At 35.6% G+C, this 54812-nt stretch overlaps 6 protein-coding genes and 1 long non-coding RNA gene across 13 annotated transcripts; 4 read left to right on the forward strand and 3 right to left on the reverse strand.

Annotated features, from left to right (window-relative positions):
• The first annotated feature begins 2450 nt into the window (after window positions 1-2450).
• Window positions 2451-3280, forward strand: LOC130467119 (uncharacterized). 2 transcript variants are annotated; one of them, XR_008927279.1, is made up of 4 exons: window positions 2451-2620; window positions 2703-2800; window positions 2943-3027; window positions 3191-3280. It is a non-coding gene; the product is annotated as an uncharacterized lncRNA (long non-coding RNA). The 2 variants fall into 2 exon arrangements; XR_008927280.1 differs by having other exon boundaries at window positions 3182-3277.
• Window positions 3281-3435: 155 nt separating this feature from the next.
• LOC130467120 (vacuolar protein sorting-associated protein 35B-like) lies at window positions 3436-4524 on the forward strand. 3 transcript variants are annotated; one of them, XM_056835570.1, is made up of 3 exons: window positions 3436-3694; window positions 3803-4026; window positions 4102-4524. In XM_056835570.1, exons 1-3 carry the CDS (start codon window positions 3633-3635, stop codon window positions 4116-4118), a joined length of 303 nt encoding a protein of 100 aa, XP_056691548.1. In that variant the 5' UTR covers window positions 3436-3632; the 3' UTR covers window positions 4119-4524. The 3 variants fall into 3 exon arrangements, 2 of the variants coding, with proteins under 2 accessions (XP_056691548.1, XP_056691549.1); XR_008927281.1 differs by having other exon boundaries at window positions 3447-3694; window positions 3883-4004; XM_056835571.1 differs by having other exon boundaries at window positions 3451-3694; window positions 3803-4004.
• A 7173-nt stretch (window positions 4525-11697) lies between these two features.
• On the forward strand, window positions 11698-16504 carry LOC110792868 (serine carboxypeptidase-like). The gene is made up of 9 exons (XM_021997684.2): window positions 11698-12141; window positions 14334-14502; window positions 14598-14717; window positions 14798-14941; window positions 15030-15180; window positions 15283-15371; window positions 15497-15755; window positions 15844-15977; window positions 16108-16504. Exons 1-9 carry the CDS (start codon window positions 11777-11779, stop codon window positions 16228-16230), a joined length of 1554 nt encoding a protein of 517 aa, XP_021853376.1. The 5' UTR covers window positions 11698-11776; the 3' UTR covers window positions 16231-16504.
• Window positions 15178-18102, reverse strand: LOC110792869 (uncharacterized). Of its 2 annotated transcripts, none has more exons than XM_056837446.1 (4): window positions 17609-18102; window positions 17158-17257; window positions 16838-17076; window positions 15178-15352 (listed from the first exon to the last, which is right to left on the reverse strand). In XM_056837446.1, exons 1-3 carry the CDS (start codon window positions 17792-17794, stop codon window positions 16913-16915), a joined length of 450 nt encoding a protein of 149 aa, XP_056693424.1. In that variant the 5' UTR covers window positions 17795-18102; the 3' UTR covers window positions 15178-15352; window positions 16838-16912. The 2 variants fall into 2 exon arrangements, with proteins under 2 accessions (XP_056693424.1, XP_021853378.1); XM_021997686.2 differs by lacking the exon at window positions 17158-17257 and adding an exon at window positions 17258-17378 and having other exon boundaries at window positions 17609-17884.
• A 2240-nt stretch (window positions 18103-20342) lies between these two features.
• LOC110792870 (isoleucine--tRNA ligase, chloroplastic/mitochondrial) lies at window positions 20343-33675 on the reverse strand. 2 transcript variants are annotated; one of them, XM_021997687.2, is made up of 11 exons: window positions 33451-33675; window positions 32604-32793; window positions 31367-31518; window positions 31187-31288; window positions 29031-29541; window positions 27078-28435; window positions 26330-26455; window positions 24719-24792; window positions 22082-22331; window positions 20948-21127; window positions 20343-20842 (listed from the first exon to the last, which is right to left on the reverse strand). In XM_021997687.2, exons 1-11 carry the CDS (start codon window positions 33475-33477, stop codon window positions 20597-20599), a joined length of 3216 nt encoding a protein of 1071 aa, XP_021853379.1. In that variant the 5' UTR covers window positions 33478-33675; the 3' UTR covers window positions 20343-20596. The 2 variants fall into 2 exon arrangements, with proteins under 2 accessions (XP_021853379.1, XP_021853380.1); XM_021997688.2 differs by having other exon boundaries at window positions 32613-32793; window positions 33451-33666.
• A 4520-nt stretch (window positions 33676-38195) lies between these two features.
• Window positions 38196-46883, forward strand: LOC110792872 (uncharacterized). 2 transcript variants are annotated; one of them, XM_021997690.2, is made up of 11 exons: window positions 38196-38354; window positions 38575-38745; window positions 39969-40025; window positions 42031-42097; window positions 43110-43175; window positions 44464-44557; window positions 44721-44837; window positions 44962-45062; window positions 45704-45778; window positions 45885-45977; window positions 46354-46883. In XM_021997690.2, the coding sequence occupies exons 3-11, from the start codon at window positions 40012-40014 to the stop codon at window positions 46645-46647; spliced, it is 921 nt and encodes a 306-aa protein (XP_021853382.1). In that variant the 5' UTR covers window positions 38196-38354; window positions 38575-38745; window positions 39969-40011; the 3' UTR covers window positions 46648-46883. The 2 variants fall into 2 exon arrangements, with proteins under 2 accessions (XP_021853382.1, XP_021853383.1); XM_021997691.2 differs by lacking the exon at window positions 38575-38745 and having other exon boundaries at window positions 38206-38354.
• A 112-nt stretch (window positions 46884-46995) lies between these two features.
• LOC110792871 (alpha-L-fucosidase 1) lies at window positions 46996-50892 on the reverse strand. Its single transcript, XM_021997689.2, has 3 exons — window positions 50235-50892; window positions 48381-48617; window positions 46996-48288 (listed from the first exon to the last, which is right to left on the reverse strand). Exons 1-3 carry the CDS (start codon window positions 50789-50791, stop codon window positions 47508-47510), a joined length of 1575 nt encoding a protein of 524 aa, XP_021853381.1. The 5' UTR covers window positions 50792-50892; the 3' UTR covers window positions 46996-47507.
• Window positions 50893-54812: the final 3920 nt, after the last annotated feature.

Consider the following 54812-nt stretch of genomic DNA (forward strand, 5'->3'; position numbering starts at 1 on the left):
GCCAGCGCTCGATGCACGCGAGCCATCGCTCGCTGTGCGCGCTCGCCAGCGCTCGCCAGCGCGCTCCAGCGCTCGATGCACGCGAGCCATTGCTCGCTGTGCGCGAGCCATCGCTCGCTGTGCGCGAGCAATTGCTCGCTGCACGCGATCGACGCTGGGCGCAGCGCTCGTGGCACGCGAGCTTGCGCTCGCTGCGCGCGAGGCAGTGCGCGTTGTGGCGCAGCTCGCTTGCTGCCCACACGCGACTGCCGTGCCTTGCCTTGCCTTCGCCCATGCCCATTCGTCCATAGCTCGTGGCCCACGACACAAGGCAGGGCTACTGCCTTGTGCTCGTGCACCATGCCCCTGCTCATTGTATTCGTGCCGCACGGGCGACGAGCTCCCTTGCTCGTCGTCGCATGCCCGCACTATACAACACCCCTTAAGGGTAACACGAAGCGTCCATTGCTTTGTGCGTGCAAGTTATATGAACGAATCGCATAAAAAATTTAAAACTTATATTTAAAATTAATGACAAATTAATAAATAATATTAATTTCATAATTTTAGGGCGAAAAATCAAAAATTTATTATTCAATTGATTTCCGATTATTATGGATTCAAGCCTAGGTCATAAAAATTTAAAATTTATCATAAATTTACAATTTTTATGGTGGTTTTTAATCATAGGTTTCTAATTAAATTATAATTAATTATGAAAATCAAATTAATTCTAAATTATTCTAATTTTCAACAAATTAATCATAATTACAAATTAGATTGCATAATTAACAAGGCCAGGCATTCAAACTTGTTAAACATATACAGTATGTCAATCAAAAATTCAAGATTTATCAACAAGAATCGCAAATATTTAATTTAACATCTTAAATTTACGAAATTTTGCATTCGAAAAACTAAAACCTTCGAAAAGTCATAGTTAGGCTTCGAATTTGAGAATTCTGGATTCGGCAGAAAAATATTATTTTTGTCAAAATTTTAGAATGCCTTTTACATGCGGAATTGACACAAAAATCACTCGATTTGGATGAGTAACGAAGAAACTGCCGAAAAACTGCGTACGTATAATTAAATAAACGCAATTTGCAATTAATTAACAATTACGAAAATTAATCACCCCTTTTAATTCATGCAAATTTGTAATATTTAACCATGTTCATGCAATTTAGATTATGAAAATAATAAGGGGCTCGTGATACCACTGTTAGGTTATGATACATATGACAATTCATAAATCATGCGGAAAAACCATTTAGCCAGGAATACATATTATTTACACATAATCATATAGCATAGTTTAGATGCATACTCTTTGTTGCGTGCCTTCCCTAGCTGCGCCCGAACCGAACAAGAACAAGTCTTTAGGACTCCAAGTGTCGTCCCTCCGTAGATAGTCCACAGCACGTCCGGATCCGCCTTAAGATTGACCAACTAGAATCGCCCTTAAGGTACTAAAGATTTTCGGCACTCTTAGATAAGAAATGTGTCTGAATTTTCTCTCAAAAACTCACTTTGAATACTTGAATAATCTGTTAAAATATGTGACCCTAGGCACATATTTATAGAGTTATGGAAAGGGTTTTGGAATCCTATTAGGATACTAATTTATTTAATTATAACCCTACTAGGACTCTAATTAAATAATCATTATCTAATAGTTTTAGGATTTAATCACACTTCGAATCCTGATTGCTAGGCGCACAGCGCTCGGCCCATTGCTGCGCTCCGCGCGCGCGCTGGGCGACGGCCTGGCTTCGTGCTGGGCCTTCGTCTAGCGGGCCTCGTCCGATGCTAATTCGTACGATACGCTTCCGATTAAATTCCCGATTCCGGAATTCATTTCCGATACGAACAATATTTAATATTTCCGATTCCGGAATCAATTTCCGTTTCGAACAAATATTTAATATTTCCGTTTCCGGAATTATTTTCCGATTCCGATAATATTTCCGATTCTGACAATATTTCTGTTTCCGACAATATTTCCGATTCTGGCAATATTTCCATTTTCCGATAATATTTTCCGATACGTACACTAGTGGAAAAACAATCATTTGCATCACCACATTTGCCTCGCACATTTAAACATGTGACGCAATTGACAGTTCTAAGCTTTAAAATTAGTCATTTGCGTCGCAGAATTATTAATCTGCGACGCAAATGACTCTAAAATGTTCTCAGAGTCATTTGCGTCGCAGATTAGTAATAATGCGACGCAAAATATTACCTCCTTTGCGTCGCAGAATTACTAATCTGCGACGCAAATGACTCTTTAAGTCACCTGCGTCGCAGATTAGTAATTCTGCGACGCAGAGGAGGTAAAAAAAATTCGGAAGTTTTTAATTATTCCTTCTCCCCTCTTTTTCTCTCTCTTCTTCTTTCCAGAACTCCATTCATGAGATGTCAATACCTCTCAATCTTTCATTCATTTGAAATCTCCTTTAACCACTATACGTATTTTGCCTTTAATTTACCCGGAAAAATCAAGATTTGCGAAAACACGGCTCGAAGAGAAAAATCCTAGATTCCGCCGCGAAGAAGGAGACATTTCAAAGCAGTGCAGCTCGATTGCTAGCGAGTCTCCGATCCAATTCTGCGAATTAGTTCGTCGGCGATTTAGGTACAGTGCAATTTATGTTAATTAGGGTTCTTGTTTATCAGCCTACAGTGTATAGAAGATTTCAAGGGTTCTTGTTTATCAGCCTATTTCTAGGGTTTTTAAGGTTGGGTGAAACGCCAAACCGTTGGAGCTGGATCTTCGGTTAACGTCGCCGCCGTCATTGATTACCTTATTTCTTAGGTATTTCCCCCCTCTTTACCATGAATCCAACTTCAATTAATTTTTACTTTTTATATTGTTTTGATGAATTGTGTTAGTTAGTTTGTAAATTCGAACATTTTTAGCAATTGTTTGAACTTTTGATTGAGGATTTTGATTTCAGATGGTGCCTGATATTGTAGAGGGTGATGGGTTTGTTGGGAGGCAGCCTCATATCAAGTATGAGCTCAGAGATAGTCCTGGTCTTGGTGAGTATTCAATTTTTAAAATCAATAGTTCTTTGGAAGTTAAACTATTTTCTTTCATATTTTTAGTTGTTTTGATATTTTTGTTGCTTACATTGTGCTCACACAAATTTAAACATCAGTTTGATGCTTGTTGTGTTGTTCTAATATGATTTAGTGAATGTAGGAGGATACAACCAATGTGTATTCTTCAACTGCAGTTATAGTAGTTCGGATACTCCACTGAGTGAGGGTCAGTGCCATTGGTTTTCTCCCAGGGTGAGGCCTCTATTCAATTAGTAAAATAAGGAAATGTTTTTTCTATTCAACGCATTACTATCGGTCTGTCGAATGACAGTTTCAGCTTAGCCAATTACTGTAACCGGTTTCTCACAGCAGGATTGAAGTTGTTTTATTATAAATATAGGGTTTGATCGTGTTGGTTAGTTTGTCAATTCGAGTATTTTGAACTTTTTAATTGAGGATTTTGATTTTTTTTTTAAGTTGTTAGTTTTTTGTTGATCTGGGTAGGTTTGGAATTCCTTATCGTGTATTTAATTGGTTTTCCTTTATGCAGGGTTCTACTTTGCTTAAAGCGGGCTCTAAAAATCGCAAATGCCGCTCAACAGATGGCTAATGCTACTCGGGGTAGTGGTGGTTTAGTTATGCTGTTCATTGAAATCATCAATAAGTAAGCTCTCTACTTGCTAGAAAAGTTTGTTTTCTGACCGTGTTGGATGTTTGAATTTCCATGATAATTCACAGCATATTTAAGTTTGGAGTTTGCCATCATATTTAGGTATCTCTATTTTTTTGAGAAGGGAAACAACCAAATCACCGTCAATACAATCCAGGATCTAATGGAATTAATTACTACAGAGATGCAAAGTGATAATGCGGCAACAGATTCTGCTGCTGAAGCTTTCTTTGCAAGCACATTGCGGTACATCCAATTCCAGAAACAAAAAGGTGGCGCAGTTAGTGAGAAATATGAACCTAATGTTAGTTTTTTTGTTGATCTGGGTAGGTTTGAATCATTTCTTGAGACTGAAAACAAGCTGTTCAGATAATTAATGAATTTCTAAATTTTTATTGTAGGAGAACTGAAAAGTTAAAACTTGAGAAAGGGAAACAAACTCGGTAACAATTGCTCTTCAATCCGCTAAACTTGTGAGAATTGTCGCCTTTGATCTTGCTCTTGGGACTCTTGAATGGTTCCCTCATTTGTCTTTGAATACGCTGACGCTGACGCTGCGTGCTACGTGTGTCATGGGAAGTTGCTTATCCAAGCATGATCTCAACTCTCAAATTGATTTGGTAATTGAAATTTTGAAGCGTCCAGGAGAAGTCCTCCCTGTTTGTCTTAGTGTCGCACGAACGCTGTAAATTCATAATTTAGTGTGCTTCAATTTTAATTTCTCGGCTTTTTTTTTCTCGGTTCAAATTTTTATTTTTATTTCATATTGTAATTTGTTTGATTTTGGTCTGACAATGGAGTTTTTTTCATCTGCTTGAATGATATCTTGGGCCTCATTCGTTTATGGTTCACTTAAACTTTTATGTTAAAAGTGTAGTTAGGTTATCAACATGTTGGCTGATCTATGGTGAATTTGCCTTTTATTGGGTTGTAACTAAAATATTAAAAAACGAATTTTTTTTTTTAAAAAAAAGTCATTTGCAACGCACATTTAGCTAATGTGCGTGGCAAATGACTTTTTTTTTTCGCCTAAAAGTCATTTGCGTCGCACATTTAGCTAATGTGCGTTGCAAATGACTTTTTAGGCATGGTGCTGAAAAGTCATTTGCGTCGCACATTTAGCTAATGTGCGTTGCAAATGACTTTTCAGGCATGGTGCTGAAAAGTCATTTGCAACGCACATTTGCTAAATGTGCGACGCAAATAAGGTTCATTTGCGTCGCACAAATGTGCGACGCAAATGACTTTTAGTCATTTGCGTCGAGAGCTTTTGCCACGCACGATGTGCGACGCAAATGTGCTTAAAAGTGCGATGCAAATGACCCTTTTTCCACTAGTGGTACCATGTTTCCGTTTCCGGCAACATCTACGACTTGGATAATATTTATATTTCCGATACGATCCATATTTCCGTTTCCGGCAATATCATCGTTTCCGGAGTATTCATTTCTTGCCTGTGACGATCTCAGCTCCCAGTGAAACCAAGATCCGTCGATTCCGAATATCCATAGATGGAGTATCTAATGCCATTAAATACTTGATCCGTTTACGTACTATTTGTGTGACCCTACGGGTTCAGTCAAGAGTAAGCTGTGGATTAATATCATTAATTCCACTTGAACTGAAGCGGCCTCTAGCTAGGCATTCAGCTCACTTGATCTCACTGAATTATTAACTTGTTAATTAATACTGAACCGCATTTATTAGACTTAACATAGAATGCATACTTGGACCAAGGGCATTATTTCCTTCAGTTGCATCATTGGGATCGGGAATAGAGAGCTTGTATTTAGTTTTGATTTGCTAAGTTGACTTGGGTTTGTTTAATTGGACTTTAAACTTGTCGTACTATTTATATTTCCTTATTTTCGTTGGTTGATTTTTGGGACTAAACCTGTAATCGATTATTTATAAACCTAAAGTTAGTTTTATGTTTTCCGCTGCAAAATTCTGAATAAGCCGTTACGTTTTCACACGGGCGATAATGCCTTGATAATTCTCTACGTTTTATATTAAAAGGTTATTTTAGAAAAGAAAGAATTGTCGGGGTGTTACACTCATTGCGAAATCCTAACATTGCATCGCCGCCTCCACGATCTCCTTCCTTCACCGCCACTTGTCGGCCACCAGATTCGACGTTGCTCTTCCTCTCTCGCTGTGAAACCCTAACATTGCCTCGCCGCCATTGTCGTCGCCACTTCTATGGGGAGGAAGAGAGAGAAAATATGATGGGAGGAGGGAGGAGGGAGGAGGGAGAAAAAACCCTACCTTCAATATGATGAAATGAGGGAGAGAGAGAAAATGCGTGAGAATAAAAAGAGTATATATTTTTGATTTTTTTAAGCTGATGTCACCAACCACGTGGCAGCTTGATTGCCATCAAGGGGTCTTTCCTATAAGACCGCCTTACCTAAAAGTTTGTAGTTTGGCTAAATGGAATTGTTCTACTGATTTCAAATATGAGTGCAAAAATCTCAAAGTTTCTCTATATAAATATTAGACATCAAAATAATTGGGGGTTGTATTTTATTACGGGGTTATTTGTTTTACTGAATTTTTTAAAAAAATTAAAATTAAAATATGATTTGTTTGTGACAATATAAAAATGTGCCATAACAAAATAGGCCTTTTAACCAAATTGGTAAAAAAAGTGGACGTTAAGCGACAAATTGGTAAAAAAAAGTGTCGCAGGCGACAAATTGGTAAAAAAAAGTGATTCAGGCGACAATTTGGTAAATTTAAATCACAACGACGACGAATAAGTCACAAAACCGATCGTAATTTAGAAAACCTAATCGCGTGACTCACACGCTCTTAATATTGATTTTTCCAATTTTTTTCTTCATTTTCCTGCAATTTAATTTTATGATTAATTTCCTCCCCTTCTCCTTCTCTTTTATTTTCCAATGGGACACCAACAGTGATTTTACTAAAATAACCTCTTCGCTTATATAATAGAGATATATGAGCTGGAGAAATACGTGGTAGCAAACCATGTCTTTTGTACGTTGTGATTCAGGACGTTGTACCATTTAATGTGTTGGTATTCCATCACGGATACATGACACACATATCATAATAGTTGGGTAGCTCCCATAATAGTCTAATGTGGACACAAGGAGAAAAGAGTTCCAATTGCTTAATCCATTCAAGAAATTAGATTCCAATAATAGAAAGAAAGAAAGAAAGTTTGCTTGTAGTAGCAAGTCAAGAAAGTTAATAGTAACAGTCAAGAGAAAAGTCAAGAATGTTATTTATTTATTCATCGAATGTTATGCATGTTGAATTGTCAAGGAAGTAAAGTTTGTTTATAGGTGACCAAAATTAATACTTTTTCAAGTAAAGCATGTTAGTAGATTTCTATTTCATGTATGTACTCGGCTTTGATGATCATGCTTTCTTGTTTGTTTTGGACATGGCATATTCCTTATTGACCTTGTGACAACCCATATTTTACACTTGTAATTACAGTGAGCAGTCATAAGGGAATAAGCATTACAGGTTGACATTCAACATTTGAGTTTGAGTGTTGAGTGTTTTTATTAATGCTTTGAATACTTTTAATTCCAGTTGCATTATTTAGTAGTTGAATTATTTAAATGGTTTTAAATAATTCGGTTTGTAAGTTTTGCTAGGCCTTAAGAGGGAAAAGTCTGTAAGGGTAAGGAACAGGTTGCCCTGCTAGATATTGTTCTATTGGTGCACCTTAGTGGAGACCCGGTAGACTTCTAGTAGATTTCTATTATTCTGTTAAACTTTTTGCTTAGTCTTCCTCCTAATTCTATTGGTGCGCGGTCGTACCGTAGTCAATTAGTGAGGGGTGTGCACACTAGGGACATTAGTACCCGTCTTACTTTGACCATTTTCTAGGGTTAGCGCGACCGTTAGATTTCTCTTTCTATCACTTAATTAATATTGATTTTTATGTGATAAGTTTAATAATAAAAATGGAATTAGGGTTGTGTAACCATGTATTATATATATACGTCAATAATAATATACGAAATGCTAAGCCGTTTTCTCCTAATCTTCTACAAATTTAACACACGGTGCAGGTGAACAGTAGCACGCAACCATGCATAATTCGTGCATCCTCTCGTGGAATCTCATATCTCGAGTCATGCACGGTCGTGCCAAATTTGGCACGTTCGTGCTGCCTACAAGTTAGGTCACCGGTCGGGGCCGGGGTTGGCACGGTCGTGCATAGGCCGTGCCCTGCGCGGTATCGCTTCCTTCTCCTTCCTTCATTCTCAATTGGGCCATAGCTTGTATCCCAACAAAGATTGCCGCATTATATACCCTCCCCGTAAATAATCCGTAAACAGTTAGTGTGGGGACAAATTAAAGAGACAAGTATTCTCATATACGCACATAAGTGGTGATAACAAACTGAAGAGGCAAATCAAGCAAGCAATAGGTCTTTGGCTTCACGCTTAATTAACGATTGACGACAAACTACACTTACGTCTTCCAGTTTGGTTAAGCTTGCTTTAATTACGCATACTCTGCGCGCAACTTATGTGTGTACTCCACATTTTTCTGTTTTTAAGGAATCATCTTTCCTACTTTTCAACTGATCGAACCAACACTATGAGGATAGAGACTATACTAACCATTTTACGTCAAACTTGTTCGGATTAGATAAACTTTGTTCCACGAAACTACCTACTTCTTGTAAACTTGTAATGTTGCACTCCCTCTTTCCAAATCTTTTTATGCTTGCCGCTGTAAATGTTTGAACATTAATATTTATAATTTTGTATTCGTAAAAATTATTAAAAGTTGATATTCCGAAAGTATATAGCGTGACGAATCAAACAAATCCTCATAAACTATATTTTTCTTTACCCATAAATTACAGATGATAGTGATATTGAAATTGTGAATAGTGTCAAAAGTTAAAGTGTCACAATTAATATGAAACGGATGGATCGAGTATTCAGTGGTGGATGATGTTCCTTATAGCTTGTGCGGGTTCGTCTTTATGGGTGGAAAATTTGTAGCCTATTTTAGTTACGTACTTTAAAATTTGTGTTTTGGGAAAACCTAACTCATCCTTTCGGATTATAAGGGAAAGAGAAATAATCAAAAGACGAAAACCATAATGACATAGTAGGACAAAAGCTTCCTTTCGCCGCCAAGAAATCTGCCGCTTGATGGCCGGGCCTCCCGATAACAATGAGTGACCGCCTCTATAATTTATGTATGACTGTATAAGTTGTATACTAATTATATTGCTTAATGTTTTTATTGCACACCCTCGTAAAACTGTTCAAGATCTGTCACTAGTTGTATTATACTTTCTCCGTTTCTTATTAGATGACACAATTTGATTTTGATACTATTCACACAAGTTCATTTGACTTCATTTTGTGATATATACTTAACAAAAAACATAGTCATTTAACAAAAAACATAGTCATGCGGGGTCTTATTAGATTCGTCTCAATTAATATTTCTAAAATATTAACTTTTTTATAAATTTTTCTTATCCATAATTGAAGTATTAATGTTTGAAATCGTGCATTGAAAAATGTGCCTAAATAATTGTTTAATCTAAAAAAGAACGGAGAAAGTACTTAATAACCACTAAACAACACGACACCCATATTTTTTACTGGATCGGTTATTGTGGGTCGAGTTTTCCAATATATACCCACTTTGACCCATGTACCCCTTCTAACCCTGTCACGGGGAATCACAACACACCCACTGACCCAACCTAGAGTAAGAAAGCCATCCCACCCAACCCATGGCCCAACACGCCTGACACAACCATCCGACTAGGCCATCCTCGTAATCACTTATGTCAATTTCATACTCTATCCGTCCCATATTTATAGCCCTGTTTTCAGAATCAAGTGTCCCAAAATTATAGCCTTATTTATATTTTTAGCCATTAAGTTCCTCACTTTCTCATGTACTATATTAATTAAAAATTCATTGAAAATCTCTCCCATGTACTTTTTTCCACTTCTCCATATACTATATTCTCTTTTACATCTACTATATTCTATTTGCTCATACAATTCAATCCAATAATTATGCCCTTTCATTTTTTTCTCGCCCCCCAACCTTAAATTCCTGACCCTTTAATTTTTTTTCCTCGCCCCCAACCTTAAATTCCTGCCTCCGCCACCGCGACCAACCCAAAACCTTCCCAACCAGTGATTAACCTAAGAAAGAATATAAAAAGATAAACTTCTTACTTGTAAAACTATAACGAGATTCATTGTGTTTACACTCTCATAATCTATACCTAGTGTTTAAAACACATTTGATTAGATGACATGTGTCAACATATTTGATTAGATGACACGTGTCATCCATTCTTTTCTCCGTCAATTTAGTTTTTTATTTTTTCTTTGTTGTTTGATATATTATACAACTCCAACCGCCTCTTTCACTTCATCTTCCTCATACAACATCAATTCACCAATATATTCATTCAACATTTTCCACTCCATCTTCCCGATTAACACTCAATATTAATACACTATTTAATTTATGTATTCTTTCAACTTTCAAAATATACCTCTATTTAAATCATATATTCTCTCTAAAATCACAAGCTCAATAAAATTAGAACTTAAAAAGATAGACTAAATAACTACTATACAATCACCCGTTCTTTGAACGGGCTCAAAAGCTAGTTACATTTAATTAGGATATGTTTAATTTGGTGTAAAACTTTTTCATGTGCAACGATTTTCCCTTTTCAATCATTTTACGTTGTTTGGTTTAGCAAAGGATGAAAAATAATTTTTTATAACTCCCTCAAAGGTGAAAAAACCTTTTCCATTTGAAATGAAGGGAAATCACTTTTCCACTTTCTTTCTTTCTTCTTCCCATCAATCTTCTCTCATTTCCTTTTTTTTTTTAATTAACTTTCTTGTAAGGAACCAAACAAAGGAAAATTAATTTAGAATTGTGTTTTTCCTTGGAAAGCATTTTACGCAAATCAAATGGAGCCGTAATAATATTCCGGTAAGTAGATACTCCGGATTATATTGTTCCCTTAATTTTGAGATCCGGATAATTATTACATTAGAAACTTATTTTAACTTGTATTACTAGGAAGGATAATAATTCCAAAGAGGTAAGTAATTTAAGTTATAATCAGTATAAAAATTTAAAAAGATCGTTTTTAATAAACGTCGGATGAAATATAAACGTAATATTTCCTTAAAAATCAAAATTATAACCACATTCATAACATATAATAAACACATGCTCTCATAAAAGTCAGGTGAAATAAACGTAATCTTTCCTTAAAAAACCAAAATTATAACCACATTCATCACATATAATAATATAGACAAATTTGTTAAAAAGTACCTTATAAAATTATGTTTTTGTGAAAAACTACCTTATAAAAATAATGTTGTAATTAACTACCTTATAAAAAAAATTATGTTATAAGATACTACATTTTCTGAATGATGAAGGTTGACTCAAAATTCCGGGATTGACTTTGTCTTATGCATCTTACGTGCTACTCAATTACCTTTTTTTTTCCCGTTAGATAACACGTGAGATACTTCTAGTAAAGTCAATTCCGGAATCTTGAATCAAGGTTCACAATCATACAAAAGGTAGTATCTTAACAACATAAAGTTTTTATAAGGTAGTTAATTACAACATTTTTTTTATAAGGTAGTTTTTCACAAAAAATCAAAATTATAAGGTAGTTTTTGACAAATTTGCCAATAATATACTACGTCACAAAAATAATATCAAATCACATTATTCCATTAATTATTCACTCAAAATAAATAAATGAAAAATAAAAAATCAATTTTATAAGGTAGTTTTTGAAAGAAATGATGGCATTAGAAGGAAAGATAAGTAGGAACATAGACAAAGAAAAAGAATGACAACAAAACAAATACAATAATTATTCACTCAAAATAAAAAAAAATAAAAAAAAAAAAGTTAGGGACATGTAAGTTAGAGTGCAACAACCCATAGACCGTTAAGGCACTCTTTTTTATTTCCCCCCACTTTACACCTAAAATTCCAAACTCTATAAATACCCTTTAAACTTTCTCTTATTTATTTTCTTATCACAAAAAAATGGGTTTTAATAACTTTGTTCATTTCCCAATTCTTCTTATTGTTTTATTAGGGTGTTGTTGTTTTATAGCCAATGCTTCTTTGCCAAACAAACAACAACAACAGGACCATTTTAAACTGTCATCTTCCACCACATTTCCAAAACTTCAAGCGGAAAGGCTTATTAGGCAACTTAATTTGTTCCCTAAACACCCCTTTAATCTCCGGGTCGAAGAAGACGACGGGTTATCGGTCGAGGATGAATCGGGTTTGGTCGAGAAGAGATTCGAGATGTCCGGGTTATTGAGTGGTGACCCGGGTACTACTGTTGAAGATTTGGGTCACCATGCTGGCTATTATCGTCTTCCTCATTCCAAAGATGCCAGGTGTGTGTTTTTTTTTCTTTGGTTGTTTTGATAGATTTACCTGATTTTTGACTTTTGAATTTGAGTTCAACTGTTTGGTTGATTTTTAAGCACAATTGCATAAATGGAAAATGTATACAACGGCTGTATTGTATACAAATACGGTGTATTATACTTTTCCCGTTCCTTAAATATTGAATCATGGTTGACTTTACGTTTTCTAACGCATATTTTGATTGTTAATATTTTGATTTTGTATAAGTAAAAATTATAAAATAATTATACTTATGTATCGATACGAATCTAACAAATCTTCCATGACTAAAATATTTTCTTAGGTATGAATCATTAAAAGGATCAAAGATTTAATGTGAATAGTGTAAAAATAAGATGGTGCGATATTTATGTAACGCTCTTTTACTACGTTAAAAAATGAAAGGTTTGTTTATAAGGGAATTGAGTTCAACTGTTTGGTTGGCTTTTAAGGCCACCGTATTGGAAAATACATAAGATATTCAGAAGAAGAAAGGGGAAAAAAAGTTGTTATGTTTGGGTGCAATCCTCATAAAACGAAAATGTATAGTTTGCATAACAGTTGTATTGTATACAAACTGCAGTGGTTGAGGGAAATTGCCAAAAAAAAAAAATTATTTAATCATAATTAGTCTTTTAATAATTTTTTGAAAAACATTTAATTGCAGTTAATTTTTCACTAAGTTTTAGATAGTGGCCCTATTACACAAATTGGACACAAGAAAAACATGCAAACTTAAAACTAAAAAAAAAGTGCAATTTCATGTGATTGTTCGCCATAATCTATGGAGAAAAATAATGGTAACTTTTCTTATATGTAGGGAAAAGACAATAAAGTAAAGGAAATATAGTAAGTGATTAAGATGATTAATTATATGGTTTACTCAATATATTTATCATTGTAGAGTAAAGACTAAAGAGTAAAGATTACTCATGATGATGTTTGATTAGTGTGGGTCGTATCAAAAGGTTTCTGCATATGCAAGCATGAGTAATTGACGGACTAGCATCAAATTAAATTTATTGCATAAAGAAACAGAAACAGAAAAAGAAAAATAGGAACATGAAACTTGCGCTGTTTTATCTCTTTGACGGGTACATGTACATTCGCTGTATTTTGTGTGCGCGCGTTGTTATTTCACATACGTATATAGTAATTGCAAAGTTATTAATTGGGCTGTTGGTTTAGTGGTGATTGGAGCTGCATTTGGTAGGGATGATCCGTGTTTGATCCCCCGCAATAATAACTGGGAGGGGACTGAAACCTATCCACCCAAAACTCGCCCCGAATTATGATTAGCCCTAAGGGTGAACCGGGTGTTAACACTAAAAAGATATAATTGCAAAGTTGCTAGTTTGTACCTTTTACCTTTTGATTACTTTCTAATAAATTGTTAGGCCTTGTTATATTTGACTTATTTGGTGTGAACTTTTATTATCTGAATTTAACTTATCTAAACTTATTTTATTGAAAATAAAATTTATTTTTCTGCTGACTGAAATTATTTTAACTTAACTGAACTCATTTTATCTAAAATAATTCAAAATAAAAATCAAACCGAATAAAGATTGTAGGACGATGATAAAGGTCGCAAGTTGCGACAACATTTAGTTGTCGCAATCTTACGTGTCGCAGTTTAATTGGTACATATAAGCGCCACGTAGGCTACGCGTCATCATAATATTTTTACTATTAATTCAATATTTCTACTACGAAAATATGTAAATAAGGTAGTCGATATAAAAAAGGAAAAAAATTAGAATATTAAGATTTTCCTACCTTTTTTTATAACATGTATGATAAAAAATATAAGTTAAATATTTTAATTTCCAATTTAAATCATGACACATAAGCATGTCACATCATCATTGTGACACGGCTTAAAGGTCGCATGTTGCGACCTTTATCATTTTCGAAGATTGTAATTCGCCTTTAAAATTAACAAAATACGTAGTAGTTTTGAAATAAAGATTTTGAGTTTTCCTACTCAAATGTCGCGGCTTCTTTAAAATTACTCCTTTGCGAAGTTTTTTTTATTCACGTAAAATTTGCATTCATCAAGAAATAATGTTTTTGAAAGACAGGACATTCAGTTAGTACAAAACAAAATTTGAATTCCGAAATAGTAAATGTAACACTAGTTGCATTTTCATGAAAATGGTGGGCTTACTATTTGCAGGATGTTCTACTTTTTCTTCGAATCCCGAAACAAAAAGGAGGATCCAGTGGTGATTTGGTTGACAGGAGGACCAGGATGCAGCAGTGAACTAGCTCTGTTCTATGAGAATGGTCCTTTCCAAATTGCCAACAATATGTCTCTCATTTGGAATGACTATGGTTGGGATAAGGTATTCTTTTCCATCAAACTTCTTCTTTCAACCATTCTCCTACATACATCCATACATCCATACATACTGAATCCTGCACATTTTCATGGTTGTAGGCATCCAATCTCATCTACGTCGACCAGCCAATAGGAACTGGTTTTAGTTACACTTCTGATGATGGTGATATCCGACATGATGAAAATGGCGTTAGCAATGACTTGTACGACTTCCTACAGGTATTTCTTGCAGTTGCTTCAAATTGTTTTCAGCATGCCCAGTATGCAGCTTCTGACTTCAAAATGTTTTAAATTGATAGGCTTTCTTCAAGGCGCATCCTCAGTACGCAAAGAATGACTTCTACATCACTGGAGAATCCTACGCTGGGCACTACATCCCTGCTTTTGCTTCTAGAGTTCACAACGGAAATAAAGCTCGAGAAGGACTTCACATAAATCTCAAGGTACTTCCCCTCTTTTTCTGTTCTGTTCTGTTCTGTCTTGTGATTTCCTGGGCATTTAAATCCAATCATTTTCCTTGTATGTAATCAGGGTTTTGCAATCGGTAATGGCCTCACCCATCCAGAAATTCAATACAAAGCATACCCAGATTATGCTCTGGATAACGGGATCATCAAACAGTCAGAACACAAAACCATCAGCGATATGGTTCCAGCTTGCGAACAGGCAATCAAGCAGTGTGGTAACGTAACTGTTGTTGTCAAATTAATTGCTTCCTTCTGAACGCAGTTATTGAGATTTTCTGGGTCTCATATGAATTGTTTTCTCATCATTGGGGAACCAGGTACTGATGGTAAAGATGCGTGCTTGAGTGCGTACTTTGCTTGCACCAACATCTTCAACAAGATCATGGACTACGCAGGAGACAAAAACGTAAGTAACACTATCTTACAATCTAGGAAAAGAAATGAAAAAAGAATGGAACAGTACGTTCTATAAGTATGCTATGAGCAGCATGGACTAATTACCAAAAATCTATCTCTCTTCCATATGTGCAGTACTATGACATCAGGAAGAAGTGTGAGACCAGCTTGTGTTATGACTTCTCAAACATGGAGACTTTACTGAATAAAAAATCAGTAAGAAAAGCCCTGGGTGTTGGGGACATTGACTTTGTATCATGTAGTACTGAGGTTTATGATGCCATGCAAATGGACTGGATGAGGAATCTCGAAGTTGGTATTCCTGCTCTTTTGGAGGATGGGATCAAGTTGCTGGTTTATGCTGGCGAGTATGATCTGATATGCAACTGGCTCGGTAAGTCATTGCTTACTAACTGTATTCAAACCTATCCCAGAATCACGTTTCATCATGTAAACGAGATTTGTGCTCTTCTCTACTGCAGGGAACTCTAGGTGGGTGCATGCCGTGGAATGGTCTGGACAGAAGGATTTTACAGCAGCTCCTACTGCATCCTTCTCTGTTGACGGCAAAGAGGCAGGACAATTGAAAAGTCATGGTTCCCTTGCTTTCCTCAAGGTCTAGCTTTTGCATTTGTTTTTTCCACTTGATTGCATAAATAGTATTATCTTAATCTTTCACTACTTAATTCTTCATCTTTAGTCTTTACTAAAATGTAATATCTGACTTTGGTAATTCTATGAGACAGGTGCATGATGCTGGACACATGGTTCCAATGGACCAACCTAAGGCTGCTCTAGAGATGCTCAAGAGGTGGACACAAGGTACATTGGCTTTAGCAGATACAACAGATAAGATTTCTCCTGTGTGATTTCCTGCGTGTCACTCATGGGTCAGAAGTGCATGTAGTAAAATCAAAACCTGCAGCCTGTACACCAGTCTGATATGAACGAGCAACTAGCTACTTCGACCCAAATAGACATCAGTCTGCTGTACTTGAGATCTTTTGTAACCCTGAACTTTCAAGTTTATTCTTTGGAAGCATACTAATAAATTATACTATCCTCTGTTCCATAAATAAAATTGTAAGATCAACTAATAAATGTTTCAAAGGAATGGTGAATAGGAAAGACAGTTCAACTTCACTCTATGACAGGAAAATAAAACAAAGTTTCAGACCATACGATAATTGAAACTTGAAGAGATTGTGTTCTATAAGTCATCAAAGAACTTTCCAACACAAAACCTATTTAACAAAACCCAAGAAACTGGCAATTGCTCTCCGTTCAAGTTTAGATAAGCAAAACAGTACAACAATTAGCCGAGGAATAAGCACTTTTTGTTAGTTTATGTAACAGGAAAGGCTAAACTTTTAGATTCAATCTCAATGGGGTGTAATAAAACCTTAGATCACTAAAGTTCCCAAAAAATTTCTCTGTTGTAGCAAACAGAAGAATTTAAAAACATTTAGTACTCACTACTCAGTAAGTTCCTTGATCACCTCAACATCAACTGCTGGTGAGCCCCAATTTACAAGTAGATCACATTATGAACTAGTGCACTCCATAGAGTTCTTTCAGTGACTGAATTACTGGCTGAAAGCCAGAGCTCAAAGGAACAACAGACGTAACACGCAGATGTTCAGCATTACCATTCTTTGGTTTCGCCAATGTCATCCGACACATTTCTCCTTCCAGAATTTTTCCAGCATTTGTAGCTACAAGATCAAAGACTACTCCTAAGATGACTAAATACCGAAACATATGCAATTACTACACAAAATTAACAACAGCATTACTATATGAAGAAGGGCATGACTGAGAGCTACTAAAATATCTCAAAAGATTCACAATTACACCATAGCATTGCCAATCAAAGAAAGCAGGAGAAAATTGTACCTGCAAAAGGGTGAAGCTTGGCAAAATCGAAGAATTCATTAGCAGAACAACCAAACAAAACTTTAGCAGCCCTATCAAAGCATATAACCCTAAACACCCTTGTATCTGATGCTATTGACACCTGCCAAAAACCCAAAAATGATGAATAGAAGAATTTGACATTTTCTCTACAAAAAGCTAAATTACAACCCTAAAACAATAGAATGATATAAACCCACCAAGAAAACAACAACAATCCACCCAGAAATGTAAAGAAATACACAATGGTAATTTGATATGAGAAATTCCCAATTGACAGAGCCAGAAATAAATGTAAAAGTCTTTAGGATTAAAGGGAGTGAGAGAGCTTACGAGAAGACGAAAGAGGCGTTTGGAGGCAGAAGAAGAGTTGAAGGAGTTGCGATTGCAGAATTTGCAGAGAGAAAGGGGGTTAGGAAGGGGCTTCTCACACAATGAACAAACTAAGTATGAGAAGTCATTGGTGGTTTCCACGGCTATGATGCTGCACAACACCGTCTGCGGCTTCTCGTCTCCCATATTAGCTTCTTCTACGCTTAGGGTGGAAGACGAGACACTCCCGCTAGTTTTGCTAGTACTCCCTCCGTCTCTTTTTGTTTTTTAAGTTTCTTTTTTTTGTGTATTTCAAAATATTCTTTACATTTTCTTTTATATTATCACATGACTTATTATTCTATCAAAATTTATGTCCAATTATTACTTTAACCAATTAAATTCATTGGGACATTAAATTTTTCACACTTTTTCATTGGAACATTACAAATTTTACATTTCTCAATATCAGAATTTTGATAAAAGTGAAAACATTATAAATAAACGTAATTTATCTTATTTAAATAAAAAAAATTGAGGAATCTCGATGCAAATTAATTAATCGTTAAAACGCGTGAAAAATACCAAACGTAAAAAACAAAAAGAGACGGAGGGAGTATAAATCATTTTTTCAATTTTCTTTATTTTTTGGGTAAATAAGCTACGTACTATTCCGTGAAAGTTACTCCCTCCGTCTTTTTTTTTTTACGTTTGATATTTGCACGTGTTTTAACGACTAATTAATGTGCATTGACATTCTTTTAAGTTTTTTATGTTTTTTAATTAAACAAGGAAAATTACGTTTATTTATTATGTTTTCACTCTTATCAAAATTCTGATATTGGGAAAATGAGAAAAAGTTAATGTCCCAATAGAAAAGTTTGAGAGATTAAATGACCCAATGGATTTAATTGGTTAAAATAATAACTAAACACAAATTTTGATAGAATATTAAACGCTTTCTCCCCAATGGAATGATCTGGACCCTTACTTGTTCTAAGTAAGCAAATAGTTGTGAAAGGACCTCTAAATCCGACGACCTTGGCTGAAAAGCTCCCAATTAGGTCAGTAGCTGTTTAGAGCCGAATGAGCTCTTTTGATTATTTTATTTGGGATTCTATAGCCTACGTACTTGGCTTTAGGGGATCGAAGTTGGATGAATCTCCAGTGGTTCCTTCCATCGGCGTCATCGAAATTTCCAGAAGAACTGGAAGCCCGAAACGAATTTATGTGATAATATAAAAGGAAATGTAAAGAACATTTTGGGACACCCACAAAGGAAAATGTAAAGAACAAAAGGAGACAGATGGAGTAATTTTTACTTTTTTTTGTATATTTTACACGTATTTTAACGACTCATTAATGTGTATTGGAATTTCTCTATTTTTTTTAAACAAGTCAAATTACGTTTATTTATAATGTTTTCACTTTTATCAAAATTCAGATATTAGGAAATGAGAAAATTTTAATGTCCCATTTAAAAAGTTGGTGAGATAAAATGACCCAATGAATTTAATTGGTGACAAATTTTGGTAGAATCTTAAACATTTATAAGATAATATAAAAGTAAAATTTTAAAAACATTTTGGGACACCGAAAAAGGTCCGTTTAAATTTGTTTGTCTTTTGGTGCTTTTATTTTATTTTCCTTTGATAGAAATTAGAGGACGCACGCGGAAGTTTTGATGGACCTGAATAATGTAACAAAATTTCATTTTTATCATTGACTACATTAATAAGAATTATACAACACTATTTGCTGTGGTAGAACAATTGTTTCTACCTCTCATATTTTGTGGGAGCTCTCTTAATTGGCTCACCTCTCAATTTATGCACATACAACCTATTTATAGTGGTTGTATCCTAAATTCTAGATTTTTCTACACTTGTTATTTATCTAGATTTTTCTAACTAGATTTTTCTTAGGATAATTCTAGACATTTCCTAAGATTATTCTAGATTATAATTTACAATCATATTTCTAGATTTTTCTACACAATACATTTCACTATTAGATTTTTACAAACATATTATTTAGATTTTTCTAGATTAATATTTTAACATCCTTTTCATTTAATAGACTTAACGGAAAAACTAACACCGTTAGCAAAGTCAGAGGTTTCCATCGATTTTGAGGGACTAAACATACCCTTTTGAAACCCGAGGGACTAAATTGAACCATGAAAGTTTAAGCACCATTAGTGTACTTTACCCGTGTAATTAATAATAGTAGAATATAACTATATGATCTTGATTCACTATTCGTTAAAAAGTATAATTGTTCGATAATAAGTTAGTCATATACGGAGTACATAAGACGGTCATATATAAATTTTCAGCGTACAGTAGATGGTAATGCGAATGTACAATTATCTCAAAATGAAAGTTACAAAAAGAAACAAACGTGCATCCGACATTGAATCACTTCCTGCACATGAATATAAGCCTTTAACAAAAACCATACACGGTTGTTGTCCACCTTAATATTAATACGCTCTCTGGAATCTGAATAGTTTTTTTTTTTTTCTCTCTCAAATAAAAAGAAAAAAAACTATTGGTATTTGTATGAGTTTTTTTAGTATTCTCAAAATAATGGATGGGAGGAGGAAATAAAAATGTAAGAGAGTACCTAAGGAAAAATCGGAGTTCCTTTCCCTTCAAAAGGAAAATGTTGTCCACTTTGAGAAAATTATTTTCCACCCCTTACCAAAAACAAAGAAAATTGGGAAAACCATACTCCTAGGAAATGACACATGTAAGATAACACCACTACAGAATATATTTTTTTCCTGATACTTATTGAGTATTACTTTGTATAAAATCATCCTGTACAAAATGTTCAATACCTGTTGCTTTATGATAACCAAACTATAACCATCTAATCACAGTAGAGTGAGATCAATTACCAACTATTAAATACTTTGCAACTACAAAAAATCTATTTGAGGCAAAACGCACCCAAGAAACAATGGCTACTCAAGAAATAAACCGAGCAATCCTCTTCAAATTTTCAAGTGGCAGCAGCTAGTTCAGGAATCGGCTGAACGCCTACAACGTTATAGCAGCGAGGACAAAGAGTCGGATGCTCGGTGAAGGAACCAACTTGTGTTGAGTAATTCCAGCATCTTTCACATTTTGAGCCTTGTGCTCTTGACACACCAATCCAGACCTTTTTATCACTTCCTTGAACAACATACTCCCCTGTGTATGGTATTTTCCCACTAGGAATGTCCTCCATACACGAAATAATCTCGGCCTGTATATATAATCCAATTATTAACTGAGTAAATAAATTTGAAACTTTAAATTACACAACAAAACAAGAGAAAAGAATATCTACCCTATAAAGATGTGAAATTACCTGGGAGGTAATAAAGAGATGATGAAGTGAATCAGCATCGATCTCTGCTTCACACATCTCATGTAATCTGTTGGAAAGGCTTGCATCCGGGGTGTGAATATAAACCTTTGCTTCTAAGCTCGACCCAATTAACTTCTCAGTTCGAGCTAATTCCAGTACCTTATTTACCTCAGTTCTCAACTGCAAATATTCATGTTTATTTTAAGATATTAGATTGTTTAGGTAGAAAATAAGTACACACATATACATGCAGACTAAAAAAGTAGAAAACACGGTCAGAGTCAATGCCACAAGAGTAGCTCAAACATGGTCAGAGTCATAGAACTCAAACCCTTAATTTTTTAGTTGTATGAGTATTAAGGCACTGTTCTCTTCACCTGAAATGAAATTATTTTTACCGACTAAAACTAATTTTTACTTACTTAAATTAATTCAATAGTCTTTCGAATGCCCCATATAAAAGCGGTCTAGATTCTAGACATAAATTTAACAGAAAAACTAACTAGAAACTACAAGTTTGGGAGCCTTAAGGCTCCATTTGTTTCAAAACATTTTCGAAGGAAAATGATTTTCCATGGAAAATGATTTTCCATGGAAAATGATATTCAAGGGAAAATAATTTTCCTTGTTTGTTTCCTTATAAGAAAAATTATAAACAAAAAGAACATAGAAGTGGAAATGAGGGGAGAGAAACGGAAATGTAAGAGAATAGATGGGGAAATGTGGCATTCCTTCTTTTCAAAAGGAAAGTTGATTTCCCCCTAGAGAAAGTTGTTTTCCACCTTTGGGAAAATTGTTTTCCACTCTTAACAAAACAAACAAACGGAAATGGAAAAATTATTTACCGAAAAGGTGTTTTCCGTCAAAACAAACAGAACCCAAGTTCCAAATAAGATGATTAATAAATATAATACTTCGTATTAAGAATCTTACTCTAGAGGAAACTCATTTCTAATTCAAAGCAGAATATTAGTAATTGGTGCACAGTAACATCATTTAGCAATCAGCTTTGTAATAAAAAAGTGAAAGAGGGAACATTGGCAGGTACGAAGTCATCTGTGTACACCTAGGCTATTATACGTATTCTAAAACCCCCACTTACACTAGGCTTTCATGCTGTGTTAAGAAAATTACCTCCAGAAATGTAGACCAGAATTGTACTTCTTCATCGGGAAAAGCAAGCCACTGCTCGTTTAACGCTGGCCAACTTGACTCAAAAACAAATTTTGCAATGGAGCCATCATCATTAGAAAACTGGAACGGAAGATTCTGCCACACATCCTCAGCTAAATGTGGCAATATTGGAGCAATTACCCTCACAATTGAAAGAAGATGTGCTGCCAGAACAGTCTGGCAACTTTTTCTTGTAAAGCTCGTCAATCCCCTATACAAGGTCCACATTCAGTGATAGTTAGAGAAGATTTCTACTCTATAACAACATCTTAAATTTAACATAGGGAAAACACAATGCAACAGCACCACCAACGGTGTGTTCGGATAGCAAGTCAGACGGGAAAGGAACGGGAGAGAAAGAGGGGAAAGAAAGAGAGGGCGAAAGTGAGCTCCATTTTCCCCAATGACGGTTTTTATTAAATAGGGAGGGCAAATTCATCCCTCCCTCTCTCCTAACCTTTTATCCAAAACAAGGGAGCTTGTTCCCCTCCCTTTCCCTTCCCTCTTTTTCTCTCCATTTTTGCTTATCCAAACAAAGTGTAAACGCAGCTATAAAATCCTGGACCAACTATGTTTAGTACCCTTTTAAGTATTAAGTTCACTTTATTTCTGAAAAACAAAATCAAAGTTTAGGAAAAAGTAGTTTCAACTTTCAAGTATTCTTTTATTGGTTTAAAAAGTTTAGGGAAAATATGATTTTATTATACAACTTGTAACATATAACCGTTGAAATATTGAACAGGAGCAACAGGCCCTAACAACAACCAGGAGAATTTGAAGGGGAAAGAAGTTCAATTGTTGTAGTCAAGTCACATTAAACATGTCTACAAAAAAAAATTATTTTGAGGGGAAGTTCAGCAATTCTACATCAATACAAGGGTGAGGGATGTCAACGGGAAAGGTTTACCTGCTTCGCGTCTGCCCTAGTTAGACGAGGATGGGTGGAGGTCCGGTTTTGGTGGTGGGGTACAAATCAAGGATGGTTTTGAGGTTGTACCTCCCCGCTACGCCGCTACCCGCCAATAAACCAAACCGTTTTTATGCAATTTTAAAATACTTTTATAGCTTATAGAGTATGTTATAAAGCGGCGGACTTCTTGGCGGAAAAAGGAAGCTCTTGTATTTCTATGTCGATTTTGGTTTTCGTCTTTTGACCCTTCCCTTTCCCTCATCATCTGCAAGGATGAGTTAGGTTGGCCCTCACTACGGGTCTTACTTGGTTTTCTTTCCTTATCAAAAATAAAAACAAAAACAAAAAATAAAGCAAACTGACACTATTGAACTGTCTTAAGCCCCATGCTTGAAACTAAAAATCAACCTTGAAGAAAGTGTATTTGGAAGGGAAAGAATTAGGATCAAAATTCCAAGTCATAATAATAGTATCATGATAATAACTTCTTATCAAAATAATACTCCATCCGTTTCTTTTTACTTGACTGATAGCCCTTGGCACAATACTTAAGGAGAGAAGTAACTGAGAAAGTGTAGTGGGTAATTTAATAACTTTTGTTAAGTAGTAAAGCAAAATTCCTCTAAAGAAAAGTGGTGAAGCACATGGGATAACTTAATCAATTGATTAATTAAACTACCAATCCACCCCTACCACACGTCCACACCCACCAGTCCCCACACCCACTGAACCCCACCATTCCTCCCTGCTGTCCACCTTCTCCCCACCACAACTTCTCTCTCTCCTTCAAGGCTTCAACCAAGATTTCACCTGCTAGATTCTCCGCTGCCACCGACTACGGCTTCCTTATCTTCAACACATACGGCTGCGGATGCCTCCATCTATCTCGATCCACCCCTTCTGAAAATCACCGCCCTCCCTGTCTCAACACATAGGTAGGGAGAGCGGTGATTATCAAGTGAGTGTGGGGTGAGTGGTGGTTTCAATGGGGAGGGTGGTTGTGGGGTGAGTGGTAGTTACAAGGGAGAAGGTAGTTGTGGCCTTGTGGGTTATGGGCATGGCCCCGCATGGTGGTTTTAAAGGGTAGGGTGGTCGTGAGTTTAAGGTTGAGTTGAGAATAGGGAGGGGTTTATTAGGAAAGGGGGTGGGGTCAGTTAAGTGTAGGAAAGAGAGGTAATTATTAAAATAATATTGGTTAAACAGGGTAAGTGTGTACTTTTGTAGTTGAAAAAAATCCATTTAAAGTATACGTCGTCAAGTGTTGTGATATTTCCTTTTAGGAAAGTAAGTCAGGTATTCTAAAACGGAGGAAGTAATAACTTTGAAACAAGAGCTTTATTATGAGGTTAGAAGAATGTAAAAACAAAAACAAGCAGTCCACTGAATTAATAATCACTCAGCCCTCACTGTTACTTCAAGATTTGATTAAGTCCAAGGGTTCTACTTCGGCAGCTTGATTTAACAGCAATGGCCAACTGCAAGATTTTTGCATAAACTATGTTGAAGCAATATGCTGGACCAAGTCCCCCCTCTCCTCCACCCACCATATCAAAAAAAATGAAATATGATCTCTTCAATATCTCGCGCCAGGAAATGAAACAAGACACTCAATCACAGCAGTGAAATGAAACAAATAAAATCAAAGTGGAAAACGGGGGATATATTTGGACATGCGGAGAGATTCTTACCCAGTATACAGACGATCTTTAGCAACATCAAAATAAAAATTTGAGAGATCAACAATCACAAACCGTTGAATAGTCTGAAATAGGTCAAACAACACGGCAAAAAAATTAATCAGCAGCAGTATACTTGAGAGCACAAAAGTAATATTCAAGAACCAGGGGACTAACACCTCATTGTAGACCCTACCAATGTTACAGGGACAAACCACAACAGCAATTCAGGAGTCAAAACCTCATTGCATTCAAAAAAAAAGCAGCTAATTCATAATGCAAATGTTGGTTTTCTTTCTGGTTCATATTTAAACATCAGCATGCCCAGTGCTCGTTCTCACACGAAGTAACAGTTTACTGCCTCTATCCAGGGTTCAAAACTAGAGTCTAGAAGAACTATCAACTCATTATTGATGCACCAATGTACACTGCATCTAGGTCAGAATGATTTGCGTTGTTAAGTTGTAAACCAGGATGATTAAATATGCTTACTCAACAGGGTTCACCAAAACAAGTAAGGTTCACCAAAACACCTTACTGCTTACTCAACAGGGTGCGAGATTAAAATCTCTAGTTTCATCATCCAATCACCCCGTCAACTTGAAAAATTATCTTACATTGCTATTATGTTGTGAGTTCTACATACAAGGTTTTACCCTATGACAAGCAAAAATCGCAGGAAGCCCGGTCGAGGGTTTGTCAAATCCCAAAGGTAGAATCATAGTATTTCAAGTTCAACTAGGATCGTTATTCGTGTTTTTGTAGGAGACCTCTGGAGGACTGGACTCCACCAGAGGGTTCTAGCAAACTCCAAAGCGACACATAAATTGTCCTCCTATTAGATAGAAATTTGTTCCAACTTACATGAAGAACTAGTATTTCAGGTTCAACTAGGATCATAGTTCGTGCTTTTTTAGGTGACCTCTGGAGGACTGGACTCCACCAGAGGGTTCAACCAAACTCCAAAAGACACACATAAAATTGTCCGCCTGTTTGATAGAATTTCGTTCCAACTTACATGAAGAACTAGTGACTTCAAACGAAGCGCCTGAACTTAATCCTCTTATAATAAAATCCAGCTACTGAGTTGTGGTCTATACAGTCCAAAAATAAGAATAAAAGAGAAACAAAGTATCTTGGTTCTTTATGAAAACTATCTAAACAATTCATCTGATGATGTACATACAGACAAGAGAAAGATCAGAAGTTCATCAAGGCACTTCTTTAGCGTTTGGATGAAACATGTTACGTACATTGAATTCGAGGGGGGGGGGGGTCATAGTTATAAGTTATAACTATGGTGAGTATGGTCTATGTATTTGACAGAATTCTCTTAAAAGCCATCTTGGTTTCAAAACGCTCTTGTTCTCAAAGTCCAACTCAAACGTAAAGGTGCAATATCTGTCTATGGAGCACAAACTATAATGTGGATCTTAATTGGTGGCATCACGAGAAATTGAATTATGTGTCCCTGTGAATAATTAATCTATCAAAAATTAATAAAGCAGCACCCTACCTGCTCCAGATCTCTTTTTTTGCCAGTTCTCTTAGATTTACTTGACTTAAATAATTTATCAATTTAATCAGGAACAAACGTCTTGGTTCCAATAAGATATTACATACCTGAAATATTTTGAAAAATTGGTACTTATCATAACTCTCGGTAATGTTCTTGACAACAGTTTCCAGCTGAAAGAGTGCATGTCGATCAATCATTGGCAGATCGTTGTAAGAAACAGTATTCTCTGCCTGCATAGAAAAAAAAATATAGACAATATTAGAAAGAGATAAATGTTTTAGAAAAAAGGAAATAAATTATGCTGGGGGAGTCGGAAAACAGGAATAAGAAAACTTAAACTGGCACATATCAAATTGATGAAAACAGAACACAGAAACCCATATCCAATTGTACACTTATATACTGGTTCTTCCATATGCAAAGCAACAGAATAAATCAAGATCATGCTAGCATGCAACGTAGCACGTGCGCAACCTTCCCCTAGAAATAAAGAGAGAAATTATAGATCCCTGAGACATATGGAATGCAATGCAACCACACCAAGTCATATGCCCACGTGTAGACCCCTAAGCACCATACTGTCTGCCACACATCGGTATCCATCTCATCCTCAACCAACTCATCAGACCATCATATACATGCTGACATGCTTGAAGCACACGACGATATAAAATGCAATACAGAACCTATCCTGAAGAATAAGACTGAAATTGAACCACCAAATATATAAAAACTCTAGATCTCTTTTGACAGCTTCAAGAGTATTAAGAGACAAGAGACTCTACTATAAGAGGCTACGAAAGCTTTTTCTCTATGACTGTAATGCTAAGGTGAACAAGTTGCTACAGATACCTTCCAATCGTTCAGGTTTCCCAGAAGATACCGCAGAGTTCCACGAAGCTTTCGATATATGTCAGACATTTGACGAAGAATCTGCCCTCCGATCAACATATCCCCTGTATAGTCTACACTAGACACCCAAAGTCTGAGGACATCTGCTCCATAAGCTGGTGATTCCTTTTGGTTTTTACCACCTTCAATCACAATGCGAGGATCTACAACATTACCCACTGACTTACTCATTTTTAAACCCTTCTCATCCAGTACAAATCCATGTGTTATTACACCAGAATACGGAGCAATTCCTCTAGTTGCAACACTAGTTAACAATGAACTTTGAAACCACCCACGATGCTGATCTGACCCTTCAAGATACAAGTCTGCAGGAAGGCTGAGACCTTCTCTTTTCTGCAAAACGGCAGCCCAAGACGAGCCAGAGTCAAACCAAACATCCATGGTATCGAATCCCTTCTCATATTCCGATGCTTTATCACGATAACTTTCAGGAAGTAATTCTTCAACAGTCATGTACCACCAAGCATCACTTCCCTTCTGAGATACAATAGACTTGATATGATTAATAGTCTCTTGATTCATTAAAGGTTCCTTTGACACTTTATGGTAGAAAACAGGAATTGGGACGCCCCATGTTCTCTGTCTAGAAATACACCAGTCAGAGCGGCTTACGGTCATAGTGCATATCCTATTTTCTGCCTGAGCTGGGATCCACATCACCTTGCTAATTGCATCCAAAGCTGCCTGTCGGAACCCTTCTACCGATGCAAACCACTGTTCAGTGGCTCTGAATATAGTAGGCTTTTTGGTTCGCCAATCATAGGGATATTTGTGCCTGTATGGTTCTTCAATCACAAGTGATGAACATTCGTCCAAGTAATTTACAACGGCCACATTGCCATCCCCGAGTACATCTAGCCCACAGAACTGTCCAGCTTCTGCTGTGAACTTTCCGTCATCATCCACAGGTGATAAAATAGGCAACTTATATTTCAGGCCAGTTACATAATCCTCCTGGCCATGACCAGGAGCTGTGTGTACGAGTCCAGTTCCTGACTCTGTCGTGATATAGTCACCTCCAACCACCACTGGGCATTCTCGTTTATCAATTGGATGAGAATATTTGCAGTTCTCTATATCTGACCCCAAAAAAGTTCGCTTGACAAGGAGCTTCACTCCCCATTTTTCTTCCAAGGTTTCTACAAGATCTGTGGCTACTAAAAGATAAGGTTTCTTCAATTCTCCCAAAATGCGACCGAACCTTTTCTTTCCATTTGAAGGAGACACTAAAACAGCTTCTTCCGGTAAGAGTAATTCAACTACGGAATAATTGAGTTTCGCATTTACCGCAACAGCTGCACATGGGAAAAAGCAAATATACATTGCCAAAGATCAATGCACAAAATATATTTTACTAAAAAGAGCATGCATGAGTTTAGTTGCATCCACATAAGTGTATTAGCGAGTTTTGAAGCAGGGGGGTACAGAGCAGTTGGTAACAAGAAAGTGAGTAATCTTCCACCTCTTATGTTTGGATATCAAGGAGAGGGAGTGTGAATGAGGATGTGTTTTTAATTTCTTGAGGGTGGAGAATTCATATTAGAACTTGAATTGGACTACTGGAAACCATTGATCAAGAGAATCTTAATCATTATTCCCATTTTTATATTCAGACATAACAATGGATGAATGGACCTTGACTATGAAAAATAATGACTCGTTCTTTTCACCAGAATTCCCCTTATCTGAACATAGTAGGACTTATCTGAACTTTATATCAACTTCTGATTTAATCTAGACTAATCTAAACCTAATTTTAGTTGTGAAGTGAACTTGACAGTGTTGACACGCCTAAAAACTATGTGTTTTGTCCCCGCGCCTCCTTTCTGTAAATGGGTGACTTCCCTTGGTTGCCTTTTAATTACCGGAGAAAGGGGGAAAAAAATTCACCTGCATTGGCTGGAATGGTCCATGGAGTTGTCGTCCATATAGCCAAGCGCAAGTCTGGAAGGAATTCCTCTAATAAGCTATAAGAAGTTGAAGACAATTCAACCACTCTAAAACTGGCATATATGCTCTTTGAAACATGTCCTTCAGGGTATTCCAATTCAGCCTCTGCCAAAGCTGTTCGTGATGAGGGACTCCAGTGAACGGGTTTTCTGCCCCTATAGATATACTCCTTAAGGGCCATCTGGCCAAAAACTTCAATTTGGGCAGCTTCATAAGCAGGATCAAGAGTCAAATAAGGCTTCTCCCAAGATGCCCAGACTCCATAGCGTTTAAATGAAGCCATCTGGTTTTTAACAGTCTCTTTAGCGAATTTGGCTGCCTTAGCTCGCAGTTTTAATGGTGTGAGCTCTTTCCTGGATTCTTGATTCATTGACTGCAAAACTTTCAACTCAATTGGAAGGCCATGACAATCCCAACCAGGGATATAATGAACCTCGTGATTTTGAAGAAGCTGCAAAGAGAATGTTGAAGAAGAAAGTTATTACCAAGGAAGACTAGTAACAAATCCAAAGGGAATACTACACATAAATGCAAGATGGTTAGGATTTCAAGGTAAATTAGACAAAGAAGCTTCTGAAAACTCGTGTAATCTCTTTCCAGTGATAGACATAATATAGCAATGACAGCATTTAATACAATGTATATCTTCTTTTTCCTCCCCAAAGATTACACATCTTTAAGTTTCACTTGAAAACGTTAAGAAGTAGCTGAAAATTACTCTGATCTCCACTAATCTCCAAGCACATATATTGTATCACAAAAAAAAATGAATAAGAATAATTTCCGGTATCCAATGCTCTCTTAAGCACGAGAATGCATTAGGCAAGACTGATTTTTGCAATATCAATTCTGTTCAGTAAAGCTTTCACCTAGAAATATCGAATAGTAGATTTAAAAAAATCAACAAAAGCCATCTGCCAAAGTGAATATGTCAAACTGAGTGGAGACCAGAAACACACTACATAACTCTTCTCCCAAAAGTCTCTTAAAAATTACTTAAAACAGCGCTTCTCTCCTCCGGTGTGCAGAAAATCAGTAAAATAAAAGCTGAAACCAAAAATCGAATATACAAACCAAAATATTCAAGGGACCTGAACAACTGTTTTAGGTCTTGGCATATAAATTACACATCAACAATTGGGGTTCAGGTACAGTTTATGGATTCACAAATTCAATGAGATTGTTTCTCTAATTTCTTCGTTCCTATTTTACAAATCGGGTTTGGGATAAACATTGATCATAGCCTCCAGAAAAGAAAAAAAATAATAATAATCCACAGGAAGTAAGAAGGGCAAAGTTATCAACTTTTCAAAATAGTTGTGTTATCTAGACTAGAAAAGTGATATTTCCTTTAGCCTAGCAGTAGGAGGATTCTATATATTGCTGCAAAAGAAGGAGTGAGGGTTCACGGAACTATGGTAATTAAGGTCGCTCGATGACCTTTGTGGGATTGCACCGACCGTAGGGTGCGAAAGCATGCGAGCGAACAGGATTAGATACCCTAGTAGTCCGGTTCGAAGGAAGGATGCTTTCAGAGGCGAATGGCCATGTGGCCTATTTTAGCTTCATTTTTTGGCAGACCAGGTTATTTTAACATATACCATTGGTAAGTGATAGTAACTGACTGCTCATCCTACTAGTTCCTCTGTTTCCTGTCCAGATTTCCCGATTTCCCTATCTTCCTCATATTTACCTTCTTTCACCTCTCCTGTTTCTCTTTCTTCTTTATGCCATTTGTCTCCTTCCTTTGCCTCAACCACTATCACAAAGCTCCACCCCTGACAATGCTAGAGATGCACTTGTGGCATAGATTATGTATTATATCAAGTACAACACTTGTATCTCGAAATTTTCAAAACCGCTGAGCAGGCAAGTGCATTAACTCATATATTCAAAGAAATACAGAAAAACACAAGTATTCACTTAAACTAACAGTAATTATAAGTGTCACCAAAAACAACTTTGGACGGATTCTTAGTTCTTACTATTGCCAATAGAAAACAACAGGAGAACAGGCGTTTATTTCTAAGGGTATCAGTCCCATCTTATGAGTGTATCTCATGTATGCCAATACCTTTCATGAAAAAGAACAATACCTTATATTTGTTGATTATATCCTTTAAAATCTTATTTAGAGCGTGCCCAATGTGTAAATCACCATTAGCATATGGTGGACCATCATGAAGAATGAAAGTACCCTGTCAGATTATGAGAAAATTAGTCAAATGGTGTCAATTGACAGGACAAGAGAAAGTGTGTAGAACAATAGAACGTACCCCATCATTTCTCTCTGCAACTCTCTTGAAAACTTGATTATCTTCCCACAATTTCTGAAGTTCAGGCTCCCTCACTACAGAATTGGCCCTCATACCAAAAGTTGTCTTAGGCAAATTTACAGTGTCTTTGTACTTTCCATCTTGTTCTGTACCTGAATGGAGGTAAGAATGTCCTAATTAAATAAAGGAAAAGAACAAAGAAACTATTTCTTTTCATTTACCAAAACTCCATTAAGTAAATGAAATGACACTTAGAACACCAAGTTTCAGTACATTGACAAAGTCAAAGCACGCATCACATAGCAGACATAATTTCAACCTAGAGACATTTTTCAAAGATGTAGTATGTTATAAACTCTCAATTGAGGAACCGGGGTTTTTTTTCCTTTGGGGGGGGGGGGGGGGAGAGAGATTAGATAGGAGAGATGGACATAGAAGGAGATATTAGAAGGCCCAAATTATCAAAGAACACCGATATCACTAAAAAGTTAATGAAAATTTTGAAATATGTCTATTTGGAGAGGAGCACTTAAGAAAATCCTTCCCAACTTCAAACATGACCAACCACATGTAGAGGAATTGAACTCCCATATCTCAGTGTGCCCCTGGTATCCTCGATCAGAAATTGGTGTAAATTGTAATGGTGACATGTCAAAAGTGTAAAAAACTTAACAGGCCTTTGGCAAAGTACAATCACTGATATTTGGGAAGAGGATGGGCACGGACATCATACATAATGCTTCTATTGACAATGACCTCCAGGCTCCAACCAAGTAACGAATCCTAGTAACCATTAACTTCAATAGCAATCTATTAGAATATGCCTTGAATCGGTAAAACCCCTTCCTACAACGCCCTAGCACGGGGATCACTTTACGGTATATGTTATTCTGGACTAGGGTTATCTGTTTTTTGCCTATTTTCTGGGATTTTCCGCACCTGTCTAGAGAGTACTATATAAACTCCCTAGGTCATAACTCAGTTGTATCCTATAATCTGTACTCTTCACGATCAATAAAACTTTCCTCTCCTCTGCCTATGGACGTAGCTAACACATCGTTAGTGAACCACGTTAAATTTCTGTGTTCTTTCTTTACGTTATTTATAATCTTTCTTGCATCCGTTATAACACAATCATAGATGGTTACAAATGGAATTAAATTAACTTCACATATTCAACTGAGGGGAAATTTTTCCATACAAATACAATATAATTTCAGATCATTAAGATGCATACCACCAGAACCTTTCTTTGCTGCCATGACTGGTCCACGAGATCTTCGCTTCGAAGATGGTAGATCATGCACACCACTTGTACGCGTACAATAAGTTAATCTATTTGCAATTTTAACAGCGGAGCTACCTCTGAAATTAAACAATCCCACACAAGTTGCCCCTCTGTGCAAGCAATTTCTTTGGGACAGAACCTGCACAGCTATTTCTATGTAAGCACATAATACTCCTTAACACGAAAAAATTAGGGGGAGAACTCGATTCATAAAACCCTACAATTTATTGAAAAACACAGAATTTCAACCATACAGACACAAAGTACCCACAAAATTTTACTTGCCCACTATCATACAACATTGCATTCTTAAAAAGACCTTGAAATTAAAACCCAATTCAATTTTAACAAATAATTGCATGAAATTAAGACCTTGAAAATAAAAATCAAATCAATTTAACAAAATAATTACATAAAAACTAAGACTTCGAAAATTCAGCCCAATTCAATTTTATCAAAATAGTTACATAAAATTAAACCTTGAAAGTAAAACCCAAATCATGTTTAACCAAAAGTAATCAAATAAAAATTACCACACTGTTATCCCACTATACAAAATACATCAAATAACCGCAAATTTTCTCAACGAGTTCATAAGATAGCACATTACTGAGTTTATTAATCAAAATCAGGCTCAAATATAATCAAAGAAGATCACCAAATTGCTACCCCGCAACACTAATTAGTAATTACCCGTTAATTTTCTTGCACCCCAATTCATATGATAATGATTTTCATTAAAATACAATTAATGCAAGAAATAAATTACTAAAAAAGTAAATTCGGGGAGAATAACCTTGCAAGAAGAAATTTTGGTAGCCATCTGGCTGTTAAGCAAGCAGACTTATATAGGGGTTAGAAGATTATCTTAAGTGGGGCTCCAATATTTCTTCAAGGATAAGAAGATGCGCCGCTAAAATCCCATTTTAGACGCTTTCTCCCCTTCCTTCTTTATCCAGCCATGTTTTTCTTCATTTCCTCAAGAACACTGAGTCACTGACATTGCAATTGGACTATATGAAGTTTAGTTGACATTGGATAACAGATGAGAGTCACAAATTGGACTGGTCGGGTGGTTGGGTCGGGCGGGGGGAGACCGGGAGAGTCTTGAATAGACCCGAATTGGACTAGCCGGGTCGGCTTTCGGTCTGGGTCCATTATGCACACGTATCCCGGATTTCAGTTAAGTTTAAACTAGGATTTTTTATTTTTTTTAATAAGAAATATCGTAGATTTCAAATTATACGACAAAGAAAACCGGGTACCCAAGTGGGTGGTTTAAACTAGGATGTAATTCGATTTAAACTTATGCATAGTAGGTCAAATATTATTTTTCCGTTAATCTGTTATGATTTTTTTGAGCGTAAATTAGACTTTTAAGGATTCATTTAGCAAGACCTTTTTAGATTGAATTGTGAATAAATGTTAGGTTTGTGTTTTGCACTGAAATTTTGTACTCTGTATAATTTTTTAATGTACACTTTCCCGTCAATGCCAACTACATTGAGAAAGAAGTTGACCATACCTTAACATTCACGATTATTTGGTCTAGTATTTGCGGGACTGCTACTTAGGAGTAAGTAAGGTAAGAAAACTTTCCCCAAGCACCCTCACTTGATAAGAATCGTACCCTTGACTTCTAGGGACCAAGGTAAGACTCTTACCAAGTGAGTCAAGCTTGCTTAGTTTTGTTAGCCATCGTTGCTTGTTGGTCAAGGTTATAATCTTGTATGTATACTATCGTATAATTACTATGGCCATAATTATCCAATTGTGCCTTACGTTTTAACATATTAGTGCAGATGTACCATTGTTCATGAAGATGATGTAAAGGAATGAGAAAGTTAGAAACAATGTGATGAACATTTACTTTTGTTCATTGATGGTGATGCTCTTATAGATTTTGTAGGCTAGTAATCCTTATTAAGATCATCTGGTCTACGAATGACTCAAATGACAATGTAAACCATACTCCGGTATACTACAAGCCTACAATCCTATACTCTGTATATCTTTCCATCTAGAAAGAAGGGATCATGGGAGAAATTGAAAAGCAACATCCCTTATTTGTGAATAGCGCAAATAATTTTCATAATAAAGAAAATAAATAAAAAATCATGAAAAATAAACAAAGAAAAAGTGTATTAAATGAATAAATTTAAGGTTAGATAAATAAAATTGTAGTTTAACTCAGCATAAGTTGATCATAAATTATTATTTTAGTTGCATGTACAATTTAATTAGATTTTAGCCTGTGCGATGCACCGATTATATTAAATTGTTAAGTTAAAATAAAACTCATATACTAATGATGTAATACCCCGAAATTTTTAAACTTGATTTATTAAAATTAAAAATATTTATTAGCTTGATTTCGTTTTAAATAATTACGAATAATCGAATTTCGTTATTTTAAACGTTTTACGATTTATTTTAAACGATAAATTTATAAACGAAAATTTATTTATTTTTCGTTAACAATATTTTACAAAGAATTATTTTAGCTAAACTTTTCTAATTCTAGTAGTTTCCAAAAATAGCAACAAATTTGAAATTACCAAATTGCCCTTAGAAGAGCCAAAAACCCCTTTTTCCCTTTCTCTGCTTGCTCTCCACGTACAGAAGAAGAAGGAGCATTTTCCTTCCTTCCCCTTTTCCTCCCAATTCAGTCTTGATTCATTTGCTTGAGCCCCAAGGCCTTATCCCTTCTAGAATCATACCTAAATTACAAATTCCATCAAATTTCTGATACATTTCGATACCAAAATCAATTCCAAAACTGAAAATAAACACTCCTTAGTTCTTCCTTAATTCAAACCACCACCACCACCGGCAGCCACTGCCACCACCGTCCACCATCTGCCTCCGTTCAATACCACAATCACCACCGCAATCACCATCGCACAACCACCGTAGACCCCCCTTCCCCCTCTCTCCTCCTCGCGATCCCCTGCCCCTCCCCTGTTTCCTCCCCCTTCTCTACCTCACAGCACCACCAACGCAACGACCCACCACTGTCAACCATCACCACCACCGATGCATACCTTCTGCGCCGCCCAGTCAGCCGCCACAGCCCTTCCTCCTCCCCCAAAACTGATCGAAAAACCCCATAGAACTCCTTTGTTTTTCGCCTAAGCCGTGCCCCATACTCCCTCCTCCTTTCCTCGCCTATACACCGCCGTACAAACCACCACCACTTTCGCCTTCACCGGCGTTTTCCGGCGCCACCAAACCCAGCCCCGTCGCCCCTTCTCTTCGGCTCTGCTCCGATGTGCTTTCCCCTGCTCGTGCCCTCTCCTGTTCCAAATAAACCAAAATCAAAGTTTATTTTAAAACTTTGATTCCCTTCCAACCCATATTAAAATTGGGCCATATTTCATTTGGGCTTTTGGGTCAGTTACAAACTAAATTGTATTTTCAGATTTCTAATTATTAATTTGCATGCTTTAATAAATTTTGATTATTTAATTATTTACCAATAAAGTTGTTTAATATTTTTCAGGTTTAATTATCAAATATTGATTTTACTAAAATAAATTACTAGCTTGAATTAACAAAAACGGAATTTAAATAATATTTTCATGAAAACCGATGTATGAAATAAATTTATATTCCGATTAAAATTTGGATTAATAATGTTTTTATTAAATTATGAAATTATATTTTTTAAAATCTGTTATTTACAAAATTCATTATTTGTAAAATTTATGATTTATAAAATATTGATTTTAGATTATTTATCGATTTAGTACTAATTCAATGATTTAATATTTTGTAAGAAATTGGACTCGGAGCTCAGAACGAACGAACCAAAGAAAATCCATAGCAAAATCGTGGAAGTGAGGTAACGGCTATTGCTAGTACCCGCAATTCCCTTATAAATGCGTTTATGAAAATACAATGTTATGATCTATTTATGAATTGAATGCTTTGACATGTTTTATGAATTGCGGGAAATGAAATGTGATTTGATTAAATTATTTATTATAATATGATTGATTGAAATTCTTATAAAACGATCTTTATAAGAAACCATGAATGAAATGATGTCTCTATGATGCCAGGAAAGAAATGATATTTTATGGATCCCAGGATCTAAATGATGTTTTATCATGATCTCATGATCTAAAGGAATTATGTTACTTCTACTGAAGTAAAAAGGCTAAAATGTAAAATTAAACGAAACATGATAAATGAAAGTGAAATTCCTAGTCCGTTTGGCAGTATATGTTCACAGGTTACGATTCTCGGTCATGCATGTACCCATGGGGCATCCGCCCATTGAGCCAAGGCTCTCATGTTTTCGGGCCAAGGCCCCATGTTTATGGACAGCGGTCCATCGTGGAAGACGTTCCACCATGTCATACTTGCCACGACTAGCATGTGCACCCTAAAGTTATGAATGAATTAAATAAAAGACTTTATTAAATGTTTTACTTATTCTATTCTCCCTGTGTTATTAAATAAAATGAATTGAAATGAATTTACGTTGCTAGAATAGTTCGTTACTGAGTCTTCGGCTCACCGTTTTTGTTTTCTGTTTTAGGTACTGCGGGGAACGATGGAAACGAATAGTGGCGAGGATTTCACTTTAATAATATTCACCTAGTTTATGCTTAATGTTTTTAATAGTTAAATTCAAGACTCTGAGTAAGTTATATACTTTTATGTTGGTAATATAAAGGATGATTATATAAATTTTGGGATTTAATAGCTTATGATTGATGGTTGCCTTGTAATTCCCAAGAGGAAGTTACGGCAGGTAATGTCCCGACCAAATTAGGTTAATTCCGCTGCTAATTATTCCTTAATAATTGAATTAGAGGTCGGGGCGTTACATAACTGCTATATTTTATATATTACGTGGTAGATTAGATTAGTTTTTGATTTTGAATTGAATTTTATTTTGGTTTTTTTTTTTAATTATTAGAGTGTTTGATTTTGGATGAAATTGTATATGCATAATATCAATAATTAATTAATAAAAATATCTACATGACACCTAATTATTTATCTACGTGACATTCAACCTTCTTAATTCACAAAATAATTTTGAAATCTTATTTTTCATTGGACGAAACCATTATATTTTCTACGTGGTGCTATAATATTGGATTAATGTTTGATTTTGGATTGAAATTTATTTTAGATTAGTGTTTGATTTTGGATGAATTTTATTTTAGATTTTTTTTAATTATTAGAGTGAAATTTTCGATGGAGTTGTATATATTAGTAATTAATTAATTAAAATGTGTATGTGACACCTAATTAATTATCTACGTGACGTTTGATTTTTTTAATTCAAAAATAAATTAAAATTCTTATTTTTTATTGGCCGAAATCAATAGTAATTCTACGCAAAGCTCTAATAATTTAATAAATATGCCTACTTTATATAATTGAATCACGATTTTTTTTTTTTTGGGCGTAAACACAATTAAAAAGTTATTTTAATTTATTTTTGAATTAAAAAAATCAAACTGTCACATAAATAATTAATTAGGTGCCACCATTTTGATTAAAGTTACGGGGTATATTTTGAAGCTCTAGAGTACTACAGTTTAAAAAATATTCGTTCACCCTCACCCACTGACCACTGTGCCCGCCCCGTCGCAATCTCAGTGCTTTCTCCCATAACTGTTGTTCAGTTCGCACTCCGGCGGTCGTGTAAGGCGGCGGAATACCCTTTTCAGCCGTTAGGTGAGTCGATTCTCGAACTTTGATACACACGCATCTTTGTTCATTCCTTTACATTTTCTTCAACGCTTCCAATGTCTGGTAGCTCTCTGGCTCTCTCTTGAACATTGTCAATTCAATTTTTAAACTGTTTCTCAAAATTTGCACCAATTTGATTTATAGCTAGCATTTTAGTTTCTGGGTACCTCTGATTTTGTTATTATTTGATTGAATTTGGCCGTAGGAGTGAGATTAGTAGCTGCAACATTTTATGTCTGCTGAGTTTGCTGGTTTGGTGGTAATTGTTGAAAGCTGGGAATTTTGTTCTTTAAACTTCATATGTGCTAAATAGTTGCGGGTTCTTGCTGTGGTGGGATTATCTTTTAAGGATGTAAATTTTGCTGCAATTGCAAGGGTATGTTTCCTTTGATTTGTATTCTTCTTTTGACATATATCAATTTGTTGAGCATAGCCATTTCCGTACATTATAAGAGTACATCTTGTATGAGACAGTTGTATGATCAGGAACGAGTGACTTTCATGGTAAACTCGCGTATTATAATTATTAAGGTGACTTTTTTTTTAGAAAGGGGTGACATTTTCCGTCTCAAGCTTGAATTCGCCTTAGTAAAAAGGCGGCTGACTGGCCTTTGAGTCATTGGCTATAGCCTATAAGAATGAAGTTCCTTCTAATGTTTTCAAATTGTGTGACGTAGTGTGAACTTACTTGTAGACCACATACCATTTAGCAAAGAAGTGATGTATGCTTTCTTTCTGTCATGTAAAAGTATCTTGAAATAGCCACCGGCACACCAGTGTCCTTAGCTGAAAGTATATCATGTGTGCTCACAACTCATAAATGCATTAGTGGTTCTCATATAAAGGGTCATGAACGGGGATTACAATGTGATGAATTCTTTTATGTCTACTCTTCTCAGTTCTATGTCACGAACATGAACAATATTACACGGTGTAATATGATGGGAACACAGAAGTTTGACATTTATGAGTTGGAAATTTCTAACTATTGAAGAATCAAGTTACATAGACTCCTTGTATTGCACGTAGTGAACTATAAATTCCCATCCATTGGATTCAAATTGAAGATCACCACTGAACTAAAATGGGACTGAGAGAAAATTCTCGTTTTTCATACTTGAGCGGTTGAGCTCTGAACTCACCCTCGAACATACAATATACTTTAAGAGATATAGTAATCAATTCCAGGCTATCAAGTGAAAGGTCTGTTAGTTTAGTCCTTTTATTGTTTTAGAATATTAGGCCCCACTCAGGCTAATATTATTCAAAATCAGCACCTGACTCGAATTAACTTTAAATTTAGGGTCTTAAACCACATACATCTTGACTTGACATCAGAAGAAAGTTGGCTAATAGTTACCCGAAACCTCTCCAGCCCAAACCTGAAATTATCTAACCTAGCATGGACCTAGTCAACCAATTTGATAGGTCTAGCCATGTTTAGCATTTTTGATACTTCAGCTTTTATCGTAAATTTTATCACATAGCCATTAAAGAAGAAGGCCTGGTGCAATTGGAAAAGGCTTCTGATCTAATCAACTCTCTGCCTTTTTATTTATTTTCTACTTACTTACCTTTTATGGCCTTTTCATATGACAGAAAAATTCACCGCAAGCCTTTGGATTCCGGTATTAATGCAAGCATGGAGTCTGACAGGTACTTCAATCCTTGTTTTAATTAGTGTATGTCTGAATTGTTATTTTTCCAGCGACTCTTTCTTCATTCTGCGTGGAAGTTATTTAGTTGCCTACTTAAATGAATGTTAGTTACATCTGTACATGTCAGGCTGACTTGGGTATCTATTAAAGTCCATAGCCATATTTAAGGAGAGGTGCTACCGTGCTTGACTATGCCTTCATCCATGCCATGTTAGAAAATTTGATATACTATGAATTCTATTTGACGAATGTTTTGTATTGTACGTTTGTGCCTCTATCTTGCAAAAGGAAAATGATTGTTGGGGTTGTTTCCTGGTTCCCATTATTTGGTTTCTTTTCATAACCAGAAGTGTATCGGACTAAGGTATTTAATTGAGGATCATGGGTCAATCAAGAGAAAGAATGATGAAGTGATATGTTTTATGTGTATATGACCTATGTTACTCCGACTCTTCTTTCACCTCAATTACCCGTGTCAGATGTCCCACACTCGGGCATTGGTATGACATTGAGACACTTCCTTTTGGGCCAAAATTAGGCAAACCTTTCATAAAGTGGACATGTATGACTCTTGAAACACATACCCGTTTGCCGTGTCTGACACTTGTCGATCCCGAGTAACATAGTATATGGCACATTTGTAAATATATGTAATTACTTGAAAGCTTGTTGAGATCTTGTTGAAGGCTTCTCTAGGCGTTCCTTAAGGACCTATGCATTTCTTTCTGGGGTTTGAGTTTAATAATATTCAGTACCCGAGGAGATGTCAACATGAACAAATCATATACTCTATATTTTTGCAGCATCTGAATATCAACTATAAATTTACTTACTGCTCCATGCCTCCATCTAGTTCAGTCTATAATCATCACTCTTGTTCCAAAGTTTCTTCTGAAGTATGGCGTATTGAATGGATTCATTTAAAAGTTGAACGCAGTATACTGGAGTGTATTTTAGTTGTAGATAATATCAATTGATATGTAAATTACGATATGGTTTGCAGTAAGGATGTCAGGCCTACCTGTACCAGTCCGATATCCATCCATCCATAATTAGACTTGTGAAAAAACTAGGAGACCATAAATTATTTCAATTCAATTCGGATATGGATGTTTTTCAGTCACATATACCACCCAATGGATACACGTATACAAAATATCGACCATTAAGTTTCTCTGCCTCAACATCACAAATTACTATTGAAGAAGTCTGGATTGCTAGTGAAGATTACTAAGAAAATCGGACTGTTGTCTCAGGACTCAGGAACATGCTGTTTTCTGTTAAGCTGTAATTTGAAGATTTGAAATGCATATATTGGAATTTATCGGTGTGTTGTGTGTAATATAGTGATTCATTGATATCTTTGATCATATACGGATTTACTTTATTTTCCTTGGTTGTATTGTAAGATGACTATGATCCAAGTAATATCGTAAATCATAAACAAACCTTTGAAAAGAAGTACCTGCAAATCCATCAGATACACTCGGTTTTCTTGTTGGTTACCAAGAAGGATGGATTAAAATAAAATGGAAATGGAAATGGATATGGGTGATTTTTAACTAGATGGACATAGATGCGGTTCTTCCCGATTCAAGTCCTATCCTTTGTTGCCATTTTTACTTGCTTATTGGACTTGAATTGTCAAAATCTGTACTAATTTCGTTTTCCTAAGTTGTACTCACTTTTGTTTTTCTAAGTTATACCCACTTTTACTTTATTCCATTTATGTCAAACATTTTTTCACATTTTTATCACCTTCAATCCCACTTTGTGGAAACCAATTATATTTAAACACATCATTACTTTTTGTCTTTCTCCTCTTAAAATAAAAAGTACCCACATGGGTGGTTCTTCTTTTGGGTACTCCTTGGCTTTTTTTGCTACGGTAACGAGTAAAACTCAGAAAAACGGAAGTAGTTGGGTAGACTGGTAGAGCTACTATGATAGAGGCTTCTTATTTGCGAATTAGCTTCTCAAATTGTCTTGATGTACTATTACAGGTTAAATCTGCCAGACACATCAGTCGTTACAATAGATTTACTGGGGCATCAATTGCAATTTTCTCAGGTACAGTTTCCTGTCTAGTTTCGCAGGCACTCTTTCCCCACAAGCTTGTACCCAGGCATTTAATTTAACTTCATGTGCTCACGCATATAGCGATCAATGTTACAACTTCCTATGCCGAATTCTCCAAATTTTAACCCACATATGGGGGCCCAACTTCACTTTTGCTCAATAAGGAATAATTCTTGTTGTTAACTTGTTATGGATATCATATTACATAGGCTTAGTAAGTGATGGATTTTATGATGTGTATATCACTCTTCACTACTTATAAAATACCATTCATTGTGTCTCAGAGTATTTGTTTGTCCCATTTAACTTCACAAAAGTTCAGAAAACCAGAAGTGAAGTAATGGTAAAAAAAAAACCAGTTGAACAGAATGGACAGAGATAATAGACATTTAAAACACTCAACTTTAAATTTATGAAAAACCAAAAGTACAGCAACTACTTTGAAATGGAGAAGTAGAAGTGTAGAGCACACTTTTGCAGCCTGTATATAAAAAATGTAGGGGTTACAGTTGTAGTTCACAATGCTGTTGTTTCTAATGAAGGCTTTCCTCAAATATCCTCCAAATATATTTTTCTGGGTAATGATTACTGAAGAAATTGCATTGATTATCTGAATGAAGTCCACTTTTAAGGATTGAGTTTGAGTTTTAACTGAAAATACCACCACTGGCTTTGTTAAATTCACCTTCCAGTATAACTGGAATTTCAAACGCAGCATTTCAATGATTCTTTTATCTTCTGAGATACAATTTTACAATTGAAAGAGCATTACAATATTAGCTATGCAGAGCAAGAACATAAGGAAACTTCTTTGTGTTATTTGTGATTTTTTTATTTTAGAAAATTGTATTGGTTATGTACTTAGGCTTATAACTTTTTCAATATCCAGCCTTAATGTGTTCTGTATTTGTTTTTTCCCCTCGCCTGAAAATTTGATATCTTTGCTTTTCTGTCTTTTTTCCTGTCCTTGATAAGACATTTGGTTTCTTCTTTGCTGTGACAGGATCCAAATTCCAAGCATTTGGGAACTACAGTATGGGATGCATCAATGGTCTTTGCCAAGTATCTGGTATATTTCTCATCCCTCTGCTAATTTCTGCAGGAGTTCCATGCAGTATGTGGAACTTTTGTGCTTGTTTTTATTGTTGTAGTGTGCATAAGGATGTTTCTTTGTATCTTGGCTACACATCTAATAGTTGTGCCTTTCAATTTCTTGTTCGACTTGACCATTCGAAACATGTTCTTTGTAACTCAAAAGAACCAGCCTGCTTTTGGTTTCAGACTTTTCTTTGTGACTTTGGGAACAAGCTATACCTAGAACCGCTTTTTGAATTCTAATCCACGTGTTCTATGTTGTGTCATTGGCAAGAGCAATGGAAACCTTATGAACCCTCTAGTACGTCCATCTCCTGAAACTTCCTTAGATATAGTCAATGGAGGCTGCAATTATAATTCTTACTCCTGTCGGTAGGCATGTTGTTTATTACATAAGAAATAAATCCGTTTACTTCTTTTGCAAACACATAGGCCTTCTATGCACCTTCCTCCTCCCCGGAGAATTTCCAAATTTCATCTTTAGAAAGGGCGCCCCAGAAGTTTCAATCGTGCATCTCAATAGCAGTACTATGCAAAAAGACATATTTTTTTATTAATTTATTTCATGGATCTGACTATCTTAGCAAAGAAATTGGCTTTTGTCATAGCCTCATAGGCTTTGGAGGAGCGACAACTCAATTAAGTTAGATTGTATAACTTAGCCACATAGAACGTCAGAACATTATAATGTCATCTTTGTTTGACGAACTAATCTGTAAGGTGGGTTTGGTAATGAGGTGTTGAACAACTGCATTTGTAGTATCAAGGTTTCAGTCATAATTGTAATGTTGGATCTTTGGTTTGTCGTTGCTTTGTTGTTGGGGGTGGGTGGGGGGTGGAGTTGACTGTGTCTACTATTGTGACGGATCACAAATGTGCAAGTGTGCAACAGTATGTTCAGTTAACTGAATTTTACCGTGCCTGAATTTGTCTAGAAATGAATATGTTATTAGTAGCATATGACTAGAATGAATATATTTTGGGCTTCCACGTCTAATGACAGCTTGTGAGATGCATTCTATCTATTGCATGCTCTTATATTTTCAAAGAAAAGAAAAGCAGATTAGGAAGAATATTTTTATCCTTTTATATGATTAGCTTCCACAGCTAATCAAAACATGTGATACGTATAACATCTATATTTGAACTATGTCCTTCACCTTTTCCAGGAAAATAATAGCATATGACTTTTAATTTATATACTTTGGATATCTAGCTATAGTTTTCAAATGTATTCCAGTAATTGCTGCTCACCTTTTCAGGAAAGGAATAGCAGAAAAGGGAGATTTTGCCCATCCAAACTCAAAGGGAAGCGAGTCATTGAACTTGGGGCAGGCTGTGGAGTAGCTGGCTTTGGTATGTTTCACCTGCTTAGTAGATGTCTTCTTCAGTATATGTTGGAAGCCATTGCCTTTTTATCACATGTGACGAGTGAATGGGTCCATCTCAATGCGTTATTTGGAAAATTCTAATGTATTGTTCCTGTGCTCTTCTTTGTATTCCATTTTTGGGTAACCAGGGATGGCAATGTTAGGATGTGAAGTGGTCACAACTGACCAGAAAGAAGTTCTGCCGCTTCTACAAAGAAATGTTAAACGTAATACTTCAAGGATCATGCAGGCAATTGCCAATTCAGGTAGTTAACAACTTGGGATATGCTTCAGTATTTCCTTTTTACCTATCTTTTCCTTGATTTTCGGCCATCCTATTTGTTGGTGTTGATGTTCTGTATATCCTTTTACGAGAATTTTTTTCTGTAGATTCATTTGGCTCTATAAAGGTTGCAGAACTGGATTGGGGTAATAATGATCATATACAAGCTGTTGATCCCCCATATGATTATGTGATTGGCACTGATGTGGTAGGTGTCTTATAATATTTCTTTTTGGAGGATGACATTGAAATAATGCAAGCTTATGTCGAAAGTATCTGTGTCATTGTGGTGGAAAAGTGGTTAATTTTTTTGGAGCTGAAAAACCTCTTGGAGTGTTAAAACACGAAAAGGGTTGTTAAATCCAAACTCAATGTCGGATTTAGAGTTTCCATGTTTTTTCTGAATCCCTGAGAATATAGTTGAAGACTTGTGTGCAACTAATATTACATATTTTAGAGTCTACGATACTGGTGGAGCATGGAATTTTGACATAGTTCATCATAATTCACGAAACAAGTAATTACATGCTTTTTACTTCGTGTAAATGTAGTTGACATTTTCTTCTGTTTATTTGAGTATAAAAGGTGGTTGATATTTTGTTCTGTTTATTTGAGTATAAAAGGTAGTTGACATTTTGTTCTGTTTATTTGAGTATAAAAGGTAGTTGACATCTGCGCAGATAAGGTCCTCCTTAGTTCTAAATTTTTAACGGTCATCTGTTTGCATATCTGCAAAATGTTATTCCAGAGGCACCTACCACAGATTTATGCACGTCTAAGTTATATTTTGTTAATAATTTTGCCATGTAAAAATTTACACGGAAAGGTTCTGATATGTGTGGATATCAGGTTTATGCAGAACATCTTCTTGATCCACTGTTGCAAACGATTCATGCTTTGTCTGGACCACGCACTACCGTTGTGGTAAAGATGTTCAGAAAATTGTGTTTTTAGATTTGAGTATACTATAGGAATCTTTTTACTGTTTTAGTTCATGTATCAGTTAGCAGTTTTGAATTTTACTGAACAGTTGGGTTATGAGATACGTTCTACAAGCGTCCACGAACAGATGCTTCAAATGTGGAAGAACAACTTTGATGTGAAAACTGTTCCAAGAACCAAGGTACATAACTTTGTTCATCCAAAAAAAAAAAAAAATCATGGTTACCCTAATACCCTGCTGCTCCCTTGCCTTGGGCATGGAACGGTGAGGGGTCTTGTACATCTCACACCAGTTAGGAAGGATAGTTGATTAAATATTTTAGCCCATCTAATCAATAATTTTAAGTTATGGTTATCAGTAAACTTCTTTGAACTTGTAAACTTTATTTACTGATGTATACTCCATTTCTCATGATTACTGAGTTATGCACAAATTTAACAGTATTGACAAAAAAAATTGTGGCTGGGGCATGAGTAGAATGTCCTCACAGTTAAGGATACTCCCAGTGAATAATCTTACATACATGCCCAACTCATAAATTCTTCCATGGATGCAGATGGACATAAAGTACCAGCATCCAAGTATCCAGCTTTACTTGATGGGACAAAAGTTTTCCTCTGGAATTGCTTTGGCAGCAGATCAAGAGAAAAAGCAAGCAGCTGAATTTTTAGAGAGAGAAAGTAACCCGAGAGAAGGAAAGACCAGTGGGGTGGATGAAGTTGGGAGTGAGAAAAACGATATAGGTTGCTCGGATTCTACAGGACTTTCAAGTCGAGATCTTACTGACTGGGAAGTGCGAAGATGTGGTGCCATGGCTGCTCGTCTCCTTCGTGATGTCAAAATCAACTAGAAGTTCCATAGCTTGCTGTCATTTCTGTTACTGTATGCTTCTGTCGTCACTGTTTTAGGTGTTGCTGCAAGTTTCTTATGAGAAGATCTACTATTAGCAGTAGAGGTTATGTGGGGGTCTTCTCTTCTTTTTTCTTTTGCATGGTTAAAGATTGTATTTATAAGACCCTTGATTTGAAATGTAACCAATTTAAACTCAGACAACAAATTAGAAGTCCCTACCGGTTGATTAGCTACTGTGAATGCTTCATTTCTTTGTTCGAGCTAGACCATTCTCAAACCCCTAATGAAGTATATTAAACAGCAACTTGTTGAATGTGAAGAAATCAGCAAATAACTGTTTACTCGATGAAGATCCAGAATTATGAACTATAATGACAAAGAGATTTACAGGTTCCCTGTCCTCAGATTACAATTATTCTCAATTTTCAACTGAATGTAGTGGAACTGCACAGAGACAGCAGAAGATTACCACTAAGATTGAAATACCAGTACAGCACAATTTCGAAACTAGTTACATGTGCTTATGTAGCCAAAATACAACAATTACCCTAAAAAATCTTCTGTCCTGAATCATAAATCAACTACGCATCTTCAGCAAACCGTTCATGTATGTAGTCATGCCGAACCTATAACAATGATCACTTGAGTGAGAGTATTACACAGGCGATACAGAGTATTGACCTATTGATATACAACTGGTACTAAGCATCTGTACCACGGATGTTTACGGTGAATCATGTAGCAGATTGAAACTTTCAATCATGTAGCAGTGAATTTTCAAACGTTCAAGGACACATACAGAAGAGGAAGAAGACCGGATTCCTAAACTGCTTTATGATCCCCCATAGCAAGGCTTACCTAGATGGCTAGAGACATCTTCTTGTATGGCAGAGTATAGAGAATCTCTTTAAACTTGCTCCAGAATCTATGTCCATTTGATGGCACCTTTTCGGATGTATCAACTAAGCTTGTCAAGTTTAAATAAGGATCCATATGAACCCCAACAAAGGAAATAAGAGGATCTCCACGAGCTTTCTCGATCACCAACCTCAAGTATCGAGCTTCCACTCTCGGGATTTGTAAAAGTCTCTTATATCCAATAGTTGTCCCATTCAAAATTTTCTTCCATTCTCCCCTGTCTTGCATGATATCAACATGAAAAAACAGGATCCTTTGCCCCAAATGAATTGGTTCTTGAAGTTGCAAAACATTGAAACCCACTGTATCCTTCAAGTCTATATACAATATCCAATGAGCTTGGTTCTTTTCTGGAGCCCAATAAGTAAAAATACTTTCTTCAAGTACACGGGAGGCACAAAAGCGAGAATCACTATCTCCTCGTGTGCTACTGGCAGTCACAATGGCATGCTTAGCCAGATTATTGGAAAATATGGAGGTCCGAAGATCAGCAAAATCTTGAAGCACTTGTATATCTTCATCTGATATAAGACCAGATGAGTTTGGGGGAACATTTAGCAGTAGAAGACAATTTCTTCCTACTGATTTGTAGTAGATATCAAGAAGAGACAATGCAGATTTTGGTGCTTCTGATGCATGCCAAAACCAACCAGCTCTGATGGAAACATCACATTCAGCAGGTACCCAATCATGCCCATGTAGGTCTCCTCCGCGTGAATACCTTTTAGGTTCAATAATTATGATTGGTAAATAGCTTCAACTGTAATTAACTTAATTTGTTAAGGTGAGAAGAACAGGGTCTAGATAACTTACTGTGAATCAGTGTCACCGATTTTGGCAGCACTCCTATTGAAAGAAGACCAGCATGTAGAACCAGCAACACCAGCTTCATCTCCAACCCACCGGACATCAGGCCCAGCATCAGAAAATATTACTGCTTCAGGTTGCAGTTGATGAATTAGATCAAACCATATGTCAAAGAAATATTCCATATCCTTTTCGCCCTCCCCCTTAGCACCATCCAACCATACCTCCTTGATGTCCCCATATCTGCTTCATCAAGCAATATATTGCTTCATTCAATACCCACCGAAACTTGCTTAGGACTCAGTTAGGAGTGAGGAAGGGCTAAAATCATGCGCTTATTTAGAAGTTTCAATCTACTCCAAAGAGTTAGTGTTAGAAGTTTAGAACATCAGCAATCACATCAGAGGTTTTAGTTTCAAAGGTAACATCCTTTATAACATCCTTTATATTCATGCAAGCCAGCTAGAAATATGAAACCTCGTAATTTTACACTCCACTTATAGTCCAACAGCCTCGAGCCACAATACTTGTATGATGGCTAAGAATTTTTTTTACTTGTGCGTTAATTGAAGAATTGAGCACAATGAAGATTGATAAATGGCCAATTGTGTTCAATCAACACACTAGTAAAAGAAAGAACTGAACTCAGTAACTAAATTATATTCTAAAGTAATATTCCCTGCCCCCATTATACTATTTGTCTCGTAAGCTTCGATATTGAAAACTCATTGCAATTTGACCAGGGATAAAAGTAAATCATTGTAAATTGTTACAACTAGCAATTTACAAATCAGATTTGTTTTGCTTTGAAGAGAAGAAATATAATTTTGGTCAACATTGCTTTAAGTTTAACCAAACATGATGAACCAAACCAAGACTTGCTTTTGATGGCACGACTGTTCCCATCACAAAGAAAAAATAAACAAGACTAGCCTGAGTGCTCGAGTGTGGAAAGGTTGCATTTTCTGTTGCTAAATCATCACTGACTAAATCTACCTGATATGACAAAATCTAAAATCAACTCCTCAATGCACTAGGGATATACCAATTAGCGTTTTGGCCTAGTGGTTGCCAACATTTGTAATTTATTACCATCATGGCTCATTTGGAGAAAAAAAAACCCTACATCAAGGCTTAAATTTTATGCGCCGGGTACACAACACTCACTGTTTTTAAATAAACATATAGTTCAAATACAAATAACATATTGTTCATACCCAAAGTTCATATAATTCAAATCCAAAAAACATATAATTCAAATATTTCAATTGTACACATGCATTGAAATCATTCTCCATGTTCAGTAGATGCTCAATAAATGTTCATCAGCTTGCAAAATGAGCATTGTGCATCCCGATATACTTCCTCCGTCTTTTAATACTCGCAACGTTTGGACTTTTGTCACTATTCATATAATCTACTTTGACTATTTGTAGTGTTTTTTATATAAGATAAAACATAGTCATGTGGGATCTTGTTAGATTCGTCTCAATGTGTATTTTCAAAATATCAACTTTTTATAATTTTTGCATAAAGAGAATTTAATATATAAATGATCAAAGTTGTGCATCGGCATGCGTGAAACTAACAAACGTTGCGAGTATTAAAAGACGGAGGAAGTATAATCTAAATTGCAGGCTGTTATCACCATTATTAAACTTGCATGTCCTAGTTCTCCTAAACCCAAAAACAATGGCAGATAATATACAGAAAAGGCGAGGCCTCCCTCCGAGAATACATGGACGGTACCCGGTAATTGAATTCGATATAAGCGCAAAACCAGAATATTTTTAGCATTATCTACGAAATCGTTTCAATTATATTGTAATTAAAATCCAACAAGAGTAATGAGTTAATTACCTAGTGAGCAATTCAGTCATTTGACCCAGAAAAAACTCATTATACTCCAAAGTATTCCCATAGCATTTCTCATGGCGATCCCAAGGAGAAAGATACAACCCCAATTGAATCCCACTCTCTTTCGCAGCAACGGCCAAATCACCCACAACATCGCCATTTCCACCTCGCCAATTACTGGATTTCACAGAATAATAAGTGTAAGAAGACGGCCAAAGGCAGAACCCATCATGGTGTTTCGCGGTTAGAATGACGCGGGAAAATCCGGCGGATTTTGCGACGGTGACCCACTGCTTAGCGTCGAAGTTGGAGGGGAAGAAGACTGATGGGTCGGATTTTCCGTCGCCCCATTCGGAGTCGGTGAAAGTGTTGGTGCCGAAGTGGAAGAAGATGGCCATTTCTGTTAGCTGCCATGAGAGTTGCTGGGAGGTGGGGATGGGGAGGAGTGGTAGTGGTGGCGGTGGTGGTGGATGGTGGAGAAGAGGGAGGGAAGAGGGGAGAGAGAAAGTGAGGAGGAGGAGAAAGATGAGAATTTTGAGATATTTGTTGGATTCATCCATGGCAGAAACCCAGAAAATGAAGAGAGAGACTGTAGTAGTGTAGTGGATTGGAGATTTTTTTAGTGTTTTGACTTTTTAGATTTCTTTTCTTTTTGTTTTTTTGGTGGTAAGGTTAAAAAGACGGAGTGCTCTTGTTTGTGAGGGTGAGTTTATTACAGTATACTCCGTAGAAAGAACTTAGAAGGGCACGAATCTAATATACATATATAAAGGAGGCATATTTGCTGAACTATTAGAGCGCCACCTATGATTGCTAATGGTTTCGGCCAATAAAAAATAAGATTTCTAATTTATTTTTGAATTAAAAAAATCGAGTGCCACGTAGATAATTAATTAGGTGCCACGTAGATATTTAAATTAATTAATTAATTATTAATATATACAATTCCGTCCAAAATCAAACGTTCTAATAATTAAAAAAATAAATCTAATATAAAATTCATCCAAAATCAAACACTAATCTAAAATAAAATTCAAACAAAAATCAAACATTAATCCAATATTAGAGAGCCACGTAGGAAATCTAATGGTTTCAGCCAATGAAAAATAAGACTTCAAAATTATTTTTGAATTAAAAAGTCGAATGCCACGTAGATAAATAATTAGGTGCCGCGTAAATATTTTTATTAAATAATTATTAATATTTCTTATATACAATTTCATCCAAAATCAAACACTATAATAATTAAAAAATAAATCTAAAATGAAATTCAATCCAAAATAAAAAATCAATAATCTAATATATAAAATATAGCAGTTGATATATGTAGGTGTTTTATTTTAACGTAATAATTTAATAGACACCGTGTATCGCACGGGCTAAAGTCTAGTAGAAAGTAAAAGTGATAGTTAAGGGGTTATTTCATTATTTGACATCACTTTAAGCTTTTAGTTTTTGGTTTTATAAATTTGAAAGTCATGTGATTCGAGTGAATCACAAACTTAAAATTAATCATATTCATATTCATATTCATATTCATATTCATAATAAGCATATCTATTCTAATATTTAATAGTAGGGAGGTTGGAGAGCCACGTGACCCCTCCCGAAATTACAATCTTATTACATTTTTTTAATAAAAAAGGAAAAGAAAACAACAAAAACATACGGAGTAGATATAAAGTCACTCTCTTCTCCAACTTTAACTCTCTCCTTCGACATCCACATCTGAAAAATCAGTAAACTCAAATTGCATCGATTCATCCATTCAAGTATCAATTATCGATCTCCAACCTTGAATCCTAATTTATTTTCAAAAAAAAAAAAAAAACAGCAACTTCGATTTCGTCGGCATCATCTCGCTCATTCTCTCTCCTCTGACCACCGGTTCTCATCAACTTCGAGTTCACATGGAACCTTCCCCTTTGATGTTCGGATCTGATTTTGATGGTGATGTTTCTTCGAAGTTATGATTTACAAACTTCTGTTCTTGGGTTTGAGGTTATGATTTGTGAACAAATCCCAGCAAATTAATCACCAACAATCTACCATCCTCAAGAATTAAGAAGTATGAATCTTCCTCGTCAATATCTGTTGATCAATGGAGTGAGAAAGCAACTGGTTGTTGATTGGTTTCATAATAATCAGTCCATTGTGCCCATCAATTCTCAGTTCGATAGTCTTATAGGAGATGGCTAACTTGAGTGAAGGACTTTGTGACCCTGAGAAACTAGTATATATTATTAGTTTTTTATATTTTCCTTTTATTTTCTCTCTTGAAAAAAAAAAATCGATTCTAATTTACACCGACGGTGACGATTCAATTTGATTTTTTTTTTAATAAAAAGGTAATTGTTTCTCTAAATGTTCTAAAAAAAATCTATATAAGGTTCAAGCTATAAATAAAATACATATTATATCATAAGAATCCATTGGTTACTGCTTAATATCGTACCTTACTCCATTTTTGCAATTTGCATTTTGTGATTTATTCAGGAACATCTATCAATCTTAATTTCCTCTTCTTCACCCACACATAAAGCTGGCAAAAATTGACTCAACCCACCAACCCAACCCAATAATAAAGGGTTGGGTCAAGATTTTCAACCCGTTTAATTAAATGGGTTGGGTCAGGTTGAAATTTTCAACTCGAAAACAACCCGCCTAACCCGTTTAAATTCAAGCAAGTATGTAATATAGGTTTGTATAATGTTATTTGAAATATTTTATTTCTCATTTTTCCTTCAACATTGAATAATTATTTTCCGTTTTGATTCATGTCAAATACATATTGAAGTATTGCTTTTTGCTATGAGATATGCACACAAAAATCATCTCGCATTTCTATAGTCAAGTCAATTTACACTTAAAAGTGAGAAAAAAAAATAAACGGGTCAATTTCAGGTCAACCCGTTTATAGTTGGGTTGGGTTGGGTTGAAAATCTCAACCCGTTTAATTAAACAGGTCGGGTTGGGTTGGAAAAACCTCAACCCGTTTATAAATGGATTGACCTGATTTCAACCCAACCCATTGCCAGCTCTACCCACACACACTCCTTATGTACTTCTCTATCCTCCATGACTCTCATTTCCTCGATAAAATTGTTGGTAAGTTTTCAATTTTATTTTACATTCTTACAATTTGTTTGTATTTAACTTTAAATCGATATGGGTTATAGAATTTTGGGTTGTTTAATTTCTGTTCATATTCAAATTAGGAAGAATTATGGCTCAACTTTGAAATTTCAGTGAATTAATAGAGATTGTTGATTGGGAATTTATTGTAAGAAGGTTATAGAAATTTAGGTTGTTTAAGTCTGTTTCATTTTCAAATTATGAAGAATAATGGCTCAACTTAAGAAATAAATTATTTTCAGAATTTACTCATTTCCCCTGTTTTCTTTATTTATGAATTACTGAAGTGGGTTTGTTCAAGTGTTCATTCGTGGTTTATGCCAAATTGTTGATTGTTGAATTTAGGTTGTATAATTTGAGGGTTTCCTTTATTTTTTTTATGTTTTTTCAATTTTTATGAACATTGAGTTTTGGGATTAGGAGGAAGTTGTATTTTGTGCGACGAGAAGAATTTATAGTAATATACTGCATTGAAGTCCTAATTTTTTATGATTATGATTTTAATTTATACGCGAGAAGAATTTTTATAGTAATATACTGCATTGAAGTCCTAATTTTATGGGTTTTTTATTTAATTTTTTTTAATTTTATTGTTGTGCGGGAGAAGACTTGGAAGCTGTTGAAGTTTTGATCAATGTTGACCAAGAAGAACCTAGTTGCAGAAATCGACTCCGGAGCAGCTGCAAAAAAGTAAGTTTGTGTTGGCTCTCAGCTATTTTATTTATTTATCTCATGTGAAAGCTCTTTACCAAAGTTCATGGCTAATGATGCAGCATCTGAGATATATCAGGAGATGCTGGCAAAAGCATTATAAATCTTCTCTTCTTTCTTCCATTCAAACATGTGATTTCTTCGGAAAAATCTTTGATTTTGAACTTATTTTAATTAATATCTATTGTATTGTGTTGTTGGATTTGAAATCATACTGCAATTAAAGTTAGGTAGTTTTGTGGTGATTTTGTTCGTGTGAAGTAATTTTAGGTTTTTCGATGATGTTTGCTGAAATTTGGAAATATTTGTTGTGATTCCGATCTATTTCTGCTATTATTCGTAGAATTACGGAAGTTTTGGTGAATATTACTTGAAATGGGGTAATTCTTAGCTTAGAATTTGTGGCCACTTCTCTCATTTGAAGCTTAATGGATATTATTGATGAATTTCTGAAGAATTATATGTAGGCAAATTTGTTAAAAAGGACCTTTTATAACCCAAATTTTGCGAGAAAGGACCTTATATAATTTTATTTGTGAAATAACACCTTAATGTAAATTTTTTTGCGAGAAAGGACCTTATATTTTTTTTTGTGAAATCACACATTAATGTAATATTTTTTTGCGAAAGACAACCAAAAGTAAATTTCCGGCATTGACTGAGTTTTTCCGGCCATTGACTTGCACGTGAGAAGCACGTGTGGCTTTATTTTGCTAATCACACCCAATTTTCCTC

The sequence above is a fragment of the Spinacia oleracea genome, chromosome 2 (assembly GCF_020520425.1).
Source record: "Spinacia oleracea cultivar Varoflay chromosome 2, BTI_SOV_V1, whole genome shotgun sequence".
NCBI classification, from domain to species: domain Eukaryota; kingdom Viridiplantae; phylum Streptophyta; class Magnoliopsida; order Caryophyllales; family Amaranthaceae; genus Spinacia; species Spinacia oleracea.

What these genes read in the sequence shown, in the direction of transcription:
- LOC130467120 (XM_056835570.1), top strand. Translation starts at nt 3,633, where the DNA reads ATGGCTAATGCTACTCGGGGTAGTGGTGGTTTAGTTATGCTGTTCATT. An exon ending in TTCATTGAAATCATCAATAA is followed by an intron (nt 3,695 to 3,802) that starts GTAAGCTCTCTA and finishes CATCATATTTAG; the next exon opens with GTATCTCTATTTTTTTGAGA.
- LOC110792868 (XM_021997684.2), top strand. Translation starts at nt 11,777, where the DNA reads ATGGGTTTTAATAACTTTGTTCATTTCCCAATTCTTCTTATTGTTTTA. An exon ending in ATGACTATGGTTGGGATAAG is followed by an intron (nt 14,503 to 14,597) that starts GTATTCTTTTCC and finishes TCATGGTTGTAG; the next exon opens with GCATCCAATCTCATCTACGT. An exon ending in TCTGATATGCAACTGGCTCG is followed by an intron (nt 15,756 to 15,843) that starts GTAAGTCATTGC and finishes TCTCTACTGCAG; the next exon opens with GGAACTCTAGGTGGGTGCAT.
- LOC110792869 (XM_021997686.2), bottom strand. Translation starts at nt 17,794, where the DNA reads ATGGGAGACGAGAAGCCGCAGACGGTGTTGTGCAGCATCATAGCCGTG. An exon ending in AACGCCTCTTTCGTCTTCTC is followed by an intron (nt 17,379 to 17,608) that starts GTAAGCTCTCTC and finishes GGTTTTTGGCAG; the next exon opens with GTGTCAATAGCATCAGATAC. An exon ending in CAAGCTTCACCCTTTTGCAG is followed by an intron (nt 17,077 to 17,257) that starts GTACAATTTTCT and finishes TTGATCTTGTAG; the next exon opens with CTACAAATGCTGGAAAAATT.
- LOC110792870 (XM_021997687.2), bottom strand. Translation starts at nt 33,477, where the DNA reads ATGGCTACCAAAATTTCTTCTTGCAAG. An exon ending in GACCATTCCAGCCAATGCAG is followed by an intron (nt 28,436 to 29,030) that starts GTGAATTTTTTT and finishes TCCCATGTGCAG; the next exon opens with CTGTTGCGGTAAATGCGAAA. An exon ending in AATTTTTCAAAATATTTCAG is followed by an intron (nt 24,793 to 26,329) that starts GTATGTAATATC and finishes GACCTATTTCAG; the next exon opens with ACTATTCAACGGTTTGTGAT.
- LOC110792872 (XM_021997690.2), top strand. An exon ending in GCAGGCAATTGCCAATTCAG is followed by an intron (nt 44,838 to 44,961) that starts GTAGTTAACAAC and finishes TTTTTTCTGTAG; the next exon opens with ATTCATTTGGCTCTATAAAG. An exon ending in ATGTGATTGGCACTGATGTG is followed by an intron (nt 45,063 to 45,703) that starts GTAGGTGTCTTA and finishes TGTGGATATCAG; the next exon opens with GTTTATGCAGAACATCTTCT.
- LOC110792871 (XM_021997689.2), bottom strand. Translation starts at nt 50,791, where the DNA reads ATGGATGAATCCAACAAATATCTCAAAATTCTCATCTTTCTCCTCCTC. An exon ending in ATGACTGAATTGCTCACTAG is followed by an intron (nt 48,618 to 50,234) that starts GTAATTAACTCA and finishes TTGATGAAGCAG; the next exon opens with ATATGGGGACATCAAGGAGG. An exon ending in ATCGGTGACACTGATTCACA is followed by an intron (nt 48,289 to 48,380) that starts GTAAGTTATCTA and finishes TGAACCTAAAAG; the next exon opens with GTATTCACGCGGAGGAGACC.